At 36.0% G+C, this 72,089-nt stretch overlaps 4 protein-coding genes across 4 annotated transcripts; all 4 read left to right on the plus strand.

Moving 5' to 3' along the window:
* The first annotated feature begins 32,458 nt into the window (after positions 1 to 32,458).
* LOC142341584 (uncharacterized) lies at positions 32,459 to 34,324 on the plus strand. The gene has a single exon (XM_075392681.1). It carries the CDS (start codon positions 32,459 to 32,461, stop codon positions 34,322 to 34,324), a length of 1,866 nt encoding a protein of 621 aa, XP_075248796.1.
* Positions 34,325 to 34,360: 36 nt separating this feature from the next.
* Positions 34,361 to 35,059, plus strand: LOC142341650 (uncharacterized). Its single transcript, XM_075392809.1, has 2 exons — positions 34,361 to 34,661; positions 34,710 to 35,059. Exons 1-2 carry the CDS (start codon positions 34,361 to 34,363, stop codon positions 35,057 to 35,059), a joined length of 651 nt encoding a protein of 216 aa, XP_075248924.1.
* A 1,023-nt stretch (positions 35,060 to 36,082) lies between these two features.
* On the plus strand, positions 36,083 to 42,812 carry LOC142341724 (uncharacterized). The gene is made up of 2 exons (XM_075392929.1): positions 36,083 to 36,809; positions 42,802 to 42,812. Exons 1-2 carry the CDS (start codon positions 36,083 to 36,085, stop codon positions 42,810 to 42,812), a joined length of 738 nt encoding a protein of 245 aa, XP_075249044.1.
* A 2,967-nt stretch (positions 42,813 to 45,779) lies between these two features.
* LOC142349461 (uncharacterized) lies at positions 45,780 to 50,766 on the plus strand. The gene is made up of 2 exons (XM_075401044.1): positions 45,780 to 46,294; positions 49,758 to 50,766. Exons 1-2 carry the CDS (start codon positions 45,958 to 45,960, stop codon positions 50,423 to 50,425), a joined length of 1,005 nt encoding a protein of 334 aa, XP_075257159.1. The 5' UTR covers positions 45,780 to 45,957; the 3' UTR covers positions 50,426 to 50,766.
* The last annotated feature ends 21,323 nt before the right edge of the window (positions 50,767 to 72,089 follow it).

Raw genomic sequence — 72,089 nt, forward strand, 5'->3', positions numbered from 1 at the left:
CATATTGACTGGAGCGAAGATTAATTTTTACAAAGAGATAGAGTGAATCAAAGACTAGTTTTTCAAAGACTTTTGAGATAGAACACAGTAGGCTGATGAGACGATAACATGAGACGTCAGTTTTATCACCATCTTTGAAGACGAGGGTCACCTTGCTAATCACCCATTCATCTGGATAGATGCCTTTGTTGCAACATGTCTGAGAGACAAGCTTCAGAGAGCTTGATAGAGATTTGGCGCAGTTTTTCAGAATCAAGTTCGCAATTGCGTCATGGCCTCTGGCTTTGTTTTCTTTTAGACTGCTCAAAACAATTTCAATTGAGGTCTTCGATTTTTTTAGAGTGTTTAGTTCACTATTCGGGAAGCAGGTTTCGGTCGTGGAATGGCCTTCAAAGGTGTTATTGTAAAGCTCAGACCTAACTTGGTCTGTCTCAGCCGATTGGTCTCCGCATACTACTCGTGTAGGGATAAGAGGATTTTTTCTGATAATTGCCAAGTACTTTTTTATGTGACTCAAGCACCTGGTCTGGAAAATCCAATGGACCTAAGTCGCCTTCTTTGATGATAACAACGATGCTTGCCTTAGTGTAATGTATACTGAGGTTTTGCGATCAAATAGCTGTGTTGGATTTCCTTAATTTAAGATCTGAACATTTTCCTTTCCAGCAGAATATTGATGTCATAGATAACAAGCACGGTGTTATGACCAAGGAACAAAATAATAACAAAATCTCTTCTCCGCGTGCAGAAGCAACCAAGCGAGCTAAGGAAGCAAGAAAAGTGTTGTTCGCGTTTGTTAACTTTAAATATTATCAATAAATCCTCCGTATAACATCTTACATTCTATGTTTCCTTAGAGGCTACATTTCTGATTAGCCTGCTCGCAAAAGTGTCCAAAGTTTTCGAAAGAGTCATCTTCCTGCACTTGTATCCAATCATTGAACCACAGTTTGCTAAAAGAAAATTTGACTTCTGCCACAAACGCTCGGCAGTTCTGCAGCTCCTGTTCCAAAAAAAGTGAATGAACTTTATGACCAAGCAAAGAGTGCATACCGATATGCCCTCAAAAAAGCTGTCGACAAAGTTGACCACGAAAAGCTACTCGAAAAGCTACAGGACTACAGCATTGGTGAAAAATGCCCAATTTTTTGAACAATTACTTTAGAAAGGGTAAACAATGTGTCAAGGTAAACAATGGTAGGTCAAGTTTTAGGAGTGTGATCAGTGGTGTTCCCGAAAGTTTCATCATAGGGCCTCTCAGAGCCGTTGACAATTATTCATCGTATGGCTTTGCTGACGTCTGTAAAGTCATCGTAGAGCGCAAAACCGACGCAAATTAGCTTTTTAAAAAGATTCAAAACCGGAATGAAGACAACCACATGTCCCTTAACTTCAAGAAGAGCAAATTATTTTGTCTGAAAAGAAGTTTCTCATACTAATCAGGTGATTTACTCGAAGTGGTGTCGCGAAAAATGTCCTTGGAGTAATATTATCTAGAAATCCCTCTTGGAGTGATAATTGCTCTCAAAGAACAACCAGGGCTTGGCCCGTTCTTCTGGTTCTTGAAAAGAAACTGTTCCCACAGAATCAATCCCGCCACAAAACTGAATGCGTATACGCTGGTTACGTAGAGCTTGTTCTGACTTACGCTTCCCAGTTTTGCTACGGATCAAAAACTGACCTCAAGTTGCTTAAAAGAGTGCAACGCAAAGCCACTGCACGGATATGCGAGAAAGATGCTGACTAAAAGCAGCGACTACTAAAACTCAACATACTGTTTGTATCTTTGTATCTCAAACTACACGATATTTTAGTCTTCAACGCAATATAAAAGACAAGTATATTTTAGATTCAAACGACAAACTTAAATCCTGATCAACCGATCAACGCGGCAAAACGAAAACGTCGAAGTTCCTTTCAACAGGCTGAAGAAGACAGATAAAAATTTTTGGACACGGACTTATGACACTACTAAACATGCGTATACCTCAAAATGAGTTAGCAAAATCAAGACTGACAAAGTTGTATCACGAATTCTTCGATAGGAGCTACAATGAGACGGAACCCAGCCCCTGGTGAAATCTCTGTTTCTATGGCTCCTGTAACCTTGCTAAGAAAATTGTGCCAGCTGAAAACTGAGGAGTGAATTTCACCCCTGGTCTCATCCTGAAGCCTATCAACAACTACTACTACTACTACCACAGCAAGAAAAAATCATCTAAAATCGTCGGGGTACGCTTGCAACGCTCTGGTTAAATATTGTTACAAACTTCTCATCTCTACCAGCATGAGCAATTAGCCAAGTTAGCGAACCAAGTAAAGTTTTTATACCGTATCATAAGTTCATCTCCTATCAAAAATGACTACTTATAACATCTTAGGAGCTCGGTTTCGTACAAGCTCAGTTCCAATCACACAAACATCGGAACATCCTCTGTCGGCAGCAATGCTAAATCTACTGAGGAACCTTCCGATAATTTACTGATCTAGCAGTGCACAGTTTTCATCCTAAACTCTTAAGAAAAGAAATAATTCGTGTGGAACAAGATCGTAGATTGTTCGAAGAAAAACATGAGGAGGATATTGACAAGATAAGAGGTGGAAACCGTTTTACCATCAATTGTTTACAGCATTACAAAAGAAATGAGTTATCATTCCAAAGAAAGCAGTAGGAAATTTAAAGACAAGTTGGCCCAGCTGTATGAGAGACAGGACAGGCTTTTGCTGAAGGGATGTCATAATAATGTTGTTACATTGGACCTGTTATTTTCAAAGCATCTAGTCAGACACAAAATTAATGAAGTGCACTTCCTTGCGGATGTATAGAGATTATATTTGTGAGTTAAGGAGAACAACACTGATGGCGAGAAGCTATGTGAATAAGAATCGTCTGCAAAATGTTGCACTAAGAAGGTTCGTGCAAAACCAATGGACAAAAGGCAAGGGCTCAAAAAATTAACGGATTTTTAAAGGATCAGAATTTACTAGCTTTGCCCTTTGATAAAAGTTGTGGCTTCTGTGTTATGTAAGAGAAAACTTTCTCTTATAAATTAACGGAAATCCTTAGTGCCAGTCAATTTGAGGCTCGTAATGGAGAAAGTGATGATCTAACAATTGAAATTGAGAAATTTATAAATAGCAGTTTGCACCAGCTAATGAAACAGGGAGAGATAGACGAAAAAGTTTATCATAGGGTCAGAACAACTGGATTGCAACCGGATAGGCTGTATAGTTTTGGCAAAATACATAAAAACCGTACGCCGCTTCGGCCCGTACTGTCTATACCGAGTAGTAGTTACAAGAACCTAATTAAAGTTCTGTCTCCCTTTTTCCAAAGGCTACCAGGTGCAAATAGTGAGACTAACTCGAAAGATGCCAGAAAAGCTTTAGAGGCCACCAAGTTGAAAGAAGAGCTTGTACTATCTCTCGATGTTAGAGGCTTGTACACCAATGTACCGGTTGAGGGGGCCATTGAAATTGCGCTTAAAGAGCTGTACTCCAGCTACGAGATTCCTGAGGTTCCGAGGTCTACTATGAAAAGCCATTTGAGACTAGCCCTAACGAATGTTCACTTTAAGTGTAAAAAGATGTGGTACACTCAATCGAACGGTTTGCTTCGCGAGCGGTAGTTTTGGAAAATTTGTGGATGAAGTCTGTTGAAAAATCCTTGCAGAAATAAAGGAGGGAAAGGAGCACCAAACTCCTGACATGACGGGAATGTGCCTTGATTGCAACCGACATGATTATTGTGAAGAAAAAAACATCAGAAGAAACGTAGGAATTGAAAGTATTCAAGAGGTACGTGGATAACATAATGTGCACTTTTGAGGGGAACCCTCTAGATTACCTCGAGTATGAAAAATAAATTCTCTTCGCAAAAACTTACAATTCCTTGTTGAGACACCCAACGGTAGTGGAGTCCTGACATTCCTAGTTCTGAACGCATACGTAAACGGTAATACTAGAATCAGCTGTCATTGGTATCAAAAATCGATAGATACCGGCATAATCCTAAATTTCCGTAGCTGTGCACCGTTTCAAGATTAGAAAAATGTTATTCAAGGGACTGTACATAGGGTTTTCAATGCAACCAGGGACTGGCAAACCTTTGATATAGGTCTTATAGAAAATCAAGAGATCTGGACTTCAAATCAGAATCCAATTAAGTGGGCATTCAGTTTTGTTAAGGAGACGTTGGATAAAATAGTCACAACGGAAAAGGTCACAAAACCACTCAAAACGAACAACATCTAAAAACAACTACAAGTCTCAACAAAAATGAGCTGAAGTACCGAAATTTATTTCTGGAAACGTTTAATCGAAATTTTGTCAACTAGAACAAGAAAAAAACAACAGATGAGATTAAAAGTAAAAAAATTTCTGAGTTTACCCGGGAATTTCAAAAACTCTGAAATAAAGGTTGAATTAATTTTTATGTAATAAATATAAATAAAATTTTGCAAATGAGATTTTAACTGTCAAAAAATCAAAATTTGGTTGTTTTTTAACTTATTTATTAGAAATCAAAAGTCTACGACAAGTTTATGCCCTTTGTAAATGATTTTCTTTGATCGTTAAACCTGACGATGAACGAAATATTCAGAAACATTTGTTTTTATTAAATCAAATTGAGTATTCATTGACAATTCTTCTCTGCAGCTAAATGTACTGAGCTTGAGAAAACGGAACGTCATCACCAATACATCGTTCAAGTTGAGATTTTCAGTTCCGCAAAGAAAGGTCACTTCGACAACCAGTCAATCGGGCAGAACAGACGCGTTGCTCCATTTTTACCGTTTATTGGGACTAATCCACTATCATGTTCATATCTGATGGCTAGTGGAAAATGACTTTGATAACAAATATCCTATCGTGCTGGATGAGAAACTTATCTTCATTAAAGTGTTCTGGTGGCAAATGCAGGTGAAGAATCACCCTAAAGCCAATCTTTTGCGTTAAAAAGGGCCACCCTTTTTGGTCGGAGGCAACAAAAACTTGCAGTTCAAAAATATGAGTTGTATCAATTTGTTTTTTTTTCAACTAGAGGCGATGAGATAATAAAAAAGATTTCAAAGAGAAAGAACATAAAGAAAAAAGGTAACGAAAAGCGTAAAACTGAAAAAACAGCATAACTGCATGAACAACTGCTTGAACTGCAATCTATTTTCCTGGTTGCACGTTTCGGAAGGAAGTTTGTTGAGCATTGACCGTTACCGTGGACGAATTAATCACTTGGAGAGATAGTATCTTTGTCCTACAGTGGACAAAATCAACTAATACGCGCATACATTTCATTCCAAACAGCCTAATTGAAGTTTTGGAGTACACCAGCATTGACCAAAAGATTCATGGTGCCAACTTAGTTAATCCCGCAATTGTTGGCAGTAGTGGAATGTCTGCTACGATGTTAAAATCAAGTAGTTGTGTTGAACTTTCTGTTTTTAAGAACTAAGCATGTCCTTTTTCAGCAAACCATTGATGTCGTAGATAACATCAAGCTCGGTGTTATGACCATGGAACAAGATAATAACAAAATGTAAAAAGAACCGCATACCAGTCTCTTCTCTTTAACAACACATTTGCCGATTACTTGGCGCCCATTTTAGGTCAGCGTATATCAAGCTACTGAGAATATGCTGGGTTTTCGCCTCACTTGTGCGAGTTTTTGTGCTGTCCTTGTTGATATCGTCCCGTCCATAGACACTATTTCCTGCGCAATGGATGAGAAGCGGTTTGTCTGTCGTTGTGGTACGCTTGCTATGATCTGGTCAAATAATGGTACAACTTGTCATCTCTACCAGCATGAGCAATTAAACCAGTTAAGGAACCAAGTAAAGTTTTTATCTCAAATCATAAGTTCATCTTTCATAAAAAATCTACTTATAATAATATACAACCTCGGTTTCTTACACGCTCATCTCCGATGACACAAACATTGGAACATCCGCTACAGTAAATCCTAATCTACTGAGCTTGGCGGAGCCGAACATTATCTGAATTATACATACAATGAGAGTACTTCAGTTCTTAAGGAAAGGATGTTTTCGACAACAAAACCGTCTAGAGGAACAGACCCGTTGCTCATTTTTTGCCGTTTTTTGAGACTGATGGTATCATCTGTTGTTCTGTTCAAATCCGATGGCTAGTAGAAACTGATTTTGACCCGAGCACCGTATCGTGCTGGATGCACTTTATATAATCGTTAAATTGCTTCTGTAGCATTTTAATGTAACAAATCACTACCAAGGCAATGAAAATTAGTAAAGTACGGGAAAATTATGCCGTCCTTATTTTACGTTTCTCACTACCTTCCACTAAATTGGATTGTTTTTAGTGGAGAGGGTTACATGTGGTAACCATGCAACCAATCATGGCTGAACTTCCTAAATAGAGGAAAGCATACCAGCCTTCTCTTTTTATATAACATATAAGGTGATCTCTTTGGTCCTTTTTAATTCACCGTTCTTCGGGCTATAAAGAAGAAGTGGCGAATTTTCTTCTCTTTTTTTGTCTGAATACTTGATTTGTTCAGGTTTAAATACTCGATGGAAAGTATTTCCAGCTCAAATGGAATTAAGTGGTTTACCTGCGTGCGGGATGCAATTGCTATAATCATGTCAGATCATAGCACAAACCTTATCAGTGCCAAGAAATAGCATCATCAATTTTTTTAAAAATCAAATACATTGAAATTTGGCCCAAAAACACGCATAAAAGCAGTAAATGGAAGTTCAATCTGCTCACGGAGCCACACCATTGTTGCATCTTGGACAAGTCGTTCCAGTTTTAAGAGATTACTATATACAGTCTTTGGTGGGCATGGGTATACTGATGAGCTCTTGAACTAATTTTGCTTCATTTTTGAACACGCAATCAGGTCACTTTCGTAAACGACCGTAAGCGCCAATCCGTCTAATCTGGGCAAGATTTCTTAACTAATTTTCTACGTGCTAAACAAGCAATGACAGATCCGTCATCGTAAGCGGTACAATCGATGACAGTCCTATGCAGAAATACCTTGGTCGCATTGTCTCAAAGAGTTTACAGCTGTTTGAACCGTAGTTCTGTGGTAGAAGAACATTAGGCAGCATTTTCATCAGGCAGATTGGTAATATAGTTGGAATAGCTGAGGAATGCAATCCTAGGTGTTAATCCCTCTGGTTGAATTAAAGTGTTCCCGCGTGGTTCAAACTGCACCTGTAAGAGCCTTCTAGATTGCTGTTCGTTACACTCGTTAAGCATGTCCCAATCCTACCAAAATCTTCCACTTTAGCAGAAGATGTAAACGACTGAAGGAAGTGACCAAGGTACTATTAGCATTCGCTTTTTGTGAGAGTAGAGTAACGTAATGTTTCACTGAAATGCGTTTTCTTATAGGTAGAATGCTCAGAAAAAACCCGTTCAACCTATTTTTAACTTATTTTAATGATGAAACCTATCGCTTCAGACGAATTTTTACCTAATTATTTTCGTTTATTTAAACAATTGGGATCAGTGAACACCCTCAAATTCAACAAAAGCACCGCAAAACAAAATTAGAGTTGAAAACTTTTTTTACATCTTTATTGGTGCCAAGAAAGAGCATCGTAAAATTTTTTGGAAATGGAACACGATGAACGCCGGCGCTGAACTTGCGCGTAAAAGCATTAGGTGAAACTTCAATCTGCTAACTGCGCCACACCATTCTGGCATCTGGGACAAGTCGATCTAGTGTTAGGAGAGTACTTTATACATTCTCTTTTGGGCATGGCTTTACTGATGAGCTTTTGAACAAATTTGTCTTGTTCAACACGCAATCAATTCACCTTCGTTAAAGACCGTAAGCGTCAAACCGTCTAATATGGGCGCTATATTGTTTAATCAATCTCTTCGTGATAAACAAGCAATGATAGATCCGTCATCGTAAGCGGTACACTCGCTGACAGTCCTATGCAGAAATACTATGCGGTCGCGTTGGCTCAAAGGAGTTTTTACTTGTTTGGACCGTAGATCTGTGGTAGACGACCGTTTAACAGCAACTCAGAGGATCATAAAAACGACTAGGAATGTTTTGAAAACAAATTCCCTGGAGTCAATGTTTATTCTTGGTAGATGCTCCGTGACTGCTGCAACTGCAAAAAACAAACAAATTTTTCAAAAAAAAAAATTGTTTAGCGATCGAACCCTTTGTTCAAATATCATTATGTCCCGAACAAAAAAATAGCAAATAACATTGTCTCCTATTGAATAGTGTCCCCGGAATGAACAAGGAATTTACGAAGTTTCATCAGCAGAGCCCAGTCAGTTGACAACCACTCAATCAAAAAGAATTCTTTTGTTGTTTATTTGACCTTAGCAAACAGCATTTGAAAAACAAAAAACTAAAAACGTTCTGCTGATGGAAAAGAACGTGTCTTTTTGGATTCGAACGACTTCGTGAATCTTTTTTTCGAGCAGCGGACACTGCATAAAACAAAATAATTTCATGAAATATAATCTGTGCTTCAACGCCCAATTTCAATTATGCAACAAAATTATGAACAAGTACAGATGAGCATGCTTTACACCCACAGGACAACAACAATTCGTTAGAGCAAACACATAATAATCACGTTAAATTTTCAAATATAAAAATTGAAATTTCTAGGGGTCGGGGAACAAGCACAGCTGATAAAAGTGAAACGCTTTGTTGCAACTGTCCACGACCATGCAGGGCACCGGTCAAAAAGCACTGATGGTTCTGACAGTCAACAACATGGACAAAAGAATCAATTCTTGTTTCATCGCTACCAGGCAACTCTCAAGCTTTAACAACGTTGATTGGAATCAGCCACAAAGGAGCATAAAAATAACTTCAAGCACTTCAAGCAGCAATGCCAAACCAGGACCTGATTGCTGATCAAATAATAGCTGTACTTTTTGTCCATAAGACCGCAACACCTGAATTTTTCTGTGAGAAAATTCACTTGTTAACGTCAGGGAAAAATTGTACATCAGAGATTAATTTTTGATCATCATCCCAAGAAAATCATCTAGACAAATCTTGAGTACAAAGTCTTCAGATCAAGCTAGCTGCAAATAAACAAAAATCTGCTTTTCGTTGGGGCAGAAACGAAATATCAACAACTGAACAACTGTTGAATCTATCTTTCAACCAAAAAACAAAGCACCTATTGCTCTCAAAACATCAAGATTGAAAAACTGACAAATTATTTGTTGCATTGAGCTACGGCTGGCTCCTAATGGTTTCAAAATACCCATTCATGAGGATTTCTTGATAGGGGCTGGACATTACAATGAACTAATGGAACTACCCACTTAAGGAAGTAAAAGTGTCTGCCACTATTTGACTCTGTATTCGGTTGTCTCGCAATAGGCCCTAAGATGTGCAAACCTGTAGTTCTTTAAATTTGCAAATATTTTTGGTTCTGCCATTAAAGGGCAGTTGAAAACGTTTTTGGGATATATATGAAAAAATTTTTCTCACAATAAAAAAAATAAAAAAATGAAAGGAGGATTAATTGTAAATTTTTCGTGCAGAGAGGGAGTTTATGTTTGGGAGATCGCAAAAGCCAAAACTGCGGATTTCCATAAGTCTGCCAAGCAGACTATGGGAAGAAACTGACCTGTACATGCTATATCACAGTCATCAGTGGGTTTAGCAGACTGAACTCATTCAGGAAAACAGCCTTGAAAATGCTGCTACAAAAAAAGAGAAAAATCTACTCTTTCAGTCCCTATTGTGTGTACAAGTCCTTCAGTACAGCTATCAAACTACGTCTTGATTTTGACGATTCAGTTAATTATGCAAAGGGAATGGCTTTAACCGGTTGCCCAATCATGAAACCGAGGTATCAAAAAGATCTTTTTAGCATCCTTATTTGGTTCCGTTTTTGTCCTGTGGCCTTGCCAGCAGGAATTGCAAAAATATACAATCAAGTAAAATTAATTAACGGAGACAAAGATTATTATTCATTCCCGGATCGAGGTTTGGCGGTTAATTTTCGAAAGAAATGCGGTGACATGCTATGAAAAAATACTTTCACCGCATATTTCTTACATCTTTTTGCGGTGAATGCGCTGAATCGCGGTGAATTATTCATTTTCCCTTTGTTCTCGATATTCTTACAAAAAAGACACTTCCATACATGGGTTCGATTCTCTTATCTCCTGAATCTATCCAACTTCTTATTCCACTGCGCCAACTCTCGCTCAATTCGAAGATATTTCTTGTGAATTTAAGTAAACTATGGAAAACGAATGCGGTGAATTTTTGTAAGAAATGCGGTGATTTTTGTGGTGAATTTTTATAACAATGCGGCGAAATGCGATTAATTTTTTTTCATCGCATTTACCACATTTCTTACAAAAATTCACCTCATTCACCGCATTTTGTACAAAAATTCACCCAAAAACCTTGACACGGGTTATGATGGAAGCAACTCAAAAGGACTTCAAAAGGATAAATTTTACGAATTTTTTTTGCCAGTTTTTAAATCAGTTTGTCCTATTTGAATTTATTGCGGTTAGGAATATCGTAAGATAAGTACATGAACAATTTTTTAATGGGGGCACTAGATTTGAAAAACTCCATGAAGCTACAGTATCCAGTCACTCGCAGGTAAAGAATTGACACTCAAAAAGAACTTTTAGAGGCCCGGGATTTATAAAAAACAAATGAGATGACATTTAAAAACGGTAAAAAGGGTATCAAAAATTAAGGATTTAGGTGGGACTCAAACTCCGATCACTTCATCTTAATGATGAAACTGTATGAAAAAAAGGATTGTGGAAAACGAAAAATATCTTTCTTTGATTTTTTTGGGATAGTTTAGGTCTAAAGCGTAACTATTCAAAGTTTTAACAACTCCATTTTCAAAACCATTTTGACATTGAAGATCAGAATTGCCCTATTCTCGAGTTTTTATATTACGCTTGAATCTTGTTTAGCACTAATTGGAACACATTCAAGGATGCAGTCAGAATCAGTAGTTATTTTTGACTGGCAGTTCCCTACGTCAGCAGTATAGGACTGAACGGATTCAACAGTCACACCATCATGACTACATTTGTCACCAGTAGCCAGAAAATCTTTCTTGTGAACCAAGTTGCGCAAAATCACACAATCAATTGAGACTGCAATTCAAATTTTGTCAAAGGATGAGAAAACGGCTGATTGGGCATTACTTTGGCTTAACTTTGGCCCAACACTGCTTTTGTTACGGCGAAACTCACTTGATATACAAAACATTGCATTTATGGAGAACAATGAATCAAATGAAGAACATCGGCCGGCAGTAAACGGAGAAAAAGAGAAAATATCAGGAAAGCAGATGACATTTGTCTTTAATCGGTATAGTGTCCAAAAAATTAACTATTTCGGTGAAACTTGTTTGTTCCAGTTTTCTTTTTCCTCAGAAATTTAAGAAATCCAGAACTTCAGATATCCAAATCGCTCGCAGCAATCCTTGAAACACTTGCCAGTTAAAAACAATCAAAACAACCAGATGCTAAATTTTGCCAACAGAAAAAAGATAACAATAAACGATGTCAGAGGGGGTTAATTATTTTTGAATCAGCAGCTAATTTGCACTCTTTTTTTCAATTCATCTCTACTTTATCAGGGAAAACGTAATATCTGTCAACAAAGAGGTACATATGGCTATAAATTTGAAGTATGATTGAGTTAATTTGAGATCAGTAATATTAGCAGGGTCTGGAAAAGTAGGGTTGCTAAGCTTCAGTTAGATAAATTGAGGTCGGAAAGGACAAAGGAGAAAATTTGGATCAACCGACGGCCTTCATTGCATGGCAAAAAAAGTAAGTACAAGTTCAAAATATAGTTTGTAGCATCTCAATAAAATATAGACTGAAAATGTTAACAATAAATAAGACACGTTGACAAATTTTTTGTTTTGCACAACTTGGTTGAAAAGTTTGAAAAGATCAGCCGGAAAGTTTGCCAAAAAACGAACAGATTGCTGTCTTGGTTACCATAAGGACATCAGTCAAACAATTTTAGATAGAGAGCTCAGGCAAAATAGTCTAGGGAGGACAGCATGGAGTTTTGTTCTGCCTTTGACAAACTGTTTGAAAGCCTGAAAGACTTTTATTTGTACAAAAAATGTTGTGCAACTGCAATCCATGGATTCTACACGGCGCCAGTTTTTCTAGGCCACTAACTGAGATCTAAAATGAATGTGTTGTTACATGTCTTGTAATCACCCAAACTGGTAATCTGTCGAAAATTGAGTTTACAGGTAAATATCGGAAAATGAAAAACACCTAAGCTGCCGTTTTCATATGCTTCACTAATTTTTGCTTATGCGAATAGGTAGAGAGCTCAAGAGGCTAGTAAATGACTTCCACTAATGGACATCATAAAAATTGACAACCCCAGTGATCCTGGAATTTTTATCGTGTAAGATCTGATAAGATGCTGATCAAAAATCTTCATCGTGCAAGATCTTATCTGGTCATTAACGATAAAAAAAATTCTGCCCTACGTGAAGTTTAATTGTGTAAGATCTGATAAGATACTTATCAGATCTTATAAGATAATAATTCAATTTTGCTGAACTGTTTTCTTACAGGATCTGATAAGTATTTTATCAGATCTTACAGGATAACTGTTCACGTAGGGCAAAATTTTTATCGTGTAAGATCTGATAAGACATGTTTTAATGATTTCAATATAACCGTATAACTTAGTCAAGTTCCTATGAAAGTAAAAAATAATTGGTCAAATAACCAATTTTGAAACCAAATATTTGTAGTTTCTATTTTGACGGCAGTGTTATTCTGAGACTTTACTAGGTATTGTGGCGAACTTAGCAGTCCAAGATGGTTTTGGTTTTTGAAGAAAATTTTACAGCCTAGTTTGCTAATTACTGATTCAGAAAAAAAACCCTAACACTCAAATAACGTTTTTACAATATCTTATAAGTCTCAAAAGACAATATAAGATAGTTTTCTCTTTGTTGCTCTGACACTTATTTGTTGCATGCTCTAGCTTTTTGGCTACTGCTTGAAAGCAACCTTGAATTGTGTGCAATAAGAAGAACATATTAAAGAATTTTTATCGTATATGATCTGATAAAAATCAGATCAAAAAGATTATCCTACAAGATCTTATAAAAATTCTTATAAGATATTACATGATAAACATTTTTTGTCAGGCAGAATTCTTATCGTGTAAGATCTTACAAGGCAGAATTTTTATCTGGTAAGATCTGACAAAAGTGAATTTATAGCGTGTCAGATCTTATCAGACCTGATGAAAAATTTCTATCGTGTAAAATCTGATAAATTGTCTTACAAAGTCTTAGTCAGGCGACGCATAATCTTATAAGTATTTATAAGACAATTTTGTTAGAAATTTGTAAGCTCTTACACGATAAAAATTCTCAAATGTCTGGGGAAATATCCCAAAATATCGATTTGGGAGAACATTGGGACGTACCTGAGAAGTCAAGGAATAGACACTTTTGTAGGCATGTGGAAACAAAAAATTCTCCTGAGTATTTCGACGGCCTTATTACCCAAATGGAAGCTATTCGCTTTTTTGGCGCTGAGAACTCTTTCCCGTGAATTGAATGACTCATTTGACTCTAGGTCATTCTCTTGACGCCCATTGACATGATTAACCGGATCATTTCAACAGGACGACAGTAGAGTCCGCGGAAACTTCATTTGTCAACAGCATTGCCAGACAGCTTCATGGAATAAATGACTACAGCTCAACATCAACAAAAACTGAATGATAATAAGCTACAGTCAGTACGCCGTCAATGACATTGTTATCATAACGGAACAGGACCGAACTACATTTTTGGGAATTTGCAAGTATTATAGAAACAATTGTTTGAAAAATTGAGCTAGTGAAAGTTTTCCAAATAAAGACTCTACGCTGACAGTACATACGAGCAAACAACCAGAAAAAACTCTTAGAGATGAAAAATTCAGAATGGAACACAACGGAAGACTCAATGAACGACGTTTGACAGGAAGCATCAGCAACAGCATGATGAACATCAGAAAATCAGTCCTCAGTCATCAATTATCGTTTTCTTTTATGGACAGTTTAAAAAGGTTTGAGTAACACTATAACCTAAACAATTGATTTGAATAACTGATGTCGAATCAACTTTTAGTTTGCACTCTTTCAGGGAGTCAGTTATTGGTTGCTGCGAACGACCCATTGACCTTCAACTACCTACAACTGCTATTCGAGATGAGTTAATCAACCAAAAGTAAAAGAAAACTACCAGCTGACTTGAAGTAAAAAGATATTTCTGTTTTTTTTATCGCAAGCACTTGCTTATTATCAATCACAAATATGCAATGCACTGTGTAAAAGCTACCACTCCACTCCTTTTTGACAACCTCCCGCCCACTATCTTAGGGAAGCGCATAATTTTTTTTACAAAAGTGAAATGCATATCCCATAAAATAAAGGTAATCCCAAAGCGCCAAAACTACTTGATTTCGATTCACCACCCGGGTTGACCAAAATTACGTACCATAAAAAAGCACCATATATGGTACCTTACTTACAATAGAAAGGAACATATATGGTCCATCAAAGCCATAAAAAAACGTTTATGTTCTTGAATGCATTCAATAACAACTAAAAATTAGTTTTATGGGGCTTTTGATTATATTCCTCTGGTCAGTGGCTATAGGACGCATAGCTGTCATACCATGCTCTCAAACAATACTGCGCAAAATTCTTTCCGCATTTGTTTATTTTAGTTTAATGTATTGGCTAGCTCGAAGCCCAAATCTTTGTACTCCAATATTTTCTTGGCGTAGGATAGCTTTCTTGACAGGTTGTTTTTTTCCTTATATTTTTAAGGCGTGTTTTCGACTTATTGACCAGGCCTTCAATTGTTAACCAATTTTAAAAAATCAGATAATTCGAGCTGGACTGCATTGAAGCGTTTTAATATTGAAGTTGTCAGGCCATTCGAAAACTCACATCAGTTTCACTAGGAGAGACAAGTCTCTCAAAACAGTGTGTTTCAAGATTGTAAGGATAAAATCTTTATTGACAAATGAGATATCGTCGAATCAAATCATCACATGGAAAAACTTTCCTCATTGGGGTTCAAAGATTTACAATTCACAAAGTTCAACTTCCATTGGTAGCCAGGCGCCTTTAGAATCAAGATATATAACGATGACTGCTTTCCTGCCTTCAAAGAACAAATAAGGTTTAACGATCTATCCAATGCAACTGTCGCTTTTCCGAGCGCTATTACTGTCGTACAGAAATCGTTTTCTGTAGTCGAGAGTGTTTGATGAGCGAAATTACGACTTTAGTTAACGCGAAATGTTTAGTGATTTCGCGGAGCGTTTCCACTACTAAATTTGTATTTAATAGACTAATCTTTCTGAGCCTCAGTTTTGAGTGGTATTCGCGTCGCGATTACAACGTAAACTTTGGACTTGTATTTCGCTTAGCGAAATTAGGATTATATCAGATAATTTTAATTGAGCGATCTGCGCAGCGAAATTCGAAATAAGAGAGAGTCAACTGAAAATTGAAATTAGATTCAAGTGAATGAATAAATATGAACTAAAGGAATTTGATCAGCGATTTGATCAAAACATATCATAACTTTAAAAAGAAATTTGCGAAAAAACAAAGTTACAGACAACATGATCAGAAAAAAATTCACGACAATAAAATAAACAAACAAACACGCATGAACAAGAAAGATTTGATCTTCAGATCAAAATTGAACAAATATAATAAATGACTAAATTGAACTAAAATTAAGGTTAAACAAAATTAGGGGATTTAGCACTACAAAGGACAATGACCATTGTATGACTATATCACATTTCCCGACCAACAAAAATAAACAACGAAGTATGTTTATGAGAAAATTAAATTAATATGTACTGGTTACTATAAATAAAACTATAATGTTTGTGAAGTGTTTTATTTAGTCAGAGTCACTCTCATAAGTGCATTTCGTCTCACGAAGTGTCATTGAATGTTCAGGTAATTCATAATTCGGGGAGACATAGTATTGTGTCGGAAACGTTTGGACTGGCGAGCAGGGGCCTAGTGAGAATTCCGTTTCTTCATTGTCATTACGAGCTGCTTTTTGTTGAATTGTTGGCACAATAGATTTGTTTTGTATCTGTTGCTGCTTAATCTTTTGCCTTCTCTTATTTCTCGAGGGTGCAGAAGTGGATGATACAGTTGGAGGACAAGTTTATGTTGATGCTAGTGTTTCGTCCGACTCTGTTATAGATGGGGACGAGCGTTTACGTTTATGTGATGGTTGTAAGGCTTCTGTAGCTCTTGATGCTGCCTTTCGTTTTGGTCGTGTCGGCGGCTCCGCGATTACGACAGATGTCTGTGGCAGTGTCATTGGCGCCGCGAAATCAGTCACCGTTTCTATAGGTGGCTGCGGTGGTGCGGGGACTATCGTTTTCTTTGGTTTCGTCGGCATGCGTACCCGTAATGCTCTGGAAACATTCGAATGGATGGACGAAACTGCACTCATGTCATCAGCGATTTTTTATGTTTAATCTTTTTGTTCCCTTCTAATTTTCGTCTTGTTCTTTGGCGTGTTTGTTGATAAGGTCTTTCGTAATTTTTCCCATTGATACTTTGAGTCTTCTGTCAGCGTAATTTTTTAGGTTTGTCTGCCTCTCTGCTTTCGTTCCAAATTCAGCTAAATCGGAGTTTATTATTGTCACCTCCCGTTTTCGTGGTTCCTCTATTATTGATGTGTATGCATCGGATTTGATCACAGAGGAACCGGGTGCTAGTACCTCGTATAGTCCGTCCAGACTCTTTCTAGAACGCTTATTCTTTTGTTTTTTCTTCGCTAGTTTCATTGTCAGTGAAGCCTCAGTCCTAGGTACTGCTTGAACAATATCTGGGCGTTCGATTACTCTTGACTCTTTATTAGGGTCTTCGTTGCACCTTCTCACTGCGTCCTTGATGAGGAGATCTCTACTCTTTTCAAGATCGATATTGCTCCTTGCATCTTTGTCTCACTGCTCATCTGAGATTAACTCGTCTCAGCAAACTGACTCCATGTCTAAAATTTTTTTTTCAATGCGGTTTATATGTGCGAGTACAAGGATTAGGCTCAGTTGAGATAATACTTAGTGCAGTATTCGTTTTTCTACCAAAATGCACTTCAAAAGCTGAAATATTAATTGTCTTTTGGCGACATATGTGGAGTTGATAAATAATTGAGTTTATCGATAATTTCAAATTAAAGCGATTTTGCGCCGCCGTTTTAATAAAAACTAAAAGATTCTTGATTGTTTGTATTAAATTCTCAACTAGCCCAATTGCTCTGTGGTCGTGTAATGGAGCTTCAATTAACTTCAATATATAATTTTGAATACAGAAGGCTTTAGTTTGATGGCCAATTTGGCACTACGCTTAAACTAATCTAATCGTACGGGCAATTCTGTGTAGCAAAACATACTCTTGGAGAAACTTCAAATTTTTTTCGGCGCTTGCTCTGTCAAATACCTCTGTTGTTGGAAATTTAGAGAACCGATCTATGCATACGAGAAAATAAACTTGGTTCTTTTCATTATAAATTGGTCCGCCAAGGTGAATTTGAATTTCTTCATTTGGTACTTTACGTATTTTAATGGTGCCCATTTGCTAGAAGGAATGACAGAATTTGAATTTTTCCAATTTAGACGCAAGGGTTACATTTGGCCGTTTTTGTGATGATGTCCAGCCACCATGCATGTACCGCAATGTCCCTCATCCCCCAACTACTGGGATGTGTGGCATGGATCGCTTCCACATAGGCGGGCGTTCTTTACAGAGTTGTGGATGGCAATCCGATCGTCGATACACACACAGCCGTTTCTGACTGGGAGATCTCTCCAAAAGCTATGTATGTAGGTACTGATCTGACGGCACCTATCCTCGTTGTCTGTTAGTATGCAATCGAGAATTTCCTTGAGTATTGCATCCTTTGAAATGAGATTTGCCATGAGCGTACTTGAGAAGATGTTTGACAAGTTGAAGTTAAAAGCGTCGGTATAGAGTTCGTCTGTTGAGGGTGATGTCACTGTCGTTGTATCCGTATTTGGGGTAGAAAGTGTAGCTGGTACTAATGGGGCTGTAGATGGGCCTGCTTCGTCGGCGAAGCGTACTTTGGATGGAGTAGAGTGCTCAATTTGCAGAAGTGTTTCCTTATCAGTCTGCGACATCATCAAAACGTTGTGAAAGCTATTAGCAATTCGTTAAAAATTATTGAATTTTTTATCCATCTGGTCGGTAGACTGATTTAAGGCAAAAACCGAGTGAGGAATGTTGGCGTTCTCGATTTTTTCATTAGAATGGGAGTTATTTGGTTTTAATTTGCTAATTGTATTGCTATTTTGCGTAATTTCAGAATGTTTTCGATTTCGCGGTGCAAATGCGCTGCAAATTTTGTCATTGGAATTGCGGATTATTCAAGGTCGGTTTTATAATTGGATTTCGAGCCGCAAAATCAGTATAATTTCCTGCATTCAATAAAAAACGTTTCGCACTGCTTTTAATTGCGTCCAATTTAGCGACTATGAATTGCTCATCATAAGTGAAGGGCTCGCCATAAAGATAATAATTGAAATGTTCAATGGACCAAACGACACTCAATGATTCAAGCTCATTAATGCTATATCGATCTTCAACTGAATTTAGGAAACGCGATGTAAAAGCTACCGTATGCCATCCGTTCGGAGTTTGCTGTTCTAATACACAGCCCTAACCTCTTCGAGAGGCATCGCATTTTATTCATGCTTCCAAATCCGGGTTAACGTGTTTATTTTTCTTTGTTTCTGCAATTTTCGTTTTTGTCAATTTAAAATGCTGTTCATGCTCATCTGTCCAGAAAAATTTTGTATTCTTCTTAGGTAGAGGTCTAAGTGAGTGACACATTTGAGACAAGTTTGGTACAACTTTGCCTAGATTTTGTACTGATCCCATAAAAGATCGCAATTTTTCGAGATTTGAAGGTGAAGTTAATTTTCGAATGGCGTCAATGGGTTTTATTTGTTAATGGTATTATGTCCGATTGAGTGATACGATGTCCGAGCCATTCAATTTGATCTTTCGGAAAATTGCATTTTGCTAAATTAATTCGAGTATATTCCTGGTCAAGTTTTATTAAAAATTTTCGTACAAGATCAAGATGGTGTCCAATTCTACCTCTAATTATTATCAAAATATCGTCCAGAAAACAAAATATATTAGTCAGGCCGGCGAGCGTACAATCGATTGCTTTCTGAAATTCGGCAGGCATATCTGTTAATCCATAAAACCCCGTTTTAAAGCGGTAAGTGTCAGTCATTTCCCCGCTGACAATATTAAAATTACAATGGCGGGCCGTATCGTTATGCAAATTTATTTGGCTATAAGCGTACTGCAAAGCTAATGTCGTTAAGGATGCCATTTCTTGCGGTGCGTTTGATAGTGTTTGTGAAATAGATTGAATCAAAGAATGGATATTTGGCATCTGGTACTTTTTCTCATGAATTGCTTTGTTCAAGATCTTCGATTCTAAGGCTATTTTGATTGATTGGTCCTTGTTGTCTATGATAACAATTGGGGAAATGAAAAAATGGTCGGAACAATTTAATAATTTTCCAATATGTCCTTCATTTAGTAATTTTTCCATTTCGATTTTTACTTTTGGTTGAAGATGGATCGGTTCTTTTCTCCCTTTTTGGTGTGTGACACGATAATTTCTATGAAACTTTGAGTTGACAGTACGATGCTTCGGTTTTCCACTTCCCAAAATTAATTCCGGAAATTCTTTAGCTAGAGAACGTTTTATTACACGAGGTGTTTTGACTGTATTTACTTCTGTTTTTGGGCAAGGTTTCTGGAAAAAAGTTATTGCTATTTGATCAAATAGATCACGTGCAAGAATTAGTCGGAAACCTTCTGCAACTACCGTGATTTTTGCTTTTTGAATTTTCCAATCGTTATAGCTAACTGGTGTTTTCAATGTTCCGAGCGTTTCAACTATATCGTTAGAGAAGGATTTATGTTCGAGTGGTTTTTTCTGACCACTGTGCTTGCATACAGTTAAACATTATCTCCTTAGCAAGTGACATATTTATGATAGTGCAACCACTACCAGAATCGAGGAATAAATGGTAGTCCGTATTTCCAATTGTTATTGTTATTGTTATATTGTTTTGCAAAGCGATCGGGTGTATTAAAGTTTTCCACCGTTGCAACATAATTGTCGTCAGTAGAGTTGTATTCAGAATTATACTGTTCATTGTCGTTTAAAAAATTAACATTTTGACTTTCCGATTGTTCTTTATTTTCAGAATTTTCTACATTTTTGATGCAAGTATCTTGACAAAAATATTTTGTATTATTTAATTTTTTCCGACATACCTTTGCGAAATGATAGAGCAGACCACACTGATTACATTTCTTATTCAGAGCAGGGCAAACCTGACGATGTGTTGAAGTCCAAATCTGGCCACAACCTCTACACTGGTCATACACTGCTCGGTTGAATGAAATTCTGCCTGACTGATTTACACGGGCATTCGCGCCGCGGAATCTATTGAATGATTGTATTGCATTGATTGCGTTGCCATTTGCATTGTTGTTGTTATTGTTGGAAGATATTCGTTGTTGGTTTTGATGTCCCATCTCCATTTTGACGTCTATACTGAGGGCTCTGTCCGGATCTACCGTATCACGAACGAGTTCTCACTGAATATCGTCATCCAATATATTGGCGATGAAAATGTCTCTGATTATCAGTTCCTCACGATTTTCGAAATCACAATTTTCTGCTAATTCTTTCAAAATGCTGTAGAATTGCTCAACCGTTTCACCCTTTTTCTGTTTTCTCAAGAAGAAATCATAGCGATCAAAAGTGATGTTTCGAGGTCGAATGAAAACTATTTCCATCATTTCCCAAAGTTTGAGAGTAGAAAGGTCGTAGATGTTATGATGGGGAAATTTTTGCGTTAAAAGACGTCTTTTTTCCGTTCCAATACTGAGGTAGAAAAGTAAAGCACACTTCTGATCTTTAGGCATCTCAATTCCCATTGAAGCTTCAACTGACTGTTGCGGATTTGAAAATCTCGTTCTGCTTGCTCTGTTGCATCCTTGATGGTCATTTCATATTCCGGCTCTGCCGGTAAAGTCGTACTTGTGTTGGCTTTGATGGAAGTAGTGTGTCCATCCTTATGTTCTCTCTTGCATGAATTGCTAGCTTCACTCAGATTCGCGACTTCTCCCATTTTATTGGAGGGTCCGATGTAGCCCGTTCCCAAACCGGTTCAATTGAAAGTGGGGTCTTGCGTGATTCGCGAGCTGGCTGCGCCATATCGTACAGAAATCGTTTTCTCTAGTCGAGAGTGTTTGATGAGCGAAATTACGATTTAAGTTAACGCGAAATGTTTAGTGATTTCGCGGAGCGTTTCCACTACTAAATTTGTACTTAATAGACTAATCTTTCTGAGCCTCCTTTTTGAGTGGTATTCGCGTCGCGATTAAAACGTAAACTTTTAGACTTGAATTTCGCTTAGCGAAATTAGGATTATATCAAATAATTTGAATTGAGCGATCTGCGCAGCAAAATTCGAAATAAGAGAGAGTGAACTGAAAATTAAACTTAGGTTCAAGAGAATGAATAATTATGAACTAAAGAAATTTGATCAGCGATTTGATCATAACATATCGTAAATTTAAAAAGAAATTTGCGGCAAAACAAATATACAGACAGCTTGATCAGACAATTAAGTCACGACATTAAAGTAAGCAAATTAACAGGCATGAACAAGGAAGATTTGATCTTCAGATCAAGATTGAACAAAAATAATAAGTGACTAATTTGAACTAAATTTAAGGTTAAATGAAATTAGGGGATTTAGCACTACAAATGACAATGACCATTGTATGACTATATCACAATTACAGTTAACATAAACGAATTATCTTTTTTTTCACCTCACCAGATTTTGAACCAAAGAGACCCGGCACAGAAGTTTAAATCTTTAGTGATATCAGACGTGCGATGATGTCTCCGAAGAAATGTTATGCAGTAATAAAGAACAATGTACTCTACAACAACTTTCTATACATTAGAGAAAATGACTGAGTGAAAGCTTCCGCAATCCTATTTAGAGCAATTATCTTCCTCAAAAACTGCCGCGTTTCTCATTGTGGAAGCGACGATTAGAATACGCAGTGTTGCTGTGTAGCCTTTTGGCATTCAAATCGTTTCCTTTTTATTCAACCCTCTGACGCAGCAATTGACACCCAAGTTGGTCTGATCAGAGGTAACTTGAGACTGCGACTTTAACCCGGGAACTTATAGAGCAATATAGCATACTGCTGAAGGTTTAAAATACAATTCTTTTTTGCGACAAAAACTTTTATGCTGCTTTAATGGGTGCTCCCTGTTGTGTTCCATAATAGTTTTCGCAAATCAAAGAATTTGAATTGTATTGGGGCGCTGTCTTTTTTACGACTCGTATTGGAGAAGAGTTTTGGAGAAGTCCTTTTTACGACTCGAAGAGGAGGAGAAAAATTCTGTAGGCGAGTAAAATTTTTTGTTTACATGCGGCATTTTAAAGCAGTTTTTTTTTCATTTTTTGTTTCTTATTTTCTTTTAAATTCGCGGTGATTTTGGTAGTGCTTTGAAGGTTTCCAGAAATTCATATGATTTTTACACTAAATCGGAGTTTTTTCATGTATTTTGCTGATTTTTGGGCTAATTTTTGCATTTTTTTGACGATTGCTTTGATTTATTGCGTGGAATGGGTACTGAAAAGACCCCTCTTACTGTATCAATTGTTAAGAAATATTTTGTTGTTAAGAAATATGACGAAAAAAGAAGAAAATTGAAACTACTTTAATTTTTTTGCTTTTTTCATTTTGTTTTCATTGATTGCGTTGCCATTTGCATTGTTGTTGTTATTGTTGGAAGATATTCGTTGTTGGTTTTGATGTCCCATCTCCATATTGACATCTATACTGAGGGCTCTGTCCGGATCTACCGTATCACGAACGAGTTCTCATTGAATATCGTCATCCAATTTATTGGCGATGAAAATGTCTCTGATTATCACTTCCTCACGATTTTCGAAATCAAAATTTTCTGCTAATTCTTTCAAAATGCTGTAGAATTGCTCTACCGTTTCACCCTTTTTCTGTTTTCTCAAGAAGAAATCATAGCGATCGAAAGTGATGTTTCGAGGTCGAATGAAAACTATTTCCATCATTTCCCAAAGTTTGAGAGTAGAAAGGTCGTAGATGTTATCATGGGGAAATTTTTGCGTTAATAATACTATGTTCCATAATATTTTTTGCGAATCAAAGAAATTGAATTGTATTGGGGCGCTGTCTTTTTTACGACTTGTATTGGAGAAGAGTTTTGGAGAAGTCCTTTTTACGACTCGAAGAGGAGGAGAAAAATTCTGTAGGCGAGTAAAATTCTTTGTTTACATGCGGCATTTTAAAGCAGTTTTTTTTTCATTTTTTGTTTCTTATTTTCTTTTAAATTCGGGGTGATTTTGGTAGTGCTTTGAAGGTTTCCAGAAGTTCATATGATTTTTATACTAAATCGGAGTTTTTTCATGTATTTTGCTGATTTTTGGGCTAATTTTTGCAATTTTTTTGACGATTATTTTGATTTACTGCGTGGAATGGGTATTGAAAAGACCCCTCTTACTGTATCAATTGTTATGAATTATTTTGTTGTTAAAAATTTGACGAAAAAAGACGAAAATTGAAACTACTTTAATTTTTTGCTTTTTTCATTTTTTTCTAGTCTTAAGACAAGTTTTTAATTCTATTATGACTTGCCTATTGTTTGCGGGTATCTGGATATCCTATTGGCTGAAAGCAATTTCTTTCTGGATTTATTTGCTTTTGTAATGTTATCTTATTTTTATTCATGATTTGGATTTTATTTTGGCAAGTATTTTTAAAAAATTCCCATGAGTTGTTTCAGTGGGTACTAGTTGTTTTGATGAAGTAATTTTTGCATAGATAGTTAGTTAGGGGTCCCACTTTCTGACAAAATTTGATCGGAATATTAATCGTATTTTAACATATTTGATTTTTTTTGTTTTACTTTTTTGTTTAATGGTTTTGCTTCAAAAAAATCCTAAATTAGTGGAGGCAAGTTTTTCTGATCAGTAATTGCTTGGCGTTTAAATTGATTTCGACTTCAAGTCGTTTCCGGAATCCTTCGGCTAGGTTTTTTTTAATGATCTGTTCACATATTTTCATGATTTTTGAAGTCAAATTGGAGTAGTGATTTTGGTTACGTCGAAACAGGAAATGGAACAAAAAACGAGTGGTTTGGCGGCGAAAAATTTTCTTGCTCTAATTTTAAAGTAAAGTGAGAAAATGTCGCTTGAACAAAAATTCGCTTTCGTGCTAGTGGTTTTTTTGTTCACAGCGGCAATTTCACTTTGGTTTTTAACTGTTTTTTTTTCAAATTTTTGGATCGGATTTTTTTCTATATAGTTTTTGCAATCCATTCATAGTTCAATCTAGTCCTAGTTTTTGTTAGAATTGAACTTAAATATCTCGCTGGTGGTTTTTTGTTCACGCTAGCGGCATTTTGAAATTGATTTTCTGTTTTTCAGTTCTTTTGTCTTTTTTATCTGATTTTCCAAATTCACTCATAGTCCGTTCTAGGTCTAGTTTTTTGTTTAGTCAATGAAATTTCATTGAATTTTACGCCAGGTGGTTTTTTGTTCACATGCGGCAATGTGACTTTGATTTTTACTGTTTTTTCGGCTTTGTATTGGATTTTTTTCTAAATGGTTTTCTCAATCCATTCATAGTACCTTCTTGGTCTAGTTTTCTGTTTAGTCAATGAAAATTCTTTGAATTGTAGGTCAGGACTTGTCCTGCTATGTTTTTTTTTAATTTTGGTGAATAGATAGGCGTGGCCAACTTTCTGAAAATGTATGCTCTGTTTTTGTCGGTGTTTTTGTGTTTGTCTTACCTGCCTGCTCCATCAGGAGTGTTAGTAGTAGTATTTTTAACCTCTATGATGTAATTTTAACATATTTGTTTCACGTTAAGACAAAGAACTATTTTCTCGTAGTCTTAATAATACTACGTTAATAATACTATGTTCCATAATATTTTTTGCGAATCAAAGAAATTGAATTGTTTTGTGGCGCTGTCTTTTTTACGACTTGTATTGGAGAAGAGTTTTGGAGAAGTCCTTTTTACGACTCGAAGAGGAGGAGAAAAATTCTGTAGGCGAGTAAAATTTTTTGTTTACATGCGGCATTTTAAAGCAGTTTTTTTTCAATTTTTGTTTCTTATTTTCTTTTAAATTCGGGGTGATTTTGGTAGTGCTATGAAGGTTTCCAGAAGTTCATATGATTTTTATACTAAATCGGAGTTTTTTCATGTATTTTGCTGATTTTTGGGCTAATTTTTGCAATTTTTTTGACGATTATTTTGATTTACTGCGTGGAATGGGTATTGAAAAGACCCCTCTTACTGTATCAATTGTTATGAATTATTTTGTTGTTAAAAATATGACGAAAAAAGACGAAAATTGAAACTACTTTAATTTTTTGCTTTTTTCATTTTTTTCTGCTCTTAAGACAAGTTTTTAATTCTATTATGACTTGCCTATTGTTTGCGGGTATCTGGATATCCTATTGGCTGAAAGCAATTTTTTTCTGGATTTATTTGCTTTTGTAATGTTATCTTATTTTTATTCATGATTTGGATTTTATTTTGGCAAGTATTTTTAAAAAATTCCCATGAGTTGTTTCAGTGGGTACTAGTTGTTTTGATGAAGTAATTTTTGCATAGATAGTTAGTTAGGGGTCCCACTTTCTGACAAAATTTGATCGGAATATTAATCATATTTTAACATATTTGATTTTTTTTGTTTTACTTTTTTGTTTAATGGTTTTGTTTCAAAAAAATCCTAAATTAGTGGAGGCAAGTTTTTCTGATCAGTAATTGCTTGGCGTTTAAATTGATTTCGACTTCAAGTCGTTTCCGGAATCCTTCGGCTAGGTTTTTTTTAAAGATCTGTTCACATATTTTCATGATTTTTGAAGTCAAATTGGAGTAGTGATTTTGGTTACGTCGAAACAGGAAATGGAACAAAAAACGAGTGGTTTGGCGCGAAAAATTTTCTTGCTCTAATTTTAAAGTAAAGTGAGAAAATGTCGCTTGAACAAAAATTCGCTTTCGTGCTAGTGGTTTTTTTGTTCACAGCGGCAATTTCACTTTGGTTTTTAACTGTTTTTTTTTCAATTTTTTGGATCGGATTTTTTTCTATATAGTTTTTGCAATCCATTCATAGTTCAATCTAGTCCTAGTTTTTGTTATAATTGAACTTAAATATCTCGTTGGTGGTTTTTTGTTCACGCTAGGGGCATTTTGAAATTGATTTTCTGTTTTTCAGTTTTTTTGTCTTTTTTATCTGATTTTCCAAATTCACTCATAGTCCGTTCTAGGTCTAGTTTTTTGTTTAGTCAATGAAATTTCATTGAATTTTACGCCAGGTGGTTTTTTGTTCACATGCGGCAATGTCACTTTGATTTTTACTGTTTTTTCGGCTTTGTATTGGATTTTTTTCTAAATGGTTTTCTCAATCCATTCATAGTACCTTCTTGGTCTAGTTTTCTGTTTAGTCAATGAAAATTCTTTGAATTGTAGGTCAGGACTTGTCCTGCTATGTTTTTTTAATTTTGGTGAATAGATAGGCGTGGCCAACTTTCTGAAAATGTATGCTCTGTTTTTGTCGGTGTTTTTGTGTTTTTCTTACCTGCCTGCTCCATCAGGAGTGTTAGTAGTAGTATTTTTAACCTCTATGATGTAATTTTAACATATTTGTTTCACGTTAAGACAAAGAACTATTTTCTCGTAGTCTTAAAACACAGCTGCATATTGGTCAATATGACTTGAGCAATTTCGCAACAACGCAAGCAGTTTGAGTACCTTTAGTTTCTAAATTTTACTAGAATGTTGCAAAAAACTATTCTCAGAAAAGAAAACTGAATAGAGAGAATTGATCTACGTGCCCGTGAATTTAGAGCATATTGAGAGTTCATAAGATAAATTACGAATATTTTTGAGAATAGAATCAATTTGATGCTAGAAAAACTGACAGGTAAATGAAATCTTCCGAAAATGACATCAAGCAGCCGCCGAACAAGGTAAAAAGTGATGTAAAATCATGATAAGTGCGCAAGCTGTAGTAATATGAGTGAAGGAGGATACAAGTTCGAACGCAAAATTTCAGGGGAGTAGTATGGCCTGGGTAATTGGTGCGTCAATACATGAGACAATTGTATTGGAAAGATGTTTCCGAGAAGTCCCGGAAAAGCAAATTCTACATTTACTGACGACGAGCCGGCTTTGCCGAGATTAAAGCTCTTCTCAGACTTTTCTAAATCGGGAAAAAAAATTTTTACAAAAAGCTATTTGGAGACAGGCAGAAAAAAGTTGAAAAAAAATCAAGAAAGAGCACCGGCTCAAAAGTTCAAATGGGCATTCAGCATACAATTATTGTGATTTAAAAATGAAGAGAGCCACAAGAATAAACATACATCCTTAGAGTCAAGAGTTGGTATTATGACACTGGAGGTGTTTGAAGAAAAAAAAGATACTGTTTGGAAAAGTTGTAAATTGCAAAAACGAATTGACAAAGAACTTGGATTCTGAGAGTCATTGATGTCGATGTGAAATTTGAAACTAGATGTCACCTAGATGTAAACAAAAGAACGCCCAAAACTATCAAAATTTTCTCAATCAAACTCAATGAAGTGAGATGTAAAAACTCAGTTACTTGAATATGACCGATATCGAGTTGAAGAATCTAATTTCAAGACATGCAATTTAGAAATAATCGGAAATGATTGCAGTGAATCTGAAAAACTGCATTGATTCCACCGAGTTAAAAACTTAATAATTGAGCAACTTTCCTCGAAAAAAGCATGAACTTTTATTCAAAATTTCGGTTTGCTATTTATCAATCCTGACAATTAAATTGTTCTTGTTCTTCTGTGGAATTAAATTCAAAAAATAACCAAAACAAATTGGGCATTTCATATTACAGCTTTCTTAATGGAAAATTTGCAACCATAAAGCGGTTCTATAAATTTTTTTTATGGCGTTTTATAGCAAATACGGCACCATAAATGTAACGCACAGAAGTTTGAAAATTCATCAAATTTTTGGAGCTCCAGGTGGCCCTTGGACTGTTTTTCAGCTAAACGAGAAAATGTTTATGATAGTTGTTTCTATAGTAAGTTTGCATAAAATCCATATCTGGAGTTTTATGGTTGGTAAGTTTCGAAGAAAAGATGAAAGAAGTTTTATACAATTTCAAAACAAGATCAAGCCACGGTGCCGGACCAAATTGTACATCTCACCAACCAATACTAAATGTTTTTTTCTCAACCTGCATCAATAAAATATTTGTTTTCAACACATTGAAAATCAAATAGCACCAGCATTCAAGCAAAGCAACAAAACTTACGCAACTCGTTCTGGCCACTAGATGTCCTCTGTTGAGTTTAAAAGCAGTTTGACAGCTAACGTCAAATAATTTTTGCTACTTTTATTGAAAAAGGAAACTAAAACAAAGGCAGTCAAGCTTCACGAGGCAACGAATTGTTACATTTCAATTAATCAATTCATTCGTCATGTATTTGATTACCGCAATCTGGAATGAACTGAACAATCAAGTGTTATATATCCTGATTTTGCTGCAGCACTAAATGCCACGTTAACGGAAAATGAGAATTCCTTTGAATTAGATAGAAGCGTCCGTTGAATAAAAATTCAAATTTATTAGACAGAAATCAATTATTGAAAATATACGGTTCAAAATCCTCTCTCCAAAAGTGACGCATCCCAAAAATCATTGTGGTTTTGAGCCATTATTAGGTCTCCCGTTCGTGAATAGTCCAGACTGAACAAAAGTTGTCCAGACCATTGTCACGATGGAACGGAACAGATCTTAGGCCAGATCGTTGTTCACAGCATTAGCCTGACGGAACAGACCTTGAGCCAGACCGTCGGCCAGGTCCACTTAAACTTGCAGATGCATCCAATAAAATTTGCTATTTTTCGTTTCATTTTTCCGAAGTAAAATTGATATCTAAAAATTAGCGATAAAAACTGTCGATTTAAAGAGCAATGCACGTTTCAGAAAAAAGTTTTAAGAAGTAGTCTAATCATCTACAAGTAGATGTTGGTTACCAAAGATTAAATATTACTTTGAATAACAGACATTGCAGCACACAGTTATACAATTTGGAGAGGACTGGATTTTCTTTCGGCTGGAGTTCTAGGCCACACCAAACAGACAAAAATATGCATCTTGGCCTGGCCAAAAAGACCAAAATATGGGTAATGACATGACCGAGCAGACCAAAAAGTGCCATTGGCCAGACGGATGGTGCAAACCAATTTTTTTCCAGGCCATTTTTCTTAAAATCAAATTCTCAAATTTAGATTTGATTAGACTTCAACATGAAAAGACAGCTAAGCTCGGATCTTTTGCTCAGTTTTGAATTAACAATTGTTGCTAACTGTGAAAAAAATAATATCAACAAAATATTTTTTGATAAATTAACGTGGAATTTAATTTCTTTTAGGCTTTTTAATTTTCTATTTAATATGCTTTTTGTGGGTAAAATTTTTGCAAGTACACAACAAAAAGTTTCAGAAACGTTTTGAGGCGTCTTGTTTAGATTTTTTGGATGATCACAACCATTACCTAAACCTTCCTCAAAAACAAAGACGGAAACAATATGAATCCACGCACTTCTTGTCAGTCAATTTTTGAGACAAAATGCTCCAATACTATCAATGATTGGTTACTAATAGGTTAATGTACACAAGTTAATAGTGATTTTCGAAACCAATCTGGTTACCATAAAAACCATTTTCTTCATTTTACTTAATTGATCAGCTTTCTTATGTCTTTTTTTGGATTGCCCAAATCGTATGCATTGATTATTCTACTGAATTCACTTCTTTGGCCCTGAAAATTGAAAACAAGTTCTTTCGATATAACCCAATGCTTATTTATCCTGCTAATTGTTTTTTTTTAAAAAAATCCGTTTTTCAGTTGAGAGAGACAATCAGCAGGTATTCCTTCATTGAGGAGTAATTTTCTAGTTACGCAATTCGGTTCATTAACTCCAAATGTCAATCGCGCTGTTTTTTAACCAGTTCTTATCCAAAGCATTAATTTCTGTGGCTTAAATGCCATGTTACAGCAACATTTTAAAAAAATCCCGAAGACAGCTAAATTAAGTGTAATTTACTCAGAACGAAAACAGAATTGAACTTATTTCTATTTAATTTCGATATAATTGTAACACTTTGAAGACTAATATCTAGGAACAAAAACTTTCCACAGAGGAATAATTTGTACAAATTAGTTGTATTACAGAGAATAAGCAGCATATTTGTCGTCAATTTATTCAGATTGGTAGCAAAATTGCAGTTTTCGAAATCATTGATAGCGAATTGACAGCCCGCAACTATCTAATAAGTTGCACTTAACACAATTTACTAGCATAGATTCATTGACATCGGCTGATTTTTTCGTTTATTAAAAAAAATCTAAATTATTTGGAATCAGAGCTAATCCATCCGAGTAAATTCTCCCCACCTCTTGGGAATTTTTTGCTTTTATCTATACGTAGCAACTGAATTTACTTAGCATTGCTCGATTTTCTGAGACGTTATTATTTTTTCTAGCTGAAACAACTTGTTGACATGTAAACACATTCTTCTGCACGTTTTTGGCGGAAACACCGTGCGGTCGCTTACCCCGATTCAACTCAGCACGGACAAGATCTCAAACTGTTTTTTTCCAAATGCTTAAATATTGTCACAACGAATTAAGAATAAAATATAAGCATTCTTGAATGATAGCGTAGCAATGGGATTTATACAATATCTTCACGTGTACCAGGAGAGGCACGTGCTAAAAAACTGTAACTTTGAACACCAAGTCATAATGTTGATTATATAGACATAATTCAATGGTTAGGAAATGGATGACTTTTTCACGGTAGCAAAAGAAGATTTGTGAAGCAAATCTCAAGAAAGTTATAACTGTTGAAAAGGAACAACAGTGGGCAAAGGGTAGCCCAGGCATATCGTGCCAAAGTAACTATAACTCAAGGGTCTTTTTTGAAACACCACCAACACTGGCGTCAGTGAAGCAAGCTGATTAGTTTGCTTCTCTGACGTCCGGCCACAACACCGCCAACACTACACATTCAAAATTAACTGAAGGCGGAACACCGCACAGTTTTTTCTGGTGACCCCCCCTAACCAAGCTCGAACGCGCAACCTCAAGGCAAAGGCAAGGGCAAAGGCAAAGACAAAGACCACGAATCATCCCCAAAGACCAAGACCCATCCCCCCACCGGACAATAAAGACCCCCCAACACAGTCAACATTTCAACAACACAATACATAAAGCAGAATACAAACCTCCTGACAGCAATGCCGAACAGAACCATGCAACCACCCGTTTTAAAAGCAAAAATCAGGGTGATGGGGGAGAAAATTGCGAAGAACCTGCAAACCATGAGCGAATTGATTGACAGTGGGAACATAAACGCAGCAAAGAATGTTCATGAAAAGGCGGCGGAAACATTTTCGGAGTTCGAGGAAACCAGTTACGAGTTGATTTCACAGCTTGACGCAGATCAGCACGAGGAGTACATCGGAAAAATCACTGACACGTGGAACAACATCGACGACATGAAAATTAAAATTCAGAATCAATTTTCGCAGGAAAACACCGCAACAAACTACAACACACAAGACAACAAAGAGACAACAGTAACAGCCAACTCGACAGCGGATAACTCAGCAACCAACAACATCATCAACACTAGAGCAATTGGACAACAGCAAACATCCGTTAACAGAAGTTTACACAACGAACATCCAGAAACTAACAATTCCGCTCAACGTGACAACCTCAACAGCTTTTGGAACGATAGACTAGCTTACTCAAGCAGCCTAAACGACCAGCAGAACAGAGTACCTGGAATGGGGGACACACAAACATTCAATCAGCCAACAGAACAACCACAACAATTGTCAACAACGTTATCACAACCAGTTCCGTTCTATACGCCTTATGTGGAAGCTCTTCCAAAGATGGATCTTCAGAAGTTCAACGGTGACCCGAGCAAATGGGCAGATTGGTACAGCCGTTTCAGTTTCATGATTGGAGACACTCAGCTCAGTGATGGACAGACGATCGCCTATCTACAAAGACTTGTGATTGGAAAAGCCAAAACAGCAATTGAAGGATTTGCCTGCAACGGACACCTGTACAAAGATGCAATAAACGAGTAGAAACAGCGGTTTGGGAACCCAAACGTCATCATCAGCAACTTGTTGGAGAAACTCATCAAATACAGGCCACCAACGACATTTCTTCCTTGGACAATTGTAAATTTTTCCACATTCATTAACACCATGACAAGGACACTACAAGAACTCAACTTCGAAGCCGATCTCAACAGCACGACAATCTTGAAGCATGCAACCGACAAACTACCTTACAGCGAAGAATTCGAATGGAATCAGTTTGTTTTACGACGAAGAATTAAGCAGCCGACACTTGCAGACTTCAGCCAATGGATTAAAGAAATAGCAGAAGCACATGAACGCTCAACGCATCAAGGACGAAGCAGTACTAGTCTCAGCACAAACAGTGATACACATCAACGAAATTTCAACTTACATGGAACCCGACAATTTCATCAACAATCAACTCATCCAAACAGGGAACAACAGCAGCAACAACAACCAACACAGAACATAAACAGCACTAGCAACAACAGGAACCAGTACAACCAGAGGAGCACAACACAAATGCTTCAAGCAACAAGGGGAAGCAACAGCAACAACCAGCCTCTGCCTTGTGTCTTCAACGACGGTAATCATCAGTTATTCCATTGCCCAACGTTTAAAGCAAAGACAGCAGACGAAAGACTACAAACGGTTTATCAGTTGAACCTTTGCAGAAACTGTTTGGGAGCAAATCCTCGAGCCAACAAATGTCCCTCGACCTCTAATTGCAGGGAGCAAGGATGCGGACAGCGACACAACACTATGTTACACGGTGCCAACAGTAGATACGGACGAACAATGACATCAATTGTTCAAACAAACTCTCAAATGAGCAACTCAAGTGGAAATGGTAACTCATTTGCAGTCATCAACAAAAAAGATACAGCCACAACAAAGGACACGACAGCAGCAACAAAAACAACGAATCTTCTCTATGTCATGCCAGCTATTTTATACAACAAAGAGAACAAAGTTCGAACATACGCCTTCATCGATCCAGGAAGCAGCTTGACAATACTTCTGTCGAAGACAGCCGACGAACTACGCCTTCAGAAAGAAACACGTCAACAACTTGTCTTGGAGGGAGCCAACGGAACAGACACAAAATCGTGTTACACAACGTCAACAGAAATTTCGAATTTGGAAGACGAGGAACGCTACAACCTCAAACAGATATACGTTGTGGAAAACATCAATTTGCCAAAGCTGAAGGAGCACCCGGGAGACATTGCTAGAAAGTATGACCACCTTAGACATGTCAATGTGCCAACTCTGGATAATCTCGAAGTCACAGTATTGATTGGACAGGACAACATTAACCTTATCTCACCAGTCAGAGTGCAACAAGGACCATCGACAGCACCAAGCGCAAGTCTTTTCAAACTTGGTTGGACTATTTCTGGACCCCATACAGTATTGGATGACAGCAAAACACAACATTCAATGCATCATACTGCTTTGTTTTGCAGCAATTGCCTCGAACAAGACAATGACCTCAACCAAGAAGTTTCTCATTTGTGGAAAGCAGAAACAATTCCATTGGAATCCAAACCCAAGTCAAATGATCCCGAAGTTTTGTTGGCCACCAAGATACTCAACACAACATGCGTGAAACAAGCAGATGGACGTTATGAAACGGGACTTCTCTGGAAAGACGACAGCATTTTAACAGACAACCGATCACAAGCCTTGACACATCTGAATCATCTTGTCAACAGACTACAGAAAAGACCTGAACAGTACAAGAAATACAATGAGGGCATTCAAGCAGACCTGGAAAAAGGCTACATTGGAAAAGTACCTTTCCATAGACAAAAAGATACAGGATGGTACATTCCACACTATGGTCTTGTCAGCCCAAACAAACCCGACAAAATACGAAGAATCTGCAATGCCAAAGCACCACAAAGCGGAACAAGCCTCAATGACAAACTCTTAGCTGGACCTGACCTCCTCGGGAACCTGCTTGGAATTTTGCTACGATTCTGACAGGGAGCCATCGCCATCCAGGGAGACATCGAAGCGATGTTTATGCAAATCGGAGTACGACAACAGGACCGACGTTATCTACGATTCATGTGGAGACAACCCAACAGCCCAAAATTAGAGGTGTACGAATACCAAAGACACATCTTTGGAGCCAGAGACTCACCAGCTTGCGCAAATTTTGTTTTGCAACAGACAGCCAAAGACGACATCGAAGATCACCCAAATTCTCTAGAGATCATTCAGCGGACATTCTACATGGATGACATGGTTGCATCTTTCAGCAACGCCATCACAGCTTTCACTACAGCCAAGGATGTCAAGGATACTCTGAAGAATGGTAAATTCAATCTGACAAAATGGTGCAGCAACAGCCGTGAGTTTTGAGAACAGATGCAAGATGATCTATGCAAACCAGTGGAGGAGCTCTTCAGTAAAGGTTTTCATCAAAGAGTACTTGGAGTTTACTGGAGCTTAGACGAAGACAAAATCATGCTCAAAGCGAAAAACAGAAGGAATTTGGACAGGAAAACTTGGACCCAGCGCAAGTTTCTCTCTTTCGTGTCAAGTTTATACGATCCTTTGGGAATCATATCGCCATTCCTCATACGAGCCAAGATTCTACTGCAAGAGTTGTGGAAACATGGACGCGAATGGGACAAAGCTATCAGTGGAGACAATGGAAAGGCCATCAAAGATTGGGTACAGGAAACGGAACAGACAGGTACGGTAGGGTAAACAGGTTGGTAGGTGGTACAGGACTTGGGGACACAATGGAACTTCATGTATTCTGCGACGCATCATTGGAAGCAACAGCAGCAGTAGCATACATCAAGACAACCGGGAACCAAGAAACCACAACTCGTTTTCTCATGGGAAAAACAAGAGTGGCACCCTTACGTCAAACAACAATTCCCAGACTAGAACTGCAAGCAGCACTTTACGCGGCAAGATTGAAGAAAACAATTGAGGATGAAATGGATTTCAAGTTTGACAAAATCTTTCTGTGGAGTGACAGCACGACCGTTCTCAGTTGGATAAAGAACTTCAAATTGAAACACAAGATGTACATCGGAAACCGAATTGCCGAAATAAGGGATCTCACAAACACCAATCAGTGGAACTACGTCAACACCAAAGACAACCCAGCAGATCAAGGAACGAGGGGACTAACAGCAACAGAAATGACAGAAAAATCTTTTTGGTTACAGGGACCACATTTTCTTCTATCTTCTAGCGACATCTCGACAACAGAAGAACAACAACACGAAACTGTTTTCTTGAAAAGCGCAGAACAGAAGCCTCAGGGAACACGACGACAGCCAATTGACAAAGACCTAATTGATGCCAACAGGTTTAGCCAGTGGTTGAAACTAAGAGCCGTCATCATCAAAATGAAAAACCTCCGAAACACGGGACCAGCAGATCATAGATGCAGAGAACTTTCTTTTCCGTCTATCTCAGCAACAATCATTCGAGGAGGACATAAATCAACTGGCACACAACAAGCCAATTCAAAAACGGAGTAGATTGATTCAGTTGACGCCTTCAATAGACGAAGATGGTATCCTTCGATCAACTAGCAGACTAGCCAACGCACCAGTTTCGACAGCAACAAAGAAGCCAATAATCTTAGACGGTAGGAACAGGATTATTCGTCTTTTTCTGGAACTGCAACACAACATCAATGGTCATGTTGGAGTTGAACAGCAAACACACATCATTCGGTTGAACTTTTGGGTTCTTCAATGCAAAACAGTAATGAAGAAGATCTCGAACAGATGCTACGAATGCAGACGACAGAGACAACTCAACAGCCAGCCTCAGATGTCAGATCTTCCGAGCTACCGATTCTCAGTCAAACCTGTAGCCTTCAAGGAAACCGGAGTAGACTTTTTTGGGCCATTCGAAATCTACAGCCAGATCAACACAGCCATGAAAGTATACTGTTGCTTATTCACCTGTCTGACGATACGAGCCGTTCATATCGAAGTGACCAGGAACTTGCAAAAAAAATCATGCATAATGGCATTCCAACGATTCTTCAGCCGACGAGGACTACCGGAAAGAATTCACAGCGACAACGCTTTATATTTCACCAGTACAGCCAAAACTTTCGAAGAAAGCAGCTTCACAACTACAGAGATACAGAAATATGCGGAATCAATAAAGATTACATGGAAATTTATTCCACCAGGAGCTCCTCATTTTGGTGGAAAATGGGAACGCCTCATTGGGATGAGCAAACGACTCTTCTTCAATATCGCCGGATCTAGGAAACTCCAGGAAGACAGTTTCTCAACCCTTAATTGCCAAGTCGAAGCTCTACTCAACAGCAGACCTCTAACATCAGTCAGCAGGGACATACGCGATGTGGAAAGCCTGACACCAGGACATTTTTTGACAGGAATGACAACAGGACTGCCTTCAGATACTACAATTAGCAGCAACGACAGAGGAACAGGAAAACTATGGAACAACGTCAACAGTATTATGAACAAGTTTTGGACACGTCTTTTAAAAAAATATCTGCCAACACTCAGACAACGTCGAAACTGGCATTCAACAGTAGACGGGATAGAAGTAGGGGACATGGTATGGGTACTAGAAAACAACACACCCAGGGGTATTTGGCCGGTAGGTAGGATACAAAAGGTAAATAAAGGTAAGGATAATGTGGTAAGGTCCTGCCTGATTAAAACAACAAAAGAGGATTTTGTTAAACCAGCTATTAAACTTAGTTTAATCTGCGACAAATCAACAAAAAGGTTATCAATAGCAAATGGAGAACAATAATTTAAGCACAATCTGAAGCAAATTGATATCAGTTTTGGGATTAGATTAAAGTGAAAGATGAAATGTTTAAAGTTCAATTCAATGAGTTAGCAATTCAAAGGGACTATTAGGTATTATTCAGGTACAATTAGGGATTTCAATAAGTAACTCACAAGGCAACGCAAATTAGCAAAGCTTATCGTTCATTAGATAAATACATTCAAACGGGAAAATTTAGGTAGGTAGGTTTAACAGAAAGACAAATTCTGGATAGACTTTAGGTAGGTTTTGGAATTCAAATGCACAATTAATTAGCTTAATGCAAAACAGCAGAGAGTTAAACTGACTGTATAACAGTATTTTGAATAATTAGATGACACTGAACAGCTTAGGTAAAACCAGACATCAGTGGTAAAAAGTAATACAAAACATTTGGTATTCCGACAAAACTCTAATTAGGGAAAAACAGGTAAAAGGTAGGCAATAGGTACAAGGTAGTGGTAGATTTAAGCACGTAGGGAACACGGGGAGCATCAATTTGTCAACCAGCATCTTTCAACGAGCAGACAAGCAACAACAACATTTCCAGACATCGTTCAGTTTTTTGACATTCGCCAATCAGCCAATACAAAAGTTGATTCAGAACATATAAATTGTACACAGTCAAACGCAATCAGCACAAAAGCAATTCAACTTACCAGCATACAATTTTTTCTTAAACAGTACAAGCAGCACGTTGACAACCAGTACACAAAAACAATCTACAGACAACACCGACGGAATACATCAGCAGAAATTTCGCAACAACAAACACTTCAGCAAGAATTACTTCAGAAGAAGCAACAGCATTTTTTCGAACAGCAGTAAACACATTCTTCAACAGTAGACATTATCAAAGTCAGGACAGACATACTTGTAGATATGGACGAGTCCATAACTTCAAGATCAGCGTTTTATTGAGGACACAACTCAATACAACATTTCAACATAATCATCAGCAGAAGAAGTAAGAAATACAGTTTAGCTACACAAAAGACACAACAGAGCAAAAGAGAACACGACGAGACGACGAAGAGCAACTTCAAACAGACTTCAACAACAACAACAGATCGACTACAAACTTTCTGATTTCTGATGCCCAAAAATGGGGGCCCAATGTACCAGGAGAGGCACGTGCTAAAAAACTGTAACTTTGAACACCAAGTCATAATGTTGATTATATAGACATAATTCAATGGTTAGGAAATGGATGACTTTTTCACGGTAGCAAAAGAAGATTTGTGAAGCAAATCTCAAGAAAGTTATAACTGTTGAAAAGGAACAACAGTGGGCAAAGGGTAGCCCAGGCATATCGTGCCAAAGTAACTATAACTCAAGGGTCTTTTTTGAAACACCACCAACACTGGCGTCAGTGAAGCAAGCTGATTAGTTTGCTTCTCTGACGTCCGGCCACAACACCGCCAACACTACACATTCAAAATTAACTGAAGGCGGAACACCGCACATCACGTTTCAGTTGATCAATGTAAACCTTTAAAGCATCAGCTAACAAAATGTTGCGGATATAATTTAGTCTTCAAACAAATGGGTTTTTCTATTTAGAACATATGTGTGAATTTTAAAGCCCTAACTCAAAGTTAAATCCCGCTTCTCTTCTATTGATGCTGGAAAAATTGGTAATATGTAGGTTTTATTGATGAGGTTTCACAGAGGAATGGCAAACAATTTTGCTTCAGACGAATTTTGTCAAAAAGAAAAGTACAGGATATAGCTAGCTGCATTATTGACCATTGAAAATCACGGTCTTAAACACGAAAGCCAAAATCTTTTTTTAAACCAGATTTTCGAGAACATTGTTTGAAGCTTATGAGATGTAAGTTTGTAAATGTAAGAAAACCTTCGTTATGTTCGTTTTTTTCGGACATAAATGACTAATGCCTTGTTCTGTAGTTCCATATCGTCAGTATGTTCAAATTTAAAAGGGAAGAAATTATATTCAGTTTATTAGATTTGGTATTTTGTTAAACGCAAGATAATGGTCAGTATTTTTGGTTTCTGAGATTCTGCGTGTTCAGCTTGTTAGACTCAGTATACGTATGAAACCTTGGTATAGTTGGTTTCCAAAAGCAGCATGTGACGAGAAAATGACTAATGTAATTGATTTCTCATGATCATACCGAGATTAACTGAGTCGGATTTAATGAACTGAATGTCCACCAATGTTCAACAAATCTTACTACTAGAAAAACGAACAAAAAATTCGTTCAATTTATTTTATAAATAAGCGAAACGCAAAAAAAATTCATTTTGACTCTTTTCTTTAAAAAAAAATTGTCTACAAGAGGTACGAAAATCCTGCGATTGGAAAGGTATCACAACATTCGACTATATTATAGACAAAAAAACAGTTTTTGTATGAAAAAAACCAACGTTTGATGAGTTTATAATCAACAAGGAGGCTCGGTAATGTGCTTTCGCACATAAAGCTCCGACCCCGCTCATCCACATTTTGGGCATAAATGTCTACAAAGAGAGGAACAGTATTTTTCAAAAAGAAATGTGTCTGAACAAAAAGATAGCCTGCAGCACATATAAGTCACTGGAGTAAAAAATGCCGCAGTAGATTGATGAGATCGGCCATTATTAGGAAAACAAGACGAACAACAAAATCAAACAACAAGAACAACAAACATTAATTACATCCAAAACTTTGCGTCAGTTTTTACAGAAAAACTTAATAATCAAGTAAAAATAGCGTCTGACAAAACTGAAATTAGGCAGAATAACTTGTACTTCATTAGAAATGATGTGGGACCACTCCATAAAAAGGCTCGGTAACAATTAGACAAAAAGATTTAAAAAGCAAAGAAAATTGGCTCATATTTTTAAAAACAATTAATTTTAAAAAATGAAAAAACAGCAATTGAAGTTATCCGACATGTTTATGATCACAAACGCTTCTTTTAAAAGGCATTAAGACATTTTATTAATCAAATTTTTTATGCGGTTAGAATATGAACAACAAATAGAGACAACAAACAAAATTCAAATAAAATTTGCAAGAAAATGATGTCGAAGCCATAAAATCGGGTTTTGCCTCACAAAATCCGTTCAATTGAGCCTTCTTTTAACGCCAATAATGAGGCATCCAAACTCTTTTTAATGAGAATTGGAAACAAGCAAACAAAAAAGCAGAAAAACATGAAAACCGGTGTCTACCAAAAAATAGAATTAAATATGTCTGTTTGTTTGTCCGAAAGAATTCCATGGGACCTGTTATTATTCAGAATATGTCTTACGAATACAAAAAAACTTCAATCATAGACATAAATCAAAAATTAATTTTCTTTTTTTGCAAAAAACCCATGTCGATGCGAGTAAACTCATAACAATTTCTTCAAAAACATTAATTTTTGTACTCTTGCACCTTCCTTGGAGCACAAAAATAACATATGTGACCTGTAGTCAATGAGACTAAAAGACCAACTGACAAAAAAGAACAAAAGTGCGAAGTTAAAATGTGTTTTTTTTATTTTTGAAATTAATTGTTTTCAAAATCATGAAAACCATCAGCTATCTACTCAAATCAGAATATTGGCTCATTTACTCTTCCATAAACAGCCAATGAGACTTGTCGTTATCCAGGAAATTTTTTACGAATAAAAGACAAAGTAATATCTACAGTTAACGACAACTGTGAAAAATTCAATCAAAATCTTGAATAAAGGGGTGTCGAAGCTATTAAAACCATATTCTATGCCTTTAAAGACTTTTATGTAATCAGTTGTGACTTATTTTCAATGCCAATAATGTAATAAGGGAACTGTCAATAATGTGATCATTGACAAAACGAGAAAAAGAACGTGAAAAAAGGGCCAATGCCTCAAAATCGAAAACAAATTGTGAAAACTAGTATTGTCAACGCCAGAAATCAATAATTCAACGTATAAATCCGCAAAAGAGATTAGGCTTTTATTCAGTAGAAAAAAGAAGAAGAGACATTCTTATTTTGTTGCTACTAAACTACAAAATGACCAAATTAAAAGAAAACTAGTGGCAAGATTCAATAAGCCGTTGTTTATTTAAAAAAATAAACATTTGAAAAAGTAAAACCGACCATAAGCTTTCGAGTAATTAAACTATAAACTTTAATTGGGAACGGATTCGAAAGCCAATTGGACCTATCAACGGTAGGTGTTGATTTGAATTCTTCTGTTTTTTAATTAGCATAAAAAATATTGAAATAAGTTTTTGTAAAAAAGACCGACTGATTACAATCTGAGTTATATTTGGATTGTAACAGTCCGAGATTGGACCAAAACAAGGCTTGCTATTGCTGTTCGTTCCCTATGTACACTCAATTAATTCGAATGATTTAGCTCTGAAAAATTTTTTAGTTAAAAATCAAAAATGAATGCTGTTTTTTTGATAATCATAGTATAATTTTGCCAAAAACGGCAAAATTTTAGTTCACAGCTACTCTCAATGGAAATGAAAGTAGGACTAGTTCCCCTTCGTTGTTTAAAAAGATTGTGTTAGTTTTTTTTGGTTGTGTACTTCCCGCAATTTTAATCAAAGGGGACTAAAGCAGCTTATTTCGTGCAATTTTTGATGAAAAAGTCGGAATTATGAAATATTTAGCCAAAAAGTAAAATCAAAACAGTCAACAAGACTTTCTGTCTCCAAAAAAATGAACAGTGTTATAGTTAACAATTCATGCATATTTTAGCACAACTGACGAAATTTTAGGCAAAAATTCTGGAAAATTTGAATAAATATAACGCAAATTGGTCTAATATTTACAAAAATATAAACCACGATAATCAAAAGACTCGAATAAAACCAATCGGCAAGCCTTCGTTATACTGAAAAAATCCGTAAATTATGAATAAAAAAACGGATTTCCCTCCACTATTCACAAAAATTGAAACCTCGATAACTCTCTATAAAAAATGAAATTCAGAAAAATCTTTTTAATTCCATATTCTACGCTGGACGGGCTTTTTAATGATACCACTCACAACTCTCTACGATGAATATATCGATCGGTCAAAATTGTCTGAGCAAAAAAACCTAGTTGAGTATATAGTTCCCCCCCTCAAGAGGGGTCGGAACAAACATTTCCTATCGAAGAAACTGGACAAACCGAATCTAAGAGACTAAACATACCGAATATAAGAGACCGATATACTGACGATTTCTTACGGTTGAAACCGATCATACGGTTTTTGTTCGGTCTTTTGGACTAGGGTAGGGTCAATTTGGTTACTGAAGGTAGAACTAACAGCTCTCGATATGAAATGACAGCAACTGATTTGACTAAAATTGGCTTTGAATGCTTCAGATGTTTGATGAGTTTTCCATTGAACTGAAATATTTTGAATTTTTGCTGAGTGACCACTTTGATAAATGTATTGCAATTTATGCTAATGTAGTTTTATCCTATTTTTGTCTCCAGAAACTCATTGTTATCTGAAGTAGCAATGCTGGGACTCATTTTCATCAAGTCCTTTTTTATATAGTTGCGATGACACAGAACTGTATTTGGATTAAGTAGATTCCGTTCGACAGTCAATATTTTGTCCCTCCAGGGTCTTGAAAGACGGTTGTTTCGCAATTTTCGTGCATTTTCGGACAGCTATCTTGAAAGATCAAAAATCTTGCAAGATTCTTGCAATATGGTGCAAAATAGCCATTGGTTTTAGACTACGATTGACCTGGAGTTGGGTTTGTCATTTTTTGGAGAGTTTGTGTGATAGAAGGTGCAACTAGTTTCGCAAAACCTTGTTGTTCCGACCCCTCTTGAGGGGGAAGGAACTATATACTCAAATGGGGTTTTTTTTGTTCCGTGAATTTTGGCCGATCGATATATTCGTCGTAGAGAGTTGAGACTGGTATCACCAGAAAGCTTGTCCAGCGCAGAATATAGAATTAAAAAGATTTTTTTTAATTTTCGTTTTTTACAGGAAGTTATCGAGGTTTGAATTTTGAGAAAATAGAGTGAATTCCGGTGAGTGTTAGAGTTTATTCACATTTTCCGGAATTTTTGAATAAAACTTCGCCAATTTTGCTTAAATTTGTTATTTTTTTTTAAAAAAAGTTGTTGATCTTTATTTGTAAAGAGGAAAAAACATTTTAAGTTACTTTTATTAATTTTTTTGTCCAAAAAAGCTGGCTAAATATTTCAAAATTAAAACTTTTTCATCAAAAACAGCACGAATTAAGTTTTTTTTGGTCCAGTTTGATTAATATTACAGGAATTACAGACCCAAACACCACTAACACAATCTTTATAGACTCAAAAAGGGGCTTTTTTCCTTCAAATTCTGCTGAAAATGCTCTGTAATAAAAACTTTGCCGTTTTTTGCTAAATTTATTCGTTGATTATCAAAAACGCAGCATTTATTTTTGATTTTTTAACTAACAAAATATCAATATCTATAACATTCGAATAATTAAGTGTTCCTTACGACCAAATAGCATTAGCAGGGCTAGTTTGGACGAATCTTGAAATGGAATAATCCAAAAATATTTCGGATTGTAAACTGTCGATCTTTTTTATTAAAAAAATTTGATCTTTTCTACATTAATTAAATAACAGAACATTTCAAACTAAAGCTCACTAATGATAGATCCAATTGGCTTCCAAATTAGCTCCACATTTTTGCATATAGTTCATTACTTGAAAGCTTCTGGTCCTTTTTTGGTCCTTTTAAAATACTTTTAAAAGTATTTTATTTTTTAAGTAAATAATGACTTATTGAAATTTAGCTCCATTTTTCTCTTAATTTGGTCAACTTGTAGCTTATTGCCTGCAATGAGAGAATGCTTTTCCTTTCTATTGAAATCAAATTCAGTGTCTATTGCGGTTTTACGCCTTAAGTTATGGTTTTCTGGCTTTGATACTACTAGAATTCACATTCTTTTTTAACTTAAATGTTTTTGCCCATTTTTCACGTTTTCTAGTTTTGTCACATTATCACGTTATTAACAGTTCACATGTAAAATTATTGACTATCAAAATAAGACAAAATTGATAATCTTGAAATCTTTGAAGATATAGATTATGATTTTAAAGTCTTCGACACTACTTTCTCGAAGAACTTATTTGAATTTTTTTTTAAATTTTTTCGTTAACTGTCGGTTTTACTTTGTCTTTTTAGTCGTATGAAATTTCCTGTTCATTGAGCTGGTTTCATTGGTATTTATTAGAGGAATTGATTAGGCATTATTCTGATATTGGTAGATAGCTGATGGCTTTCATGACTCTGAAAACAATTATTTTACAATCTTAAAAAAAACAACACTTTTAAACTTCGCAATTCTGTTCCTTTTATTGTCTCTTTGTTATCTAGTCTCGGTAATAACACGCTAAATGTGTCAAATTTGTTGCAAAGGAAGGTTTCAGAAGAGATTGGGGTCACACAACCTAATATTTTGTAAGAATTCACTGACTTAACTGGCTTCGACACGGAAAATAAAGTAAACTAATTTTTGATTTTTGTCATGTTTGACGTTCTTTTTGCAGACGTAAGTCATATTCTGGATCATTGCAATTCTCAAGGGCTTCCTTTGGAAGAATAGACAAAAACTTTTTTTATTTCGTTCTGCAATAAATGGCGTTCATGTCTTTGAAATTTTTTTTTCGAAAAAAAATTAAAGTGTTACTTAATTTCGCATTTTTTTCATTTTTGTCTACTTGCTATTTAGCATCAATTATGAGAGGTCACATAATACAGTATCGGTGCTCGCAAAAAGTGTAATGGAACACATTTTGATGGAATGGCTTTACGGTTTCGAAAGCTTTTTCTGCCAAGTTTTATTTGGTTTTTTGTTCGTTGCTATTTGTTGTTCTTTTTGTAACCGCATAAAAAGTTGAATGTCAACAATTCTTAATCCCTTCTATAGAAGCATTAGTAATTGTTCACCTATGGGATTTTTTCATTGATTTCTAATGGTTTTCATTACTTTGAAGTTAATTGATTTAAAAAAATTAAGCGAATTTTTCAACTTTACTGTTTTTGTTGTTTATTGTCTAATTGTTACCAAGCCTTTTAATTGACTTCTCCCATATCTTTTCTGGTGAATTACAAGTTATTTTGATTAATATCAGTTTTATCTTACGCTTTTTTGACTTTGTTATAAAATTTTGTTTTTTAAACCGGATATGAAGTTTTTGATGTAATGAATTTTTGCTGTTGTTGTTTGATTTTGCTGTTCGTCTTGACTCGCTTAATTTTTGCACATACTATCAATCTAATGCACCATTTTTACTCCACCACTGAGTTAATTGCTTTCGAGGCTATGTTTTCTTTCATACACCAATTTTTTTAAACCTACTTGAATTTCTGAGTTTTTCTATGTTCCTCATTTGGTAGACAATCATGCCAAAATTGTGGATGAGCGGGGTCGGAACCTTATGTGCGATCGCACATAACCGAGTCGCCTTGTTGTATGTATGTACGCCTGAGTAACACCCCCGGATTCAATTTCAGTGCTAAAGCTTTGACTAGTGAAACATTCATATTATACCAAGAACTGAAAAGTATATCTAAACTTAACTAATGGCATAATGCTCTCTAAAATAATAACTCTTATTTGTTATCAAATAACTTTCGAATGTCAAGAGCAGAACTATTTAGCGTCACATCAAGGCATTCAATGCTTTACATAACTTTCAATGCTTTCAGAAGCTAGAGCAGAGTCGGCATTTAAACATTGCGACATCTGTTAAGGTTACTTTATACATCATACGCGAATTCGCTAATAATAAATCTTGCGAAATTTGAACTGAATTTTCATTATAACAAAGAATTAATTTGCTGACGAGTTTAAACGCAATAGTTTTGAGACTATTAAGAATGGATGATGTCCCAGAACTGACCCAGGCTAAATTTTTTACAACCCCAACAACGACAACAGTTACAACAGTTCCAGACATATGTTCCACGACCTATGGCTTCGTTTCCTTGTCTCTTCTGGCTCTTATGGGCATCATTGGAGCTATGGGCAACTCTGTCTTGCTAGGATGCATATTGACAAGGAAGGACAAGTTAGCGAGTGACGTTGTAATTTGTTTTCTGGCACTTCTGGACCTCAGTTTCAACCTGGGTCTAACCCCAGCCTTCATTTGGATGAACAATTACTACAATATGATAGAGGACAACTCTTGGACTGTACCTCAAATCAAATACGAAGGTAACTTCCAACCAAATGCATAAAAATGAGCTTTTCAAACCTAGCAATGCACAATAGTCAGGAAATACGCAGTTCTGAGCTCACGATAGACTGATCGCGAACGCACTAAAAGTTTTTGTGCGTTCCTGACCACACTATCGTGCGCTCAAAATTACCTGCCCGAACCTTAGTGGCAACATATTTCACAGCTTAATCTTTACATGTATAATAAATCGAAGAATTTGGGTCTGATTCAGGTAATCTGCAGTCTACTTCGATGCAACTATGAGCATGGCAAATGAAGTAATATACTTATCATGAATTCGTAATTGGCATAGCAAAATTGATTTTATATTATGTCAAATGTGATAACTTCAAAATTGTCCAATGGACACTGCATGCTAAAACACCATGAAAAATTGTTGGAATTCCTTAGTTGAAGGGATTCGTTGGGTTTTCTACTACAAGCGAATACGCCGTTCATTACTCCTCTGGAATCCCAAGATCGCCGAAGCATGGTACCGCCCCGTTCTGCCCATTGTGTCTCCATCCTGTTTCATCGGGTTGCCGTCCTCTTCCGCTTGGTTGCTATCACTTTTCGTCGGGTTGTCGTTGTGTCGTGCAGGAAGACCCCGTTGATACATCAGGAATATGTCTGAGATATTATTTGATACATGTCCAGGTTTTCGTGCGCTGAAAATTGCCTATAATAACCCGAGTTCCGTTTTGTTCATCCATGCTTCCCCACTGTAATTTTTAACCTACGACACCCGTTTTACCTCCAAATAGTTTTTTATCTGGTGCCTCAACCTGGGTTTATATGCAAATCAATTTAATAACACCAAATAATGCTCAAAAAAATTTTTGCTAATTTATTTTGAGATCTTCAGCATCTGGCTAAATTATGGGAACTAGTTTGCACTATTGAAATTTCAATTATACCACCGTTTCATCATTTAGGTAGAAATATAACCATTTAGTATGCATATATATATATATATATATATATATATATATATATATATATATATATATATATATATATATATATGAGTAGCAACATTTAGATATACATGCCTCCATTTAAATACAAATATAAGGCAAAGTTTAGCTGCACAATTCTCATATAGGAATATAAATGTAGCAAAATTTAGGAACACATGTCACCATTTGTGTATAAATATAGTGCGATAATTAGGTCAGATGTTACCATTAAGTCATACATATGTAGCAATATTTAGCTAGACTTATCATAATAAGCGTGAGCTACCTCTGTTGATATTGTGCAAATCATAGTCTAAAAGTCAGACCAGGAGAAAATATGTGCCAATGAAACTAATGCTAAAAATCAAAATAAAAAATCTCGTAGCGTTAGGTACACGGGTCACAAATTAGGTATGAAAATGTAGCATTTTTTAGGTACACATATTACTATTAAGGTACAACTATGCAGCAATGTATATATACACGAGTCACTATTTAAGTATAAATATGCTGCAGTTCTTAATTAAACATGTCACTATTTGGTTATAGAAAAGTAGCAATAGTTAGCTACTTATGTAATCATTTAGGTTTGAATATGCATTAGTTTTTAGCTACACATGTCATCTTTTAGATATGATAATTTAGCAAAACTTAGGTACAGGTGTCACTATTTAGTTATAAATATGGTGCAATATTTACGTATGCGTGTCACTAAATAGATACAAACATGCATCAATATTTAGGTAAACATTTTACCATTTATATATACAAAAGTAGCAAGAGTTTGATGCTTATGTCACCATATAGGTATGAACACGTGAAATGTCTAGCTAAACATGTCACCATTTTAGTTTAATTCAGCGAATTTCGGATTAATTAGCGAAAATTGAGTACAAGTGTTAGTATTTAGGTACGAAAATGGTGCAATTTTGAGGTACCCATCTTACCATTTAGTTATAAAACATGGCAGTATATAACTAGAATTGTCTCAATAGTTGTGTGCAATTAGCGTTGATTTGGTGGGAATCATAAATAAAAAATCAAACCTGGAGAAAATTTTGAGCAAGTAAAACTTGCTTGTGCAAGGAATCAAAATGAATTTTTCTGTAGTGTTTGGTTTGGATGAGACGGCTAATACATAACCATTTTATTTATTATAATATCAACAATCCTGTGAACAAATTTACCACTGAAATGCCCACTGACTGACTCTAATAAGACACAAAACCCCTGGAAAAAAGCTGTTTGGTTCCAATAGGAAATAAAACCCCACAGGAAACATGATAATAAAAAACCATATTTTATTAATAAATATAGAATTCATTCGAAAGTATAGAGATATATGATTAAAAAGAGCACGCCAGTTTTGGCCAAAAATTTTACTAGCTCAGATGTTTAAATGTCAAGAGGGGAATCATTTTAAAAGGGAATTTATCTTCTTCGTTCCTATGGCGGGGCTTGATTTCCAAAAATTTTTCCATTTAAGTTTGGGCGTTTTTTTCCGTGAATAATTTTTCGAACCAGATAAATAATTAAGGCGACAACAAATATATGTTTTTGTAGTTTTAATGTAGACAAAACTGATTTTTCATCTTCACTTTTGTTGTACACTCTTACTTTACGAAAGGAAATTTGAATGATTCGCGGTGCGAATCAATAGTTTTAGAATGATGAGCTGAATTGCGTGGCGAATCAGATTTATTTGATTTGCGAATGCTAGATTGAATTTCCACTGTGCTGGTTCGCGAAAGGAATCAGGCTTATTGTTATTCGCAGGATTAATGCTAAAAGCGGGTCAATTGGGCTAAATTATTAGAGCGCTGTATTCGTTTAGCGAATAGCGAAAATGGTTTAGAAAAATGAATTATAACTGGTTGCAAGAAGGGCACTAATTCTGCTAAATAACTTAGCAGCAGATTAGGGTTGAGCAACAGACAAGAATGGTATAAAAAACTCCAAATGTTTAAAAAGCGGAATGAACAAAAGTATGAACAATCTTAAATATCTTGAAATTATAAGGAATGAACAAGTCATGAAGATGAACATCACAGACATAAACAAATTGAGAATAGGAAATAGGCAGTGAAAATGGTCTAGAAGTAATTTGAGCATGTAATTTTCATCAATATCCTTATGTTAGGACCAAAAGTTAGTGCTCCAATTTGCGCCTTTAAGAATCATTCAATTTTATATATTTTTATCTTAAACTTTAATATTGTTTTCCTTTACTATGAAAAGCTTCTGCTTAAAAATAATTTTAAGAAAATTTATCAAAGATCAAGTTAAAATTTTCTTTTCACCTCAAGAACAACACTTCGCCGGCAGTAGAACTGCACTGGATAATTGTAAATGGCGCAAATTGGAGCAATGAAATTTACTCGGTCAATAAAATAACGCGGTTAAATGTTTTACATTATCCGTGAAAAAGTAACAAAATTCATGCATTTATTGTCACTATCCTATTTATTTTGATAGATAATTATTTTTCCCTGTCTTTCAGCTTATGTGTGCTGTTTCTACAGTTTCACTACGACTACGTTCTTCTTCACGATTGCAATCACTCGCTATCTTTCAATCAACGCAAAGTGCCGAGCCAAAATTGGATCCAGATCAACAACAGTCGGTTTTCTATGCCTCCTAATATGCCTGCTGTACATTATAGCAGTAGCTGTAGCTTCAGTCTTCTACTCAGAAATCTACCTGGGCTTAACAGGTGTTATGATGATTGCAACCATTGTCATGTACCTCATGCTTTACTTCGAAGTCAGAAGTTACTTAGTCGTGACCTTCGATCAGCCCAGCTCAACAATGACGTCAGCTCAACGAGGAACAATTTTGTCGTTGTTTTACACAACTGTAATTTCGTTCCTGATTTTGCTGCCCTGTATTTCTACAATGTTCATTTGGTGTTGGGGTGCTTATAGCAACTGGTTCTGGAATGCGAACTCAAACGATTGCGTCAGTTTCATCTTTATCAACTTTTTCCACCACCCCGTTATGGCCATTAATTTCTGCTGTCACCCCATTATCATGTTCTGCACCAGTCGACTGCTCCGAGAAGAGTGTGTGGTTTTTATGCGCAAAATTAGTCTGAAGTTCACTGGAAGTGGGGGTTACAAGTATCAGAAGAACGAATTTGACAGTGCATCGCAGAATATTAACGGTTGATCACTCCGAAAGTACAAATTTGAAGACAATTAAATTTGAATAAAAATCATGAATAAAAGTAGCAGTGATATGATTTGACAATACCATTGATTCTCAAAGCGGTTGGTTTCCAACAAAAGAAAATTCATGAACGAATTCTGTTAACGAATTGATTTTTAGATATCTTCAAGAAAACTATCAATTATTACTTAACTGACTAAATTACTTAACTGGCTAAATGAATCTCCCCATTGAGGGACAAACAAACCAAGATGAAGGAAACAGTATCATATTTAGGGTGACCAGACTATAGATAAAAAATTCGGGACTGTAGATCTAAAATTTCAAATTCTTATTGTCTGTTTTTAAGCACTGTTTGTGAGCCTAAACATTAGATGCATTAGCATGCCTCAGAGGGCCAAGGGCCTTGATATGAATCTATCAAAAACTAACATATTTTCACGACCGAAAATGTGTAGCATTTCTGAGCTGTCAAATCTAATTGGCCGGTGGAAACTTGATTACATTATTTTTCGATTTGTTGTTCCAGTTTTCGCTTTTGACCTTTTGTCTTTCGACCTTTCGCCAATACTGCTGTACCCATACTTCTCTATCTGTACCCATACTTCTTCTGTATCCATACTTCCATATCAAATTATCAAATGATTTTTTTTGCCTTTTTATGATTTTTTGAAGACACATGGTTGAAACAGTGAAAGTTTTACAACCATTTTTAAAAATGGTTCGAGGCCCGCCCATGTCCGTATATATTATGTAAACGATTTACTACTTGCAAAATAATACTTCAGACCTTGACTCAGGAAAAAAAAACTTAAACGAATTAATTTTGCTCTGGTAAGAGTTCAGTAAAAGTATTGCCATAAAGGAAATGTTTGCTTTTTTTACACCTCATTGACTAACTAGGTTAGAAAAACCACTCAAGCCAAAAAAAGCTCTTAAAGTATTATCTCCAAAAAAAAATTCCTCGACCCTTAATTTTAAAAAATACGAATGTCAAGCACGAGTTTGGGCGTCAAGCAATAGACAGTGTTATAGATTGGGTCGACAAAACATCGGGTGCCGAAAAATTGTTTACAGTTTTTTACAAGAGCTCATTTGAAATGAAACAAAAATGTCTTAAGAAGCAGGCATTAACAAAATTGTTGCATATCTTTTATTTGTCAGCACCTCTTGTGCACAAGAGAAGATGTAACGTTTGAATATTTTTCTGGCCAATTACAATTTCTGTCACTGCAGAATGATTCCTTCTGATGTTTTCTCCTTAATTCCTTCTAAGGTTGTGTTCACGCAAATAATATTTAACGCTATCGAATGGCGAAAAGTAGCTATAAACTTAACATTAGCAGTTATATTCGTGAATGCAAATTTACTTTTGAAATTAATCTAAACTCAGTTTTCTACAATGTTAGGAGGTAATGAGCTTTTTTAACATTTGGTTTCCTTTGTCTCCGAATATCTGAGACCTTTTCGGAATAGAAGGTGGTCCAAGACTTAAAAAACAAAAAAATATTAATAATTATTTTAAGTCAATTGAGACCTTTCTCCAAGCTACGTTTTTCGACAATGTAACACAAAGTGCCAGGCATTAGAAAACAAATTTCAGTTTAGTCATTCTTTGCATCCATAACCCGGTAAAAAAGTCAATATTTTTTTGGGTTTGGGGAATTTCAATAAATTATCAAAACAATGATCTGTCGTAGAAATGCAACAGTACAAGTCGATACTTCGAAATAAAATAGGCAAAAAATCAGCTTGCTAATTCAATACAATGGCTCAAAAACAATAACATTTACCACTTTGGTGTTTTACAATTTAGTCATGCTAAAAAGAGAATGCATGAGCAAAATCTAACAGAATTAGGTGCTCCCCAGATTTGAAAAAAAGTACCATGACTGAGTTCTTGCAAACAAATTATCAGTATTTTATAAAAAATTTGTTTAAAAAATTTTCCTTTGAAACGATATTTTCAAAGAAATGAGAGCTAAATTTTACCTATTAAAAATTTTGTTTTTTTTTGAATAAACTGTTTCCTGCTTAGCTAGTCGAAATAAAAAAATGCATAAAAGATAAATTTTTTGAAGTTTCTTTTTAAAATTTCAATTATATTCTTTACATTGTTTCTTTTGAAAAAAGTTTTCAAAGAAAAAAGAACCATTATCAAGATAAAAATTAAAAGAGTCCTAATTTAGGATCAAGTGGGCAAAGGCAACTGACGCTGTTCAAAAATTGAAGAAAAAAGCATCTGGTCAAAAATATTTTGAATTCTGTATTTGTATCCAAAATTTGTTTAAGCCTGGTTAAACTGTATTTCTATATCCTTTGCAAACTGATTGAAGACAATATTTCGCTCATTTTTGTTAAATACAATTATTTCAACTTTCAAATTTTTGAAAGCCAACTGAAACTTTATCCCGAAAAGAATTGGCCCACATATTTCAGCAATCTTTATATGTCTTCCAAAGAGTAAGAATTGTCTTCCAGACTAAGAAGGTTATAAGAACCAATCGAACTATTTTCTGGGCTAAGTAGAACCTAACTGAAAAATACTGCTGCGTGAACAAAAAGAGTGGTGATTAGGCTAATGTCTCGAAAGCTTTAAACCTCCATGTATAGATACCTCTGGGATAGGACTTCCGGCATCTTTTCACGTCAAAAAACGGCGGATGAGCAAATAGCTCTTCTTCAATAATAATGAGTAGTAAAAAAGATTATAATTACTGTATAATCAACATGCTGCTATTACACGTAGGCATCAAACTTTTATGATCAAAGAAATCCCCCGCAATTTTTGTCAGCGTTAAAATGAATACCATTAAGACATTGTTCACTAAAAAGCGATCATGTTTTTGTAAAAAGCTCAAGAAACTCCTTGCAGTAATTAAGATAATCGCTCTTAGTGGGCTCGTTATTCTCTTTTTTGATCTGATCAGTTACTTGAGTGAAAACAATTTAACTTATTCTGAAGCCAAAAATAGAGTGTTGTCGTGGTATTCGGATCCGGCTAGGCGTTTTCAAGAGAATCAGCATTGTTATATTGAGCAGTTATCTCAAAACATTGGAAGCCCCAGACTTCCGCCTCATTTAGAAATCGAAACTACACAATCTTGTAAGTTTCTACATTTTTTTTCGTTTTTTCTTATATATATATATATATATATATATATATATATATATATATATATATATATACACTAAAAAAAGTTCAGGTAAAGTTACCTTAACGCAGTTAAGGTAAACCTCTGTTAAGGTAAAATTAAGGTAAAAGTTACCTTAACTTTACCTTAACTTGAGTTAAGGTAAAAAATTACCTGAACTGTGTTAAGGTAAAATTACCTTAACTTACCTTAACTTTTTTAATAACTTTCTGCAGTACATAATTGTTTATTTTTAGTAAAATTTGCAAACCAAATGTTGAAGTTTATTACAAGAGCTTTACAATGATCCTTATATGAAGCAATTTGAGCTAATATTTGTCGACCTACACTACAGCAAACCCCAAAATTACTTTCAGTGAGTGCTCAAAAAAATTCAAAAAGGCAGTAACGCACCAATTTTGCAAAAACTGGTATTTTTTTCATGCGCCTCTGTTTATGTATTGGCTGCTCACAAATCGATTCCGAGTGGTACCGAAAGAACTGGTTTCAGAAAAACGGTTTAGAGAAAGTTTAAAAGTGGTTTTAAAGTGTATCAACTTGAATCCAATCACTCTTCCTTATATATTAAGTTAAAAACTATTATTCCTGCATAAAAAAATCGCTGTAAAATTGGATTACACTAATATAGAAGCGGTTTCGACATATGATCTTCATGTAGCTTCCATTAAATATAGTCTGTCAGATTCAGATTGATTTTTATTTTAGTTCGAACTGATTCCATTTTCCAACAAAAGCACTACTTCAAAACCCTATTCATCGAACTTAAAATTGTTTGTTATAATCAGGTAAAGGTTTCCAAATTGGGGTTCTCTGCTATATTAAGGGGACAAAAACACATTTATGGAACAGTTTCCAGCCGTTTGTTGAGTTTCGCAAAATTACGGTGAAGTTCAATATAAAATTTTTCCTCTCTTCAGACCTACTGATGTTTCTAGCTTGACCAAGTATTGTTGGAAGCTTTAATGCTTTTAGAGGTTAACACCAAAAGTGAAGTCTCAACATAACGGTTTCAAGCAACAATGAATTCCTTAACATCAAAACAACCTGACCTGCGGTGGTTTTAAAGTGGATCAATTTGAATTGAAGAAATCTCCAATATATTTTCAACCAAAAACAACTACTCCTGCATAACGTAGATCTGCGGAATATTGAATTCTACCAATATAGAAACGGTAACGGCATATAGTTCTCATTTAGTCTCCATTTTTATAAAGCTTTTCGGAATCAGATTGATATTCTCCTTGAATCGAACTAATTCCATTTTCCAACATGAGCAGTTCTTCAAAACCTTGTCCGTCTAACTGAAGCTTGCTTGTTAAATATGAGTAAATGTTTCGGAAACTGGGCTCTCGACAAATTATGGGGGACAAAACAAACATGGAACTATTTCCTGCTGTTTATCAAGTTTCGCAAAGTTACAGTTAAGTTTAATATAAAAGCTTCCCATTCTTCAGCCCTAGTGATATTTCTAGATCGAACAATTATTTAGGAACTAATTGGCATTTTTTAAGTGAATATCAATACTGAAGTTTCAGAAAAGTGGTTTAAAGAAACTTTAATTTCTTTAAATCATAACAACAGGAAACGCAGTGGTTTTAAAGTGGATCAAACTGAATCCAATCACTCTTCCTTATATGTTAAATCAAAAACTATAATTCCCTTCATAAAGTAGATCTCTGGAAAACTGGATTACACATAAATTGAAACCGTAACGAAATATGGCCCTCATTTAGCGTCCATTTGTTTAAAGTCTTTCAGAATCAGATTGTTACTCTTCTTAGTTCGAACTAATTGCATTTTCCATTATAAGCACTGCTTCACACCCTGTCCGATGAAGAGAAGTTTCTCTTTGATGTTAGGTGCATGTTTTCGCAACTGGACTTTTTATAAATTATAGGGGGCAAAATAAACATTTATGGAACTATTTCGTGCCGTTTATTAAGTTTCGCAAAGTTACAGTTAGGTTTAATGTAAAAGCTTCCCACTCTTCAGCCCTAGTGATGTTTCTAGATCGAACAAGTAATTTGGGAGCCCTTCGGGGTTTTTGAAGTGAACATCAAAACTGAAGTTCCAGAAAAACCGTTTAAAGAGACTTTAATTTCTTTAAATTGTAACAACAGGAAACGCAGTGGCTTTAAAGTGGATCAAACTGAATTCAATCACTCTTCCTTATATGTTAAACAAAAACCTATAATTCCCTGCATAAAGTAGATCTCTGGAATACTGGAATACACATAAACTGCAACCGTAACGACATATGGCCCTCATTTAGCTTCCATTTGTTTAAAGTCTTTCAGAATCAGATTGTTACTCTTCTTAGTTCGAACTAAATGCATTTTCCATTATAAGCATTGCTTCACACCCTGTCCGACGAAGAGAAGTTTTTTTTGATGTTAGGTGCATGTTTCCGCAACTGGACTTTCTATAAATTATAGGTGGCAAAATAAACATTTATGGAACTATTTCCTGCCGTTTATTAAGTTTCGCAAAGTTACAGTTAGGTTTAATATAAAAGCTTCCCACTCTTCAGCCCTAGTGATGTTTCTAGATCGAACAAGTAATTTGGGCGCTATTCGGGGTTTTTGAAGTGAACATCAATACTGAAGTTCCAGAAAAACCGTTTAAAGAGACTTTAATTTCTTTAAATTGTTACAACAGGAAACGCAGTGGTTTTAAAGTGGATCAAACTGAATTCAATCACTCTTCCTTATATGTTAAATCAAAAACTATATTTCCCTGCATAAAGTAGATCTCTTGAAAACTGGATTACACATAAATTGAAACCGTAACGACATATGGCCCTCATTTAGCTTCCATTTGTTTAAAGTCTTTCAGAATCAGATTGTTACTCTTCTTAGTTCGAACTAAATGCATTTTCCATTATAAGCATTGCTTCACACCCTGTCCGACGAAGAGAAGTTTCTCTTTGATGTTAGGTGCATGTTTTCGCAACTGGACTTTCTATAAATTATAGGTGGCAAAATAAACATTTATGGAACTATTTCCTGCCGTTTATTAAGTTTCGCAAAGTTACAGTTAGTTTTAATATAAAAGCTTCCCACTCTTCAGCCCTAGTGATGTTTCTAGATCGAACAAGTAATTTGGGAGCTATTCGGGGTTTTTGAAGTGAACATCAATACTGAAGTTCCAGAAAAACCGTTTAAAGAGACTTTAATTTCTTTAAATTGTTACAACAGGAAACGCAGTGGTTTTAAAGTGGATCAAACTGAATTCAATCACTCTTCCTTATATGTTAAATCAAAAACTATATTTCCCTGCATAAAGTAGATCTCTTGAAAACTGGATTACACAAAAATTGAAACCGTAACGACATATGGCCCTCATTTAGCTTCCATTTGTTTAAAGTCTTTCAGAATCAGATTGTTACTCTTCTTAGTTCGAACTAAATGCATTTTCCATTATAAGCATTGCTTCACACCCTGTCCGACGAAGAGAAGTTTCTCTTTGATGTTAGGTAAATGTTTCCGCAACTGGACTTTCTATAAATTATAGGGGGCAAAATAAACATTTTTGGAACTATTTCCTGCCGTTTATTAAGTTTCGCAAAGTTACAGTTAGGTTTAATATAAAAGCTTCCCACTCTTCAGCCCTATAGATGTTTGTAGATCGAACAAGTAATTTGGGAGGCATTCGGGGTTTTTGAAGTGAACATCAATACTGAAGTTCCAGAAAAACCGTTTAAAGAAACTTTAATTTCTTTAAATTGTAACAACAGGAAACGCGGTTGTTTTAAAGTGGATCAACTTGAATCCGATTTCTCTTCCTTATATTTTCAATGAAAAACTATAATTCCTGCATGAAGTGGATCTCTGGAAAACTGGATTACACATATATTAAAACCGTAACGACGTAGGGCCCTCATTTATTTTCCATTTGTTTAATGTCTTTCACAATCAGATTGTTACTCTTCTTTGTTCGAACTAATTGCATTTTCCATTATAAGCACTGCTTCACACCCTATTCGATGAAGAGAAGATTCTCTTTGATTTTAGGTGCATGTTTCCGCAACTGGACTCTCTATAAATTGTAGGGGACAAAATAAACATTTATGGAACTGTTTCCTGCCGTTTATTAACTTTCGCAAAGTTACAGTAAGGTTACATTTAGTTCGTTAGACCCGTCCGATAATAGGGATTGTCCCCATATATATTTTAGAGGTGGTTATAATGAGTGGTTATTGGTTATAGTCCAGAAACAAGACCCGAAAAGGGTCATTTTGGTCATTTGGTACCGTACCTTTATGTTGGAATATCTCCTCGTAGAGTGAACCGATTGTTGATCTGTTTTTTTATTTGAACTCAGCTTGAGCAGTACTTGAATCCCTGTAAATGGCGTTTTGTTCCTTTCAGCCGTTTTTGAGAAATTGGCCTCGAGACATACCCAGGTTGACCACCTTAGACGAAACTTTGAAAACTTACTAAGACTTATACGCTGCCCTAGAAAACTTACAAAACTCTGTACGGCACCGTATAAGGCCGTAATAAGTTTTCTACGGCACCGTATCCAATTGATGTAATTGCCAATTTCTAAAGTCTACCTTCCTAAAATTGGTTTTTAAAAAAAAACGATTATCTTGCACAAGTCATTTTTTCAATAATTTTTGGCACTTTTCACATCTATGAAAAATTAAAAAACTTAGTACGGCGCAGTATAAGGCCGTACCAAGTTTTGTAATTTTTCCAAAGTGTTTTTTCAGACATTAATTTGCTCTGCAGGTACACATAACGTTCAAAAATTTTACTATGAATAAGTTTGAAATAGCAAAAACATGTTACGCCCCTTGTGAGGCGGTGCAGAGTTTTGGAAGTCTAATGATATATTCTGCAGTTCATGTCGTTAATCAACCAGAAAAAATTCAGTTCCAATTATCCACAGTAGCTGGTGAAAAAATACCTAAAAACAAGCCCACATTTTATAGGAAAGAAAAGAAAAGTTAAAGTGTTTGTTTTGCGTTCGTTTCAATTAAATCTGTTCTGGTTTCAGAAGAAAATTTTTTATTCAAATTTTGGCTCATTTGAAAAGTCAGTTACCTTTGGGCCTTCACAACAGCAAGAGCCGTCTTGCAGATCTACAATAAGATAGTTTAAACTATTTACAAGAATGATTTAAGAAAAATCTTCAAATGCGCAACAATAAATTCATTTGATCGCTTTAAAAAAAAATAAATCAAGGTTTTATATTTTCTGGACTTCTATATAGTTTTGGCATCTAACTGGCTTATCAGCAGCGCAATTGGTCGCGCTTAAATGGTTACTGCATGCAATGTAATTTGTTTGTCTTGAAAATTTGTTATTGAACGGTTATTCAAGATTCAATCCTGAGAACAGTGTCCGATCTCAGATTCTATTGGCTGAGGTGTGCCTTTTGTAATCGAACAAATTTTTTGCGTGCAATTTGTGTTTTCCAGGCAATACTCAAGTGTCTTAATTTGACTATATCAATGGTTGTTGGTATTACAACCATTTTTCTATTTTTATTGTTTTGTCGGTGTATGTTGTTTTGTATCAAAACTGATGAAACACCATAACCTTCATGGCGAGGCGGGAAATTTTTTCCCATCTTATTATGAAGGTTTGTCTCAATTGGGAACGCAAAGATGGACTGAGTTTACTCCCAAAAACACGCTAGAGGTACCTTTTAACCACGTCAAGTATTTTTTCGGCATTTTTGGGCTCTAAAAATAGCTGAAAAAATGGGGTATACTTAGGGATTTGTTAAATGCTCCTGAAGTACTGATCCAAATCTGTTCGGCATAGTCGCATTTTGATAGCATCAAACAGTTCATGTTTGCCCTGCTCGCTGCTTTCTTCATTCATGCCGGTAAAAAAATTATTGACGGCCAAACTTGAAATAAAAACAATATTTTTTTATATAGATTTTAGCGTCGATAACGTGTTTCAAATACTTGTTTTCATGAAAACAGTTCAATGATCGTTTAAATAGTTCAATCTGTTCTTACCAAAGGTGATGGAAGTGGTAAACCCTAAAAAAGTCAAACAAAGGCATCTAGTGCGTTCCAGCTTATGTTAAATAATTTTTTATTCGACTTTTTGTTCTGTAAAAAACATTTTACTAGTGTCCCATCGTTTTGAGTCCTTATTAGGTAGCAAGTACTACAAAAAACAATTGTCAGCAGTCAATTGAGAGTGATAAATCACATAGTGTCTGCAAAATAGTCAATCATGCGTTTTGTGTTGCGATAACATCGTATATCGCTGATAAAATAGGTACCTGCCGAAAATCCTAAATGTGAATATGTCTCAAACCTTTTAATCCCTTCTAAACTCATTCTGTAGCCGAATGGGACTTCTGTTGAAGCCAAAACAATATTGAAATGGGAATAAGGGCTCGAAAAATGGGGAAAATTTGTAACACATTGAAAATTTTTTGATTTTTAAATGTTGTAAATAAGTGAGGGTAAAGTTTGTCAAGGATAGTTTTTGATACTTTTTCAATAGACTTTCGCTCTTTATGAAGCACACAAGTGAAATAATATCAACACTGCAGATATCGTAACAATCGTAACATGTAAGAACTCATTTTGTCGTTTTTTAAATTTTAAAACTAATAAGATTTCAAGTAATCTTCTTTCATCCATAATAACCCGAAGGAAAACTTTTGTATTGCAAGTGAACTCAATCATCAAATTTTCATTTCTTCCTAGTCCTCATAATGTCTATCAACGTCATGCAACTTCAAAACTTCAATTGTTGAAAGAACGCAGCACTCGAACTATGCTGCACTTTAAGAACTAGAGAAATTAAGTAAAATCTTAAAAAAAGTTCCGACTGTTTTTTCAATTGTAAATGATTGTTTTTAGTTTTTTGACGCCTCTTTCGTTTGCTATTGTTTGTTTCATCAATTTTCTTTCATTAGCTTCTTGAAAGATTTATAATAGCTATTGGTAATGGAGAACTACAACAGTTTTTTCCTGAAATGACAATTTATCAAATTTTTTTGTGTGAAAAACATTAGGACACGCTATTTAAAGCAGCTGTTTCGCAGTTAAAAGTTTCTCCTAATTGGTTTTTATCATTCCAGGCCTAAGAACAGATTATTGCCCGGGTGAATTGAAATATTTACAGTGGATGTTCTGGCAGAGTCTGCAAATGCTGAGGAACGAAGTTTGTTTCGTCGCATAAAAAAGGCACTCCGTTTTTGGCCTTTTTTCTTGTTTTTCTGTCAAATATTAACCAAAACGGTTAATTTAGAGCGCATTCTCTTCCTTTTAAGCCCGTCTTTGATGAAATTATTGGTCACCTTCCTAAAAAGTTTTTGTGAAAGGGTAATTTAACTGTGAAAGCTGGAAAACTTAACAATTCTCAAATTTTAATCGATTAGTGGTGTTTTGCGCAAATAACAGGTTTTTCGGCGTGCAATTTGTGCTTTCTAGGCACCATTTAGGTCTTTGGAGCTACTTGTATTAATTGATGAGCTTAATTCAACAATTTTACTTTTTTCACGATTTCATCAAATTTCTGTTGATGTTGTTTTATGTCAAAACACACAAAACACCATAACCTTCATGGTGAGGTGGGAAATTTTTTCCCACCTCACCATGAAGGTTTGCCGTGACCTAGAATGTGGATGTGGACCAGAATTACACCCACAAATACGCCGGGAACGCTGTTTCACGTTGTTTTACGTCGGTTCCGGAGATCTTGGGCTTCGATTTTAGCCCAAAAAATGGGGTACAGAACAGTATTTTCTTAATATCTCCTAAAGTACTGGACCAAATTAAACCGGAGTGGTCGCATTTTGTTAGCACTGAACCCCTCTTGCTTGCAGTGTTTGGTTCGTTTCCCAAATCGGCCTAATCAAAAAGTTATTAATGTTCAAATTTGAAATAGTTCGAATTTTCTGGCTATTCTGGGTGACCCAAATTTCGGTACAACAAAACACGCGATTTACCCAACAAGTGTTAGTGATTTAGAATCCCCAGTTAGTGGGGAGTCTCCCCATATATTTTTTGTATGTAGTTTTACGTAGTCCAGGTGGTCAATTTTAGCGAAACCTGCGCCGTACTTGTCCTATTTAGTCATTTGGTACGGTACCTTTATGTTGGAATATCTCCTCATAGAGTGAACCGATTTTTGATCTGTTTGTTGATTTGAACTCAGCGTGAGCCGTACTTGAATCCCTGTAAATGGCGTTTTGTTCCTTTCAGCCGTTTTCGAGAAATTGGCCAGGACACATACCTCCATTTTTACCTATTCGTGTCCGGGTACATTTCAGGTATGTACATGTTAGACCAACAAAAATGACGAATTTAGCCCCGCGAATTGGTTCCCTAGACTCCCCTGATAGTGAGGATTCTCCTCATATATGTTTTTTAGTGCGTTTTCCGTAGTTCAGAAGGTCAATTTTAGCTCTGAAAGTGGCGTATCTCTCTTCTAGGGTCATTTGGTACGGTACCTTATTTTTGCTATAACTCCTTGAAGAATGCACGGATTGGGATCATTTTTTAATATGATGCGTATCTCAAGCAGTGCTAATAACTGTTCTAACGGCGTTTGTTTTTGTTCGGTCGTTTTCGAGAAATTACCCTGTAAACTTGACCCCATTTTGAACCCCAGAAGAGGATGACCGCCAGGTCTGATCATCTGGTGACCTCTGAATATCTTCATTAAACTGTCCGAGAATTGGTTGTTTAGACTCCCCTGATAATGGGGATTCTCCCCATATATGTTTGGTTGTTTTAATCAGAATCGTTGATGAAGTTGTTGGGCATTTTGGGTCATCCAAGTCCTTTTTTGGTGCATTTGGCACCAACGGCTCGATCGTTAATAACTCTGCCTACACCAATTTTTTTCCCATTGAGTTGCATAATCAGAGAGCTCGTTATGCGTGCTTTCTTATGATATAATGAAACCTGAAAAAATATTCACCAGAAGTTGTAAATTTGAGTACGAGCATGGGAAACGTCCCTATTTTCGATCGGACTCGGTCGATTTTTGCTAATAACTCTGTGTATAGAGGGAACTTTTTCATTTTTTTTAGTGATATGAACAGCTTAGTTCAAGACGGTTTCAATGGTATACATATCACATAGTGTTGTTTTCAAAAAGTAGTAAAAATAGCCCGCGAGTCGACCGTAATTTGGGTCATTTTGGACGTTTCTGACGTCCGTTCGTGACGTAACTTCACCGTAACTTATTCTCGTATCCATTGCAAAATGTATTTCCATGCTCTCTGAGTTCCATGGCAATGTTCCAGAACTCATGCCAAAATTTGGCGTTGGTCGGTTGGTGTTTTTTTGGGGGGGTCGTTTGGGGGGGGGGGGGGGGGTTCGTCGCCGGGGGGGGGGGGGCGGTCGCTTGGTGGGGGTGGCCGTGCGTCTTGTGTGTTGTCTTTGATGTTCTTTTATGTATACTAACAAAATGTGTTTTCAGAGTTTGTTTTGGCTTCTCTTCTGTCTGCTGTCTTCTCCTGCCAGGTGAGTTCTTCCCGCTTCTTTGCTAGCTAGCTTGGCTAGCTGTTGCTTTCTTTCGGTCTGGTTTGCTCTGCACCGCAGAGCTGCGGTTTTCGGACCGGTTTTTTCGGTCCGTGTTCCCACATCGTGGGAATGTGTTCTTGCAAAGCAAGAAGGCTCGTTGAAGCTTTGCGCTCTTCTTGGATTTTCAATTTTGCGCTTTTTTTGTTTGCTTCCGCTTTTTTTTTGGTCTGGTTTGCTGTGCACCGCACAGCTTCGGTTTTTACAGCTTAGGTCTTGTTCAACGTTTTGATATTCTACCTAGGAGTGTCTTAGTCCTAGTAGGCTCTGAAAAAGGGCTAATTGTTGCTCTAACTGGTCTGAGAAAAAAGTTCTTAATACGTTGTCAAATTTCGAGCTCAAAAATTATTCTTGTGCGTTTTCATAAAAAGTCTCTTTCAGTATAGTCAAGGACTTGTTCAAATGATCTGAGGGTCTACGTAGGAGTGTCATAGTCCTATTAGGTTCTGATAGAGGGCTAATTGTTGATCTAGCTGGTCTGGGATAGAAGTACTTAACACGATGTCAGATTTCGCACTCAAAATACCATCTTTATACAGTTTAACAAAAAGTGTTTTTCAATATAGTGAAGGACTTGTTCAAATCAATTGAGGGCCTAAGTAGGAGTGTGAAAGTCCAAATGGGTTCTAAATGAGAAGGAATTATCGTTCTAGGTGGTCTGAGATAGAAGTACTTAACACGTTGTCAGATTTCGCACTCAAAATACCATCTTTATACAGTTTAACAAAAAGTGTTTTTCAATATAGTGAAGGACTTGTTCAAATCAATTGAGGGCCTAAGTAGGAGTGTGAAAGTCCAAATGGGTTCTAAATGAGAAGGAATTATCGTTCTAGGTGGTCTGAGATAGAAGTACTTAACACGTTGTCAGATTTCGCACTCAAAATACCATCTTTATACAGTTTAACAAAAAGTGTTTTTCAATATAGTGAAGGACTTGTTCAAATCAATTGAGGGCCTAAGTAGGAGTGTGAAAGTCCAAATGGGTTCTAAATGAGAAGGGATTATCGTTCTAGGTGGTCTGAGATAGAAGTACTTAACACGTTGTCAGATTTCGCACTCAAAATACCATCTTTATACAGTTTAACAAAGAGTGTTTTTCAATATAGTGAAGGACTTGCTCAAATCAATTGAGGGCCTAAGTAGGAGTGGGAAAGTCCAAATGGGTTCTAAATGAGAAGGGATTATCGTTCTAGGTGGTCTGAGATAGAAGTACTTAACACATTGTCAGGTTTCGCACTCAAAATACCAGCTTTATACAGTTTAACAAAAAGTGTTTTTCAATATAGTGAAGGACTTGTTCAAATCAATTGAGGGCCTAAGTAGGAGTGGGAAAGTCCAAATGGGTTCTAAATGAGAAGGGATTATCGTTCTAGGTGGTCTGAGATAGAAGTACTTAACACGTTGTCAGATTTCGCACTCAAAATACCATCTTTATACAGTTTAACGAAAAGTTGTTTTCAATATAGTGAAGGACTTGTTCATATCAATTGAGGGCCTAAGTAGGAGTGGGAAACTGCAAATGGGTTCTAAGTGAGAAGGAACTATCGTTCTAGGTGGTCTGAGATAGAAGTACTTAACACGTTGTCAGATTTCGCACTCAAAATACCATCTTTATACAGTTTAACAAAGAGTGTTTTTCAATATAGTGAAGGACTTGCTCAAATCAATTGAGGGCCTAAGTAGGAGTGGGAAAGTCCAAATGGGTTCTAAATGAGAAGGGATTATCGTTCTAGGTGGTCTGAGATTGAAGTACTTAACACATTGTCAGGTTTCGCACTCAAAATACCAGCTTTATACAGTTTAACAAAAAGTGTTTTTCACTATAGTGAAGGACTTGTTCAAATCAATTGAGGGCCTAAGTAGGAGTGGGAAAGTCCAAATGGGTTCTAAATGAGAAGGGATTATCGTTCTAGGTGGTCTGAGATAGAAGTACTTAACACGTTGTCAGATTTCGCACTCAAAATACCATCTTTATACAGTTTAACGAAAAGTTGTTTTCAATATAGTGAAGGACTTGTTCATATCAATTGAGGGCCTAAGTAGGAGTGGGAAACTGCAAATGGGTTCTAAGTGAGAAGGAACTATCGTTCTAGGTGGTCTGAGATAGAAGTACTTAACACGTTGTCAGATTTCTCTCTCAAAATACCATCTTTATACAGTTCAATAAAAAGTGTTTTTCAATATAGTGAAGGACTTGTTCAAATCAATTGAGGGCCTAAGTAGGAGTGGGAAAGTCCAAATGGGTTCTAAATGAGAAGGAATTATCGTTCTAGGTGGTCTAAGATAGAAGTACTTAACACGTTGTCAGATTTCGCACTCAAAATACCATCTTTATACAGTTTAACAAAAACTTGTTTTCAATATAGTGAAGGACTTGTTCAAATCAATTGAGGGCCTAAGTAGGAGTGGGAAAGTCCAAATGGGTTCTAAATAAGAAGGAACTATCGTTCTAGCTGGTCTGAGATAGAAGTACTTAACACGTTGTCAGATTTCGCTCTCAAAATACCATCTTTATACAGTTTAATAAAAAGTGTTTTTCAATATAGTGAAGGACTTGTTCAAATCAATTGAGGGCCTAAGTAGGAGTGGGAAAGTCCAAATGGGTTCTAAATGAGAAGGAATTATCGTTCTAGGTGGTCTGAGATAGAAGTACTTAACACGTTGTCAGATTTCGCACTCAAAATACCATCTTTATACAGTTTAACAAAAACTTGTTTTCAATATAGTGCAGGTCTTGTTCAAATCAATTGAGGGCCTGAGTAGGAGTGGGAAAGTCCAAATGGGTTCTAAATAAGAAGGAACTATCGTTCTAGGTGGTCTGAGTTAGAAGTACTTAACACGTTGTCAGATTTCGCTATCAAAATACCATCTTTATACAGTTTAACAAAAAGTGTTTTTCAATATAGTGAAGAACTTGTTCAAATCAATCGAGGGCCTAAGTAGGAGTGGGAAATTCCAAATGGGTTCTAAATGAGAAGGGATTATCGTTCTAGGTGGTCTGAGATAGAAGTACTTAACACGTTGACAGATTTCGCACTCAAAATCCCATCTTTATACAGTTTAACAAAAAGTTGTTTTCAATATAGTGAAGGACTTGTTCAAATCAATTGAGGGCCTAAGTAGGAGTGGGAAAGTCCAAATGGGTTCTAAATGAGAAGGAACTATCGTTCTAGGTGGTCTGAGATAGAAGTACTTAACACGTTGTCAGATTTCGCTCTCAAAATACCATCTTTATACAGTTTAACAAAAAGTGTTTTTCAATATAGTGAAGGACTTGTTCAAATCAATTGAGGGCCTGAGTAGGAGTGGGAAAGTCCAAATGGGTTCTAAATGAGAAGGAACTATCGTTCTAGGTGGTCTGAGATAGAAGTACTTAACACGTTGTCAGATTTCGCTCTCAAAATACCATCTTTATACAGTTTAACAAAAAGTGTTTTTCAATATAGTGAAGGACTTGTTCAAATCAATTGAGGGCCTAAGTAGGAGTGGGAAAGTCCAAATGGGTTCTAAGTGAGAAGGAACTATCGTTCTAGGTGGTCTGAGATAGAAGTACTTAACACGTTGTCAGATTTCGCTATCAAAATACCATCTTTATACAGTTTAATAAAAAGTGTTTTTCAATATAGTGAAGGACTTGTTCAAATCAAATGAGGGCCTAAGTAGGAGTGGGAAAGTCCAAATGGGTTCTAAATGAGAAGGAATTGTCGTTCTAGGTGGTCTGAGATAGAAGTACTTAACACGTTGTCAGATTTCGCACTCAAAATACCATCTTTATACAGTTTAACGAAAAGTTGTTTTCAATATAGTGAAGGACTTATTCATATCAATTGAGGGCCTAAGTAGGAGTGGGAAAGTCCAAATGGGTTTTAAGTGAGAAGGAACTATCGTTCTAGGTGGTCTGAGATAGAAGTACTTAACACGTTGTCAGATTTCGCTCTCAAAATACCATCTTTATACAGTTTAACAAAAAGTGTTTTTCAATATAGTGAAGGACTTGTTCAAATCAATTGAGGGCCTAAGTAGGAGTGGGAAAGTCCAAATGGGTTCTAAGTGAGAAGGAACTATCGTTCTAGGTGGTCTGAGATAGAAGTACTTAACACGTTGTCAGATTTCGCTCTCAAAATACCATCTTTATACAGTTTAATAAAAAGTGTTTTTCAATATAGTGAAGGACTTGTTCAAATCAATTGAGGGCCTAAGTAGGAGTGGGAAAGTCCAAATGGGTTCTAAATGAGAAGGAATTGTTGTTCTAGGTGGTCTGAGATAGAAGTACTTAACACGTTGTCAGGTTTCGCACTCAAAATACCATCTTTATACAGTTTAACGAAAAGTTGTTTTCAATATAGTGAAGGACTTATTCATATCAATTGAGGGCCTAAGTAGGAGTGGGAAAGTCCAAATGGGTTTTAAGTGAGAAGGAACTATCGTTCTAGGTGGTCTGAGATAGAAGTACTTAACACGTTGTCAGATTTCGCTCTCAAAATACCATCTTTATACAGTTTAATAAAAAGTGTTTTTCAATATAGTGAAGGACTTGTTCAAATCAATTGAGGGCCTAAGCAGGAGTGGGAAAGTCCAAATGGGTTCTAAATGAGAAGGAATTATCGTTCTAGGTGGTCTGAGATAGAAGTACTTAACACGTTGTCAGATTTCGCTCTCAAAATACCATCTTTATACAGTTTAACGAAAAGTTGTTTTCAATATAGTGAAGGACTTATTCATATCAATTGAGGGCCTAAGTAGGAGTGGGAAAGTCCAAATGGGTTTTAAGTGAGAAGGAACTATCGTTCTAGGTGGTCTGAGATAGAAGTACTTAACACGTTGTCAGATTTCGCTCTCAAAATACCATCTTTATACAGTTTAACAAAAAGTGTTTTTCAATATAGTGAAGGACTTGTTCAAATCAATTGAGGGCCTAAGTAGGAGTGGGAAAGTCCAAATGGGTTCTAAGTGAGAAGGAACTATCGTTCTAGGTGGTCTGAGATAGAAGTACTTAACACGTTGTCAGATTTCGCTCTCAAAATACCATCTTTATACAGTTTAATAAAAAGTGTTTTTCAATATAGTGAAGGACTTGTTCAAATCAATTGAGGGCCTAAGTAGGAGTGGGAAAGTCCAAATGGGTTCTAAATGAGAAGGAATTGTTGTTCTAGGTGGTCTGAGATAGAAGTACTTAACACGTTGTCAGGTTTCGCACTCAAAATACCATCTTTATACAGTTTAACGAAAAGTTGTTTTCAATATAGTGAAGGACTTATTCATATCAATTGAGGGCCTAAGTAGGAGTGGGAAAGTCCAAATGGGTTTTAAGTGAGAAGGAACTATCGTTCTAGGTGGTCTGAGATAGAAGTACTTAACACGTTGTCAGATTTCGCTCTCAAAATACCATCTTTATACAGTTTAATAAAAAGTGTTTTTCAATATAGTGAAGGACTTGTTCAAATCAATTGAGGGCCTAAGCAGGAGTGGGAAAGTCCAAATGGGTTCTAAATGAGAAGGAATTATCGTTCTAGGTGGTCTGAGATAGAAGTACTTAACACGTTGTCAGATTTCGCTCTCAAAATACCATCTTTATACAGTTTAATAAAAAGTGTTTTTCAATATAGTGAAGGACTTGTTCAAATCAATTGAGGGCCTAAGTAGGAGTGGGAAAGTCCAAATGGGTTCTAAATGAGAAGGAATTGTCGTTCTAGGTGGTCTGAGATAGAAGTACTTAACACGTTGTCAGATTTCGCACTCAAAATACCATCTTTATACAGTTTAACGAAAAGTTGTTTTCAATATAGTGAAGGACTTATTCATATCAATTGAGGGCCTAAGTAGGAGTGGGAAAGGCCAAATGGGTTTTAAGTGAGAAGGAACTATCGTTCTAGGTGGTCTGAGATAGAAGTACTTAACACGTTGTCAGATTTCGCTCTCAAAATACCATCTTTATACAGTTTAATAAAACGTGTTTTTCAATATAGTGAAGGACTTGTTCAAATCAATTGAGGGCCTAAGCAGGAGTGGGAAAGTCCAAATGGGTTCTAAATGAGAAGGAATTATCGTTCTAGGTGGTCTGAGATAGAAGTACTTAACACGTTGTCAGATTTCGCACTCAAAATACCATCTTTATACAGTTTAACAAAAACTTGTTTACAATATAGTGAAGGACTTGTTCAAATCAATTGAGGGCCTAAGTAGGAGTCGGAAAGTCCAAATGGGTTCTAAATGAGAAGGAACTATCGTTCTAGGTGGTCTGAGATAGAAGTACTTAACACGTTGTCAGATTTCGCTCTCAAAATACCATCTTTATACAGTTTAACAAAAAGTGTTTTTCAATATAGTGAAGGACTTGTTCAAATCAATTGAGGGCCTAAGTAGGAGTGGGAAAGTCCAAATGGGTTCTAAATCAGAAGGAACTATCGTTCTAGGTGGTCTGAGATAGAAGTACTTAACACGTTGTCAGATTTCGCACTCAAAATACCATCTTTATACAGTTTAACGAAAAGTTGTTTTCAATATAGTGAAGGACTTGTTCATATCAATTGAGGGCCTAAGTAGGAGTGGGAAAGTCCAAATGGGTTCTAAGTGAGAAGGAACTATCGTTCTAGGTGGTCTGAGATAGAAGTACTTAACACGTTGTCAGATTTCGCTCTCAAAATACCATCTTTATACAGTTTAACAAAAAGTGTTTTTCAATATAGTGAAGGACTTGTTCAAATCAATTGAGGGCCTGAGTAGGAGTGGGAAAGTCCAGATGGGTTCTAAATGAGAAGAAACTATTGTTCTAGGTGGTCTGAGATGGAAGTACTTAACACGTTGTCAGATTTCGCTCTCAAAATACCATCTTTATACAGTTTAACAAAAAGTGTTTTTCAATATAGTGAAGGACTTGTTCAAATCAATTGAGGGCCTAAGTAGGAGTGGGAAAGTCCAAATGGGTTCTAAATCAGAAGGAACTATCGTTCTAGGTGGTCTGAGATAGAAGTACTTAACACGTTGTCAGATTTCGCTCTCAAAATACCATCTTTATACAGTTTAACAAAAAGTGTTTTTCAATATAGTGAAGGACTTGTTCAAATCAATTGAGGGCCTGAGTAGGAGTGGGAAAGTCCAGATGGGTTCTAAATGAGAAGAAACTATCGTTCTAGGTGGTCTGAGATAGAAGTACTTAACACGTTGTCAGATTTCGCTCTCAAAATACCATCTTTATACAGTTTAACAAAAAGTGTTTTTCAATATAGTGAAGGACTTGTTCAAATCAATTGAGGGCCTAAGTAGGAGTGGGAAAGTCCAAATGGGTTCTAAATCAGAAGGAACTATCGTTCTAGGTGGTCTGAGATAGAAGTACTTAACACGTTGTCAGATTTCGCACTCAAAATACCATCTTTATACAGTTTAACGAAAAGTTGTTTTCAATATAGTGAAGGACTTGTTCATATCAATTGAGGGCCTAAGTAGGAGTGGGAAAGTCCAAATGGGTTCTAAGTGAGAAGGAACTATCGTTCTAGGTGGTCTGAGATAGAAGTACTTAACACGTTGTCAGATTTCGCTCTCAAAATACCATCTTTATACAGTTTAACAAAAAGTGTTTTTCAATATAGTGAAGGACTTGTTCAAATCAATTGAGGGCCTGAGTAGGAGTGGGAAAGTCCAGATGGGTTCTAAATGAGAAGGAACTATCGTTCTAGGTGGTCTGAGATAGAAGTACTTAACACGTTGTCAGATTTCGCTCTCAAAATACCATCTTTATACAGTTTAACAAAAAGTGTTTTTCAATATAGTGAAGGACTTGTTCAAATCAATTGAGGGCCTAAGTAGGAGTGGGAAAGTCCAAATGGGTTCTAAATCAGAAGGAACTATCGTTTTAGGTGGTCTGAGATAGAAGTACTTAACACGTTGTCAGATTTCGCACTCAAAATACCATCTTTATACAGTTTAACGAAAAGTTGTTTTCAATATAGTGAAGGACTTGTTCATATCAATTGAGGGCCTAAGTAGGAGTGGGAAAGTCCAAATGGGTTCTAAGTGAGAAGGAACTATCGTTCTAGGTGGTCTGAGATAGAAGTACTTAACACGTTGTCAGATTTCGCACTCAAAATACCATCTTTATACAGTTTAACGAAAAGTTGTTTTCAATATAGTGAAGGACTTGTTCAAATCAATTGAGGGCCTAAGTAGGAGTGGGAAAGTCCAAATGGGTTCTAAATGAGAAGGAATTATTGTTCTAGGTGGGCTGAGATAGAAGTACTTAACACGTTGTCAGATTTCGCTCTCAAAATTCCATCTTTATACAGTTTAACAAAAAGTGTTTTTCAATATAGTAAAGGACTTGTTCAAATCAATTGAGGGCCTGAGTAGGAGTGGGAAAGTCCAGATGGGTTCTAAATGAGAAGGAACTATCGTTCTAGGTGGTCTGAGATAGAAGTACTTAACACGTTGTCAGATTTCGATCTCAAAATACCATCTTTATACAGTTTAACAAAAAGTGTTTTTCAATATAGTGAAGGACTTGTTCAAATCAATTGAGGGCCTAAGTAGGAGTGGGAAAGTCCAAATGGGTTCTAAATCAGAAGGAACTATCGTTCTAGGTGGTCTGAGATAGAAGTACTTAACACGTTGTCAGATTTCGCACTCAAAATACCATCTTTATACAGTTTAACGAAAAGTTGTTTTCAATATAGTGAAGGACTTGTTCATATCAATTGAGGGCCTAAGTAGGAGTGGGAAAGTCCAAATGGGTTCTAAGTGAGAAGGAACTATCGTTCTAGGTGGTCTGAGATAGAAGTACTTAACACGTTGTCAGATTTCGCACTCAAAATACCATCTTTATACAGTTTAACGAAAAGTTGTTTTCAATATAGTGAAGGACTTGTTCAAATCAATTGAGGGCCTAAGTAGGAGTGGGAAAGTCCAAATGGGTTCTAAATGAGAAGGAATTATCGTTCTAGGTGGTCTGAGATAGAAGTACTTAACACGTTGTCAGATTTCGCACTCAAAATACCATCTTTAT

The sequence above is a fragment of the Convolutriloba macropyga genome, chromosome 1 (genome assembly GCF_964194025.1).
Source record: "Convolutriloba macropyga chromosome 1, txConMacr16.3, whole genome shotgun sequence".
NCBI classification, from domain to species: Eukaryota; Metazoa; Xenacoelomorpha; order Acoela; family Convolutidae; genus Convolutriloba; species Convolutriloba macropyga.

Coding starts and splice junctions, on each gene's coding strand:
- LOC142341584 (XM_075392681.1), top strand. CDS start 32,459: ATGACAAGGACACTACAAGAACTCAACTTCGAAGCCGATCTCAACAGC.
- LOC142341724 (XM_075392929.1), top strand. CDS start 36,083: ATGAAGAAGATCTCGAACAGATGCTACGAATGCAGACGACAGAGACAA.
- LOC142341650 (XM_075392809.1), top strand. CDS start 34,361: ATGTTTATGCAAATCGGAGTACGACAACAGGACCGACGTTATCTACGA. Junction 34,662..34,709: donor CAAGGATACTCTGAAGAATG/GTAAATTCAATC, acceptor GTGAGTTTTGAG/AACAGATGCAAGATGATCTA.
- LOC142349461 (XM_075401044.1), top strand. CDS start 45,958: ATGGATGATGTCCCAGAACTGACCCAGGCTAAATTTTTTACAACCCCA. Junction 46,295..49,757: donor ACCTCAAATCAAATACGAAG/GTAACTTCCAAC, acceptor CCTGTCTTTCAG/CTTATGTGTGCTGTTTCTAC.